The sequence below is a fragment of the Mytilus trossulus genome, chromosome 5, assembly GCF_036588685.1.
Source record: "Mytilus trossulus isolate FHL-02 chromosome 5, PNRI_Mtr1.1.1.hap1, whole genome shotgun sequence".
NCBI lineage: Eukaryota > Metazoa > Mollusca > Bivalvia > Mytilida > Mytilidae > Mytilus > Mytilus trossulus.
The window spans coordinates 77,363,214-77,435,302 of record NC_086377.1 but is presented as its reverse complement, the minus strand read 5'-3'; the positions used below and the strand labels follow the sequence as shown (position 1 = coordinate 77,435,302).

At 32.2% G+C, this 72,089-nt stretch overlaps 3 protein-coding genes and 1 long non-coding RNA gene across 4 annotated transcripts in view; 2 read left to right on the top strand and 2 right to left on the bottom strand.

The window, feature by feature from the left end:
• Positions 1-1,562, top strand: part of LOC134719175 (uncharacterized) — a 10,114-nt gene extending 8,552 nt beyond the window's left edge. The window contains exon 4 of the mRNA XM_063582149.1: positions 283-1,562. Coding sequence (XP_063438219.1) covers positions 283-1,530 — 1,248 coding nt within the window. The 3' untranslated portion in view covers positions 1,531-1,562. The remainder of the gene's footprint in view (positions 1-282) is intronic.
• A 1,842-nt stretch (positions 1,563-3,404) lies between these two features.
• LOC134719174 (uncharacterized) lies at positions 3,405-8,163 on the top strand. Its single transcript, XM_063582148.1, has 2 exons — positions 3,405-3,947; positions 7,128-8,163. Exons 1-2 carry the CDS (start codon positions 3,506-3,508, stop codon positions 7,193-7,195), a joined length of 510 nt encoding a protein of 169 aa, XP_063438218.1. The 5' UTR covers positions 3,405-3,505; the 3' UTR covers positions 7,196-8,163.
• Positions 8,164-20,538: 12,375 nt separating this feature from the next.
• LOC134718325 (uncharacterized) lies at positions 20,539-24,996 on the bottom strand. Its single transcript, XM_063580820.1, has 3 exons — positions 24,946-24,996; positions 24,490-24,613; positions 20,539-21,761 (listed from the first exon to the last, which is right to left on the bottom strand). Exons 1-3 carry the CDS (start codon positions 24,994-24,996, stop codon positions 20,539-20,541), a joined length of 1,398 nt encoding a protein of 465 aa, XP_063436890.1.
• A 1,854-nt stretch (positions 24,997-26,850) lies between these two features.
• Positions 26,851-32,860, bottom strand: LOC134717476 (uncharacterized). The gene is made up of 5 exons (XR_010107331.1): positions 32,828-32,860; positions 31,145-31,201; positions 29,048-29,128; positions 27,500-27,571; positions 26,851-26,941 (listed from the first exon to the last, which is right to left on the bottom strand). It is a non-coding gene; the product is annotated as an uncharacterized LOC134717476 (long non-coding RNA).
• Between the last annotated feature and the right edge of the window lie 39,229 nt (positions 32,861-72,089).

Below are 72,089 nucleotides of genomic sequence, written 5' to 3'. Positions count from 1 at the left end.
CGTTGTGGTTTCAACATATAAGTAAAATGAGCATAGATTAAAAATACTCTCACACACTCTGATATCTAATACAGAGTTGATACATTTTTTTTTCATATTAAATGTCAAATTATTTGCATTATTATTGACTTGTTAATCACTAGTGTTCTTTACTGTCAAGATATGAGAATAGTAATAGTTTCTGACAGCCAAAAACATCTTATAAGAAATCATGTATCTAAGACTGTTTAAGTTAAATGATAATAAAATAATACAATATCACTGTTTTTGTTTTTGCGAAAGGACGAAGAACAATGCAGAAAACGTCTCGAATCCTACACTGATAAAATATTTAAAGATTCCAAGCTTCACCTGAGATCAATTCACCTGATCTCCAACACAGAGGATGTAGAAGATGCTTTTGAAAAATTGAGGAATGATATATTTGCCACAGCAAAGAGTACTGCAAATTGGAATCGAGAATATCCTGTTAAATTTATTCAGATGGAAAAAGCCATCAACTCTGAACTTACGATCGGAAAACAAATAATTTCTTTTGAAAGATTAAAAGAACTAGGTGAGAAAATACCACTTCCGATAACTGATAACATGGAGCTTCATCTCTTTCTCAGGTATCAACATGAAATTGGTAACGTGATATTTTTTGAAGACATTCCGTCATACATCATACTTGATCCCCAATGGTTAGCAAATGCCTTTAAATGCATTGTTACAGCCCAGCAGTTTCAATTTAAATTACCACACTTACAATGGGACAACTTCAAGAAAACAGGAAAGATGGATCCTAAGCTATTGGAAGAAATATTCAAGAAACAATCAGCAGACATGAGAATTCATAAAGAGCATATACTGGAAGTAATTGAAAAGTTTGACATTATCATCTATCCATTGCTACTGACGGAAAGTGGAAATGTACAAAGGGAGCATAGTTTTTTTTATGTTCCATGCATGCTTCAAACATTAAAAATTAATGATATTGATGTATTGTTTAACGTTCCAAATGCTAGCAAATCTACATGTTTGTGTTTTGTCTTTAGTTTTTTACCGCCGTATCTAATCAGCAATCTGATTGTCTCTTGTCTACGAGAATATCCTCTAGCTGTGGTAAATGGCGAGATAGGTCTCTTCAAGGATTGTTGTGTATTCAATATTGACAGAACTGGCTGTGCAAAATTTGTATTAGCAAAGAGTAGCCATATGATTCAGCTGCAAGTATGGCAATGGAATGAAGTAGATACAGAGGTTAACCAAGCTGTTTTAAAAGTTGTGGAAAGAGAAATCAATAGAATTGTCAACACGCGATACAAGTTGAAAACGGTATCTTTCAAGAAAAAATGGAAGTGTGAGACCACCAGTTTCTCCTCTGACACAGGATTCCTTGAATTTGATCAAGTAAATGATGGGGAAAATTATTATTGCGAAGAACATAGGATTGTTCATAAATATAAAGACTATTGGTCTGGTGAGAAATCTAAGGTAATGTTTCTATTTGCTTTAGATTATTTTCATTTAGTGGGCATATATTTGTGACATGATGAAATCCAATTATTGGTAATTTGTATATTTATTCCTTTAATGTGTACTCGTTGCTAATGTCAGTATCATTGTGGACTGGTTGTGATAAAGATAAAAGTATTGAATCCATTCGCAATTTATATGCTCGACTGTACAATGTTGAAGAGCATTTAGGATCCAAAATTCCAAAAAGTTGTGTCAAATATGACTAAGGTTTTTTTAAATGTGTCAAATAAAGGCAACAGTAGTATATAAACTCATCATAGATACCAGGACTAAATTTTATATATACGGCAGACGCATGTTTTGTCTACAAAAGACTCATCAGTGAAGCTCGAATCCAAAAAAGTTTTAAAAAAAAGCCAAATAAAGTACGAAGTTGAAAAGCATTGAGATCCCAAATTCCTAAAAGTGTTGCCAAATACAGCTAAGGTAATATATTCCTGAGGTAGAAAAGCCTTAGTATTTCAAAAAATTCAAAATTTTGTAAACAGTTAATTTATAAATGTAACAATATCAATGATAATTCATGTCAGCACAGAAAGTGGTGACTACTGGGCTTGTGATACCCTCGGGGAAGTAAATCTCTACCGGCAGTGGTTGTAAATAAAATCATCATAGATACCAGGACTAAATGTTATATATACCACTGTTCAAAAGTCATAGATCTATTGAGAGAAAACAGATCCGTGTTACAAACTAAAACTGAGGTAAACACATTAACTATAAGAGGAAAACAACAAAACTTTTGTTTTACAGGAAATGTACGAAAAACCCGACCAACTTCAAACATTTGCGTAATCCACACTATAACTTATAATTTAAAGCTCACCTAACCGTATTCCGATCAGAGACAGAGTTTTCATTAATAAACTTGAATATTAAAAAGTCTTGTTAGGTTCTTATGTGTCTTCTTTTTCTGTTTGTTCAGAAGGATTTGTTCAACCTCTTCATTCACTATTGAGGGTTATAATTCATATGCAGACACAACACATAAAAAGTGACCAAAAAAGTATCGCATGAGAGAAGCTAAAAAACATACACACTTTTTACATTTTTGTGGGACCTTCATATAAAATAAAGATTGCATTGTAAATGTATGAATATAGCTTTTCATAGATCAAAATACAATTTGCGAAAAAAATACAGATTACCCTAGGGTCTTCATCGATTCATATTTCTGTTCCGGGTTGAAAAACAACATGACACGAAAAATATCACGAAAAGCGAAAGTAACAGTTGAGTTATATCTATTTAAATGTTTGAAATTATAAATAAACTTTCCTAAAATTAATGTGATCGTCTACAGAATTAACGCTGTATAGCGAAAATATTAATGCGATTTTTAAGCAAATTATCCATCCTATTTCACTTGTTTATGATCGTATCATACTATGCTATATGACAAATAAAGAATTGTTCCTGACCGGTATGTTGCTATTATATTCTAAGTTGTTTTATGTATGTTCAAGGTAATGAAATATATGTAATAATGCATCTTCAATCAATTGAAAAGAACGCCATGTTTACTTGGTTGCGTTGAATATCATAGCATTTTGAATAGCCCCTAAATATCTATCTTTGTCGAACAACATACTACGTAGCTAGCTCATTTAATAAAAATGCTCCACTGTAAAATTATTGTTGAATGGAAATACTTCTAGTATATCTTTAAGAACATTGTGCTTTGTACAAATCTCGCATGCTTGCAATGATATATATATGTATATCTTTTTTTTTTTTTTTAATTATTCAAATAAATTTGACGTAATTTTGAATATTCTGACGTCACATTGAATTTTCTGTCTATCATTAATTCTGTGTTCTATCCTTTTTCACTGTCCCGGTGTATTTACTGCCTTGACTATTTGTAAGGCTACCTACCTGTTAATAGATGGCAATTATATAGCATTAGTTTGTATCATTACATATTTCATTGATATTATAGGCTCCCGGTAGATTAAGTAGTGAGGAACAGAATTACGTCAGAATGTCAAAGATAGTTCTAGAGGTATTATCAGGCGTTTTATACGATCGCTTATTCTTAGATACAAAGACTGGAGAAATACTTGATCGTAAAAAGTTGGACATAACAGAAATGTGTAAGAAATATTGTGCTTTAAAAATAAACTCTCCAAGTAAAGGCTTTAGGAAAATAGAAGAGGTTGACCAGATTTCTACCAATGAAGATGCTATTGGTGACGACATTCAACGGATACGTGTGATCAGAAATGAAATGCAGCATTCTTCTGTCTTTGCATTAGATGACACACGATACCAAACACTAATCACTATAGTTCATGATATGCTAACTAGATTTGATCAGCGTAACAATCCAGCAGGTGAATCCTACGTAAAACGATTAGACGAAATCAGGAAAATGGAATTAGAGACAAGGAGTTTTGAAGACATAAAAGAACGAATGAAAGCAGGTAACTTAAGTGATATCTTTTTATACGAGCGCAAAATTTGAAAATTTTTTCGTCTTATATTGCTATCACGTTGGCGTCGTCGTCGTCGTCGTCGTCGTCCGAAATACTTTTAGTTTTCGCACTCTAACTTTAGTAAAAGTGAATAGAAATCTATGAAATTTTAACACAAGGTTTATGACCACAAAAGGAAGGTTGGGATTGATTTTGGAAGTTTTGGTCCCAACATTTTAGGAATTAGGGGCCAAAAAGGGCCCAAATAAGCATTTTCTTGGTTTTCGCACTATAACTTTAGTTTAAGTGAATAGAAATCTATAAAATTTTGACACAAGGTTTATGACCACAAAAGGAAGGTTGGGATTGATTTTGGGAGTTTTGGTTCCAACAGTTTAGGAGTTAAGGGCCAAAAAAGGGCCCAAATAAGCATTATTCTTGGTTTTCGCACAATATGTTTAGTATAAGTAAATAGAAATCAATGAAATTTTAACACAAGGTTTATGACCACAAAAGGAAGGTTGGGATGGATTTTTGGAGTTGAGGTCACAACAGTTTATGAATTAGGGGCCAAAAAGGGGCCCAAATAAGCATTTTTCTTGGTTTTCGCACAATAACTTTAGTATAAGTAAATAGAAATCTATGAAATTTAAACACAAGGTTTATGACCATAAAAGGAAGGTTTGGTTTGATTTTGGGAGTTTTGGTCCTAACAGTTTAGGAATAAGGGGCCCAAAGCGTCCAAAATTGAACTTTGTGTGATTTCATCAAAAATTGAATAATTGGGGTTCTTTGATATGCCGAATCTAACTATGTATGTAGATTCTTAATTTTTTGTCCTGTTTTCAAATTGGTCTACATTAAGGTCCAAAGGGTCCAAAATTAAACTTAGTTTGATTTTAACAAAAATTGAATCCTTGGGGTTCTTTGATATGCTGAATTTAAAGATGTACTTAGATTTTTAATTATTGGCCTAGTTTTCAAGTTGGTCCAAATGGGGGTCCAAAATTAAACTTTGTTTGATTTCATCAAAAATTGAATAAATGGGTTCTTTGATATGCCAAATCTAACTGTGTATGTAGATTCTTAATTTTTGGTCCAGTTTTCAAATTGGTCTACATTAAGGTCCAAAGGGTCCAAAATTAAACTAAGTTTGATTTCAACAAAAATTAAATTCTTGGGCTTATTTGATATGCTTTATCTAAATATGTACTTTGATTTTTGATTATGGGCCCAGTTTTCAAGTTGGTCCAAATCAGGATTCCATATCAAGTATTGTGCAATAGCAAGAAATTTTCAATTGCACAGTATTGCACAATAGCAAGAAATATCTAATTGCACAATATTGTGCAATAGCAATTAATTTTCAATTGGAGTTATCTTTCTTTGTATAGAATAGTTGATGATAATACATGTTGGAAATTTGCCAGACATGACTATGATGTCATTTTCTATTTTTATTTGCCAATAACTTTATGTAAATAACTTCATTGGAAATTAGCCAATATAAAATGTTGCTGATGAAGCTTTTTTTCCTTATCTTATATAAAATGTTTTTAGATAGTGTATGTTGGACATTTGCCAGACATGACTATGATGTCATTTTCTATTTTTATTTGCCAATAACTTTATGTAAACAACTTCACTGGAAATTTGCCAATATAAAATGTTTCTGATGAAGTTTTTTTATTGTGTTATACAATAAACAATGTATATTCACTTTTACTACCAATTCAGTGATAACAAGCACTTTATTTTACATTTTAACATTTTATGATGTATTTAAAAGAGTAGTTATTGTTGCAAACTCCATTAGAAATTTGAATTGATATCAGTTTTGGAAAAAGGGAAACGGGGATGTGAAAAAAAAGGGGGGGGGGTTTAAATTTTTCTCATTTCAGATTTCATAAATAAAAAGAAAATTTCTTCAAACATTTTTTTGAGAGGATTAATATTCAACAGCATAGTGAATTGCTCAAAGGCAAAAGAAACCTTTTAAGTTCATTAGACCACATTCATTCTGTGTCAGAAACCTATGATGTGTCAACTATTTAATTTTAGATTTAAAAAGTTTGAAGAAGAAATCTTTAATTGATTTGTAAAATCTTGACATTTGTTTTGTGTAAAAAAAAAACATGTATTGTCAAAAATTTGATCACAATCCAAATTCAGAGCTGTATCACGCTTGAATGTTTTGTCCATACTTGCCCAAACTGTTCAGGGTTCGACCTCTGCGGTCGTATAAAGCTGCGCCCTGCGGAGCACCTGGTTCATGTCTGAAGTACAGGAACAAATCCTAAATCTTGAAAGACAAATAGCACCACGCTCAAATAGAAATCGATGGAAAAGAGTACAACAGTAAAATATTACTACACGAAACAGTAAAACCAATGCTTTGAAGCCATAAAAAAAACGTTCCCCTTTGTTCTCGGCTATTGACGATTACAATCGGAAAACATGAATACAAAAGTTTATCCTGTTTACATTTCCATGTTAATAAAAGTAGATAAACTACAACTTTTAATTAACAAATCTCGTCAGATGATATAATACTTTTCCAAAACTATTAGAAAAATGCTTGCTTTTATACAGAAAAGAAAAATAGGAATGCAAGTATACAAAACCAAATATATCAACCCCGAATTTAGAACACCTAACCATTTGTATGCATGATGTGCTTGTCCTTTTTGTGACGTTTTGCGTAGAAAGTGTCCATTACATTACCTCCTAATGGAAACAAATGTTCTTAAACAGCTATTAAATATATTTAAACTTAAAAATGTCAAAGTGAAAACAAATCGATATTTACGACTTGTGTTTTATACCTTGTTGATCCATTTCACATATTTTGAATTATTGTATTGTATCTTTCGACGTAAATATGCTTCAGACATGTATATTATGTATACGATTTAACTGTAGTTCAACATCATTTAGATGCATACAAAATATGACAACATCCGGAAAAATCAAACAAATACTTAAACCAAGTCTGCATCATCAATTCAAAATTAAAATGAATAATAATACATACAACACATCATCTGGATAAAGCGAACACAACTAAGTTATTCTTCATATTAAGGTAAACGATTGTTGCTCTAATTAGGTACATTATGTTATCTCAGTATCGGATGCAAACACGTTTTACAAATGATTTTTTGACGGAATTTCTTTTAAATTTTTCAGGATTGATAGAAAAGATTCATGCAGTTGTCGATAGTGTGGTATCTGATGCTTTGAACGATATGTGTTAACTCATTTTTGTATTCACCATTTGCGGTCAATGGGATAAATATTGAATATGTGAAAAATTCGCATATTAGAAAAGTGTAATGAACTACTCAAACTATAATTTACTAATTAAATTGACAAAAAAGTCAATGGTAAACAATAAATATAAACAAGAAGATGCGGTTTGAAAACTCTCCATTCGAGTCCCAATGTAATAAAAGTTAACAATAGGTCAAAGTACGAAGCCGCGGCGCACACCAATCAGCAAACTATAAATTCTAGCGTAAAACCATTCATACAGGACGACCGATGTCTTATTACAGAGACACACATATGAACCAAACCAACAAACCACATCTGTGGAATAATAGGTTACTGACCTAGGACAAGCGCATACAAATGCAGAATGTGTTTGATATATTAACTAGTATTTCAAGATAAGTTAAAACATAGCTGTTAATCATAAAGCTAAATCATCAATATGTTTTATCATTAAAAAAAAGCTTCGTGTCGAAAGTTGTGAAATCAAGGTAACATTTTTAGAACAGTTCATAAAAGAATGAGTGTCTAGCTGGCTAGTTTTTTTCATTTTCATAAGGTGAGCGTACTGATATAATACCAGTTAGACACCATTTGAAGCAATAATTTCAATGTCCAACATTCTTAACATATTGACCAAATTACTTATTAACTTCAGTTTTACATATTTAATCAATCAATCAATCAAAATTGTGTCATTTCAACGCAAAGTAATCAATATTCTTTGCGTTGAAATGACACAATGTTGATTGATTGAATGATTGATTGTTAATTACTAAACGTACTGTGGCAAATGTTTCATGAATGTTCAGGACAAAAACAAAATAACAATGAATACCACCACAGCTCCTGTAATATAAGCCGTCTGGGATTAAGGGCAGTGAAATTTACCTGTATAGGTGTGTATGATCCTGGTAAAGATGGTTTATGAACAATAACATAACAATTTATTATACTAAATAATTAATCTGTCCAAATTAAGGGGAATTAACCTAGGCACATCAAGGCACATCTATTACACAATTATATAACATGTAAAATGCAAATAACACGTAAAATGTAAAATATATGTAACATGAAAAATGTAAAATATTTACTGTTACAATTATCTGTCTCGCAGCACTTTGTTATTGAGGCAGGTGAACTCACTTAGATACGACGTCCAACACCGTGGGCCATATTGAAGTACTGACAAGTCTAAAATATAACAAATAGTCAGTACCTGTCAAGATAGAAAAATAACAAAAATTCAGTTACTGACAAGTCTGAATTATAACACATATAGTCAGTTATTGACAAGTCTGAATTATAACAAATAGTCAGTTACTGACAAGTCTCAATTATAACAAACATTCAGTTACTGACAACTCTGAATTATAACAAATAGTCAGTTATTGACAAGTCTGAATTATAACAAACATTCAGTTACTGACAAGTCTGAATTATAACATATAGTCAGTTATTGACAAGTCTGAATTATAACAAATAGTCAGTTACTGACAAGTCTGAATTATAACAAATAGTCAGTTACTGACAAGTCTGAATTATAACAAACATTCAGTTACTGACAAGTCTGAATTATAACATATAGTCAGTTATTCCCAAGTCTGAATTATAACAAATAGTCAGTTACTGACAAGTCTGAATTATAACAAATAGTCAGTTACTGACAAGTCTGAATTATAACAAACATTCAATTACTGACAAGTCTGAATTATAACATATAGTCAGTTACTGGCAAGTCTGAATTATAACAAATAGTCAGTTACTGACAAGTCTGAATTATAACAAATAGTCAATTACTGACAAGTCTGAAAAATAACAAATATTCAGTTATTGACAAGTCTGAAAATTACAGAAGTATCCAGGTACTGTTAAGTCTGAAAATATAACAACAATATCCAGCGGTTGACCATACTGAATTTAACAGAAATAGCTTGTAGATACTGACCAGTTTGAAAAATAAGAATTTCAAAAAAATAAACAGTTTTTTTTAAGATTATCAATATTTGAAAAACAAAACTTAAATTATTAGAAACAAATATTTATTATTTTATATCCATGATGTCTACATTCCAAAGAAATTTACGATGGCATTTTGTATTGCAATTTTTGTTTAAGCGCTGTTTTTGTCTACAATAGAGTTCATGTGACCCTTACCATTAAGTCACAGGACTTCTAAAATTTCAATCCCTTATGAATTGATATATAAAAACTAATATAAGTAAGCAATAATTGCGGTTATTGTCCATTCGTTTTTTATGTGTTTTGTCATTTGATTTTGCCATGTGATTGGAAACTTTCCGATTGAATTTTCCTCAGAGTTCAGTATTTTCTTGATTTTTGTTTGATTTGTTGAATTTGGTAGACGCTTTTGTTTATTTTTGTTAAATATTTGTGTGTTTTTTTTCTAATTGAGATTGTGCCGCATTGATGACTGTTGTTCGCCTATTTTTACTATCATAATGTCTGTTTTGTTAATTTAATGAAACTTTATGAGACTGTCAGGTGATAGGTTTATCGCTATCAAGTTGATTTTGAAAATGTCTGTACCAAGTCATGACTTTGCCAGTTCGTTGGATGTGTTTTATCATTTAATATTGTCATTTGCTTAAGGCCTTGAATTTTCCATTGAGTCAAGTATTTTTGTGTTTAATTAATAACATATTTTGAGTACACATATTACTTGCAGTCATTCGACTTTTGATAACGATATCTTAACTCTTATTAAAAGTCGGACGAAAGATACAATAGGGATAGTGAAAATAAACTGATAACGTCATGGCTAAAAATGAAAAGGCAAACAGGCAAATAATACTACAAAAGATACAATAGGGATAGTCGAACCAATATTTTGAAAAAAAAACTGACAACGTCATGGCTAAAAATGAAAAGTCCAACAGACAAATAACAGTACAAAAGATACAAGAAACAATAGGGATAGTCGAACCAATAGATTAAAAATAAACTGACAATGTCATGGCTAAAAATGAAAAGGCAAACAGGCAAATAACACTACAAAAGATACAAGAAACAATAGGGATAGTCGAACCAATAAATCAAAAATAAACTGACAACGTCATGGCTAAAAATGAAAAGGCAAACAGGCAAATAACACTACAAAAGATACAATAGGGATAGTCGAACCAATAGATTAAAAATAAACTGACAACGTCATGGCTAAAAATGAAAAGGCAAAAAGGCAAATAACACTACAAAAGATACGATAGGGATAGTCGAACCAATAGATTGAAAATAAATTGACAACGTCATGGCTAAAAATGAAAAGGCAAAAAGGCAAATAACACTACAAAAGATACGATAGGGATAGTCGAACCAATAGATTGAAAATAAATTGACAACGTCATGGCTAAAAATGAAAAGGCAAAAAGACAAATAACACAACAAAAGATATAATAGGGATAGTCGAACCAATAGAATGAAAATAAACTCACAACGTTATGGCTAAAAATGAAAAGGCAAACAGACAAACAACACTACAAAAGATACAATAGGGATAGTCGAACTAATAGATTGAGAATAAACTGACAACGTCATGGCTTAAAATGAAAAGACAAACAGGCAAATAACACTACAAAAGATACAACAGGGATAGTCGAACCAATAGATTGAAAATAAACTGACAACGTCATGACTAAAAATGAAAAGGCAAACAGACAAATAACAGTACAAGAGATACAAGAAACAATAGGGATAGTCGAACCAATAGATTGAAAATAAACTGACAACGTCATGGCTAAAAATGAAAAGGCAAACAGGCAAATAACACTACAAAAGATACAATAGGGATAGTCGAACCAATAGATTGAAAATAAACTGACAACGTCATGGCTAAAAATCAAAAGGCAAACAGGCAAATAACACTACAAAAGATACAATAGGGATAGTCGAACCAATAGATTGAAAATAAACTGACAACGTCAGGACTAAAAATGGAAAGGCAAACAGACAAAAAACACTACAAAAGATACAATAGGGATAGTCGAACCAATAGATGGAAAATAAACTGACAACGTCATGGCTAAAAATGATAGGGCAAACAGGCAAATAACACTACAAAAGATACAATAGGGATAGTCGAACCAATAGATTGAAAATAAACTGACAACGTCATGGCTAAAAATCAAAAGGCAAACAGGCAAATAACACTACAAAAGATACAATAGGGATAGTCGAACCAATAGATTGAAAATAAGCTGACAACGTCATGGCTAAAAACCAAAAGGCAAACAGGCAAATAACACTACAAAAGATACAATAGGGATAGTCGAACCAATAGATTGAAAATAAACTGACAACGTCATGACTAAAAATGAAAAGACAAACAGGCAAATAACAGTACAAGAGATACAAGAAACAATAGGGATAGTCGAACCAATAGATTGAAAATAAACTGACAACGTCATGGCTAAAAATGGAAAGGCAAACAGACAAAAAACACTACAAAAGATACAATAGGGATAGTCGAACCAATAGATCGAAAATAAACTGACAACGTCATGGCTAAAAATGATAGGGCAAACAGGCAAATAACACTACAAAAGATATAAAAATGATAGTCGAACCAATAGAATGAAAATAAACTCACAACGTCATGGCTAAAAATGAAAAGGCAAACAGACAAAAAAACACTACAAAAGATACAATAGGGATAGTCGAACCAATAGATTGAAAATAAACTGACAACGTCATGACTAAAAATGAAAAGGCAAACAGACAAATAACAGTACAAGAGATACAAGAAACAATAGGGATAGTCGAACCAATAGATTGAAAATAAACTGACAACGTCATGGCTAAAAATGAAAAGGCAAACAGGCAAATAACACTACAAAAGATACAATAGGGATAGTCGAACCAATAGATTGAAAATAAACTGACAACGTCATGGCTAAAAATCAAAAGGCAAACAGGCAAATAACACTACAAAAGATACAATAGGGATAGTCGAACCAATAGATGGAAAATAAACTGACAACGTCATGGCTAAAAATGATAGGGCAAACAGGCAAATAACACTACAAAAGATACAATAGGGATAGTCGAACCAATAGATTGAAAATAAACTGACAACGTCATGGCTAAAAATTAAAAGGCAAACAGGCACATAACACTACAAAAGATACAATAGGGATAGTCGAACCAATAGATTGAAAATAAGCTGACAACGTCATGGCTAAAAATCAAAAGGCAAACAGGCAAATAACACTACAAAAGATACAATAGGGATAGTCGAACCAATAGATTGAAAATAAACTGACAACGTCATGACTAAAAATGAAAAGACAAACAGGCAAATAACAGTACAAGAGATACAAGAAACAATAGGGATAGTCGAACCAATAGATTGAAAATAAACTGACAACGTCATGGCTAAAAATGGAAAGGCAAACAGACAAAAAACACTACAAAAGATACAATAGGGATAGTCGAACCAATAGATCGAAAATAAACTGACAACGTCATGGCTAAAAATGATAGGGCAAACAGGCAAATAACACTACAAAAGATATAAAAGGGATAGTCGAACCAATAGAATGAAAATAAACTCACAACGTCATGGCTAAAAATGAAAAGGCAAACAGACAAAAAAACACTACAAAAGATACAATAGGGATAGTCGAACTGATAGATTGAAAATAAACTGACAACGTCATGGCTAAAAATGATAGGGCAAACAGACAAATAGCACTACAAAAGATACAATAGGGATAGTCGAACCAATAGATAGAAAATAAACTGACAACGTCATGGCTAAAAGTGAAAAGGCAAACAGACAAATAGCACTACAAAAGATACAATAGGGATAGTCGAACTGATAGATTGAAAATAAACTGACAACGTCATGACTAAAAAAAAAAGGCAAACAGGCAAATAACACTACAAAAGATACCATAGGGATAGTCGAACCAATAGATTGAAAATAAACTGGCAACGTCATGGCTAAAAATGAAAAGGCAAACAGGCAAATAACTCTACAAAAGATACAATAGGGATAGTCGAACCAATAGATAGAAAATAAACTGACAACGTCATGGCTAAAAATGATAGGGCAAACTGGCAAATAACACTACAAAAGATACAATAGGGATAGTCGAACCAATAGATAGAAAATAAACTGACAACGTCATTGATTGGTATTGATTGCGGCACCGATAATGACTTCGCCTTCGGTTCATTCTTTATCGCTGTCTTATTCAATAGCATTGTTCTTTGGGAGGTCCATTTATCAGACTAATGGTCAGTTTTTCTATAACTATTATATGAGAATGTCAACACAGAAGTGCTTACTACTGAGTTTGTTATACTTAAAGAAACAAAATGTCCATCAACAGCGAATTGACACACTGATAATAAAAATCAAAGGCTTATAATTTGTTACGTCAGATGGACATCTGTATACAGGCTCATCATATACACTGAAATAAAAACAATTGATTGATAAGTTTAACGTCACCTTCAAAACTTTTATCTACTTTGTGGTCAGTTTTTATTGGTGGAAGAACCTGGAGTGACCAGAGAGAACCTTGTCAATAGTGCGTTCGAACGTAAATAACTTAGTATTGCCAGACAGTAGATGAACTACTTAGTCTCATTAGTCATTGATGCCCCCAAAACAGTTGAAAGGTAAAATACGATCCTGGTAGACCTTAAGTATCAGTAACAATTTTCTGCTTATACTTATGAAATACAACTTATTCAACCTGTACTAGACGACACAAGACAACACAAAACATAGTGAAAAGATACAAAAAAAAAAACAACCCAGAAGCATTAATAAAATGACCAATAAAATAGATATCTTAATGCAGTTTGAAATCAAACCTTCATTTAATTTCAAGTATTTATACGTCATTGACTTTTGAATATTTATGTTTGGTCGTTTCTAATGAAGTTTCATCTCGAAAGCGATTCAGTCATAACAGATGATAGTTTCGTTTTATAACGAATATTAATCGTTTGGCATTACTATTGTCATACTGAGGTGATATGATATTGTGTGTAAAACGCAAAAAAAACACACCAAAAATACTCAACTCAGAGGCAAATTCAAAATGAAAAGTCTCTTATAAAATTGCAAAATAATAAGTTCAAACACATTAAACGAATGGATACCAACTGTCATATTCCTTATACACTTAGTACAGGCATTTTTAATGTAGAAAGGAGTAGGTCCGGTAAGAGCCTTTTTTGGCAGTTTTACAAAATTGTTAAAATGTAAATCTTTAGTTATTTATTGGATAGAAGAATGATTCTGCTACATAAATATTGGCTGTTTTTGGCAATACAATGCACATATATTGAGTACTAGCACCATTAAGTCATGCTAAATTACTGAAATTATCAAAATTCAAGCATTTTAGTTAAATTTTAGACGGTTTCCGTGTAAAACGAAAGTGGCCGCATTCGTGTTCATTCAAAATATTAAAATGAAAGTTGTATTTGATGATAATACATAACATATATAAAGATTGAGGATGAACACGGATGTGGCCACTTTTATTTTTGACAAAAACCATCTGAAAAGTGACATTTTTTCGCATATTTGGTAGATTTTTCATATTTTAGCTTGAATCGGATCGTTTTTTTTATGACTAAATGAGTTAAAATCTTCCACAACAAATAATTGATTCAAATGAAATAGACACTTAAGTGTTTAAAAGGTGGTCAAAATCTTTCGTCAGATGAAACTGAAATTTGAGGCCAAAATCGGTCCTTACCGAACCTACTCCTTTATGGAACAAACCTGTTTTAGCTAAATAGTAAAATCACAAAAATACTGAACTTCAAGGAAAATCAATTCGGAAAGTCCATAATCACATGGCAAAGTCAAATAACAAAACGCATCAAAAACGAATGGACAAGAACTGTCATATTTCTGACTTGATACAGGCATTTTCAAATGTAGAAAATGGTGGATTAAACCTGGTTCTTTAGCCTCCAACCCTCTCACTTAAATGACAGTCTCATCAAATTCCGTTACATTTACATTTATGCGTTAAGGTGTAATACCACCATTGATTTTCCCCTATTGTTAAATTTGCACTTTTTAAAACAATTGTGCAGAATTTATCTTTGTTTCAAATAAAGAAATACTTGGCATGAGTAAAGTTTTATCCTGTCCAGTTCAATAGAAAAATTTTCACATAAACAGTTCATTGCATATAAGAAAATAACCATCATTGGAAGTTAACCAATCAAATGTCTTCCCTTATTCTATCTGTGCACAAGGTTTAGTCACCATAAAACCACAAGATTACAAAGTTTTCTATAGAAATCACAAATAAAAAATAATGGAGTATTGAAATACCCAAGACATATGTTTATGACACAGAAATAGTTTTACTGCAATAAAATATAGGATAAATAACCTACAACGGTCAAGTTTAAGTGAATAATTTTTTAGACCTACTTTCGTATACAACCGGATGTGACGTACCATGATTTGGTGGTATTACACCTTAAATAAACAGAAACAATAAATAAAATATTTAAAAAGGACACCATTCATTAAAATCATCGGTAGTTCGTTTAAAAGATATCCTGTGCCCAGCTGATAGTAAAATAAACAAACAAAATCTTTCATCAAAATAAGCCAGTAAAAAAATATCATATAAAGAGCTACACTTGCTATGAATAAAATAAGGAAATGGGATGTGATTATCAAGGCAACTATCCAACAAGATCCACATAATGTGTGTTCAAGCTAGTGTAGGTCACATTATGGCCTTTGACGATGACAAAACCCATACCGTATTGTCAGCTATAATAGTCCTTATATGCAAAAATTTGGAAGCCCTTTGCAATAGATTTTTCATAATTCGTTCTTATGTTTTTTTTTCCATTATAGATGAATATGTGTTATGGGCTTTGTTTAAGGCCGTACGGTGATCTATATTTATTTTGGTTGTAGTATTAGTTTGTTTTTTTTGGGGCCTCCAATCAAAGTGCCAAAATTAAACACACGAATATAAATCAAACACTAAAAATTGAAACGCCATAAACATACCGTACTGGTACAACGTTATCGTTATGTTAATGGTTAATGAATATATTTACTACAAGCCAAATATGCAAATAAATACCTGATATAATATGACAAATATTACTATACAATTTTTAATTAATTGTCAATTTCGGAAATTGTAAAGAAAACGCAACATGAATTTATATTCACACATGTCATAAATATGCCAGGCTTTTGCTGATTAGACGCCGTTGTTGGTATCAAAACTGCTTTTAATCATTCATCTTCAATTACTAAACATGGATTACAATTTAAAAATCATTGATCGTCAAAAGATTCACATGTACTGCAATAGAGATCTTTATAGGATATTTTAAGAAAAATACTAATCTATTTAAAAAGCAAGTCTAATGTTAAAGATTGTATTTGGCACAACTTTTTGGAATTTTGGATCCTCAATGCTCTTCAACTTTGTACTTGTTTTGCTTTATAAATATTTTGATATGATCGTCACTAATGAGTCTTATGTAGACGAAATGCGCGTCTGGCGTACTAAATCATAATCCTGGTACCTTTGATAACTATGTATATATTTTTTTCAGCTTTGAACCACAATATACGGAATCATTTGCAATTGCATCCGTATCATATTCTTTAATTATGTGAATTTTGTCAAGTTTCTAGACTGAGCAGTTCAATGAAGTTATGTCAATAAACGGTTAAATAAGATCAAACATGAATAAGCCTGCCACATCTATTGTTCCACACACCAAATAAAACTCATGCTGTTTAACAGAAAAACCGCCAAAATATATCGACGCAAACATTTCCCAATTTTCGATAGTTGTTGATATCTGTGTCATTTGGGCTCTTGTGTTGAGTTGTCTCATTGGCAATCATACCACATCTTCATTTGTTGTGTTTCTTATATATGCGTAATCTGGCACACCATCGGATGTCTTCAGGGGAGAAGAAATTCAGACGTAATTTTCATTTGAGCCCATTTTTTTACTTTTCTGTTCATTGTGCAACTTTTTCAACTTTCGTATATCTGCAATACTAATTTGTTTGCCGTACCGTTATTGTTTTTTGTTTTTTCCTTGCTGATGCTTATGTTAAAATGTCATATTAACGTGTGTTATGCCAGACATATGTCTTGTGTCGTGCTGTTATTTCTTCGCATGCTACTGTTGTTTGCCCTACTGATGGCATTTACCATATGAAAAACAATATATGATCCCTCTTCAACTTTGTACGTGTTAGGCTTTACAACTATAATGATCTGAGCGTCACTGATGAGTCTTATGTAGACGAAACGAGCATCTGGCTTACGAAATTATAATTCTGGTAACTTTGATAACTACTTCACGTATCCCTGAAATCCGGGAAGCCATTTAAGGTTTTTACATCTTCATGTATGGGTTTCTAAAAGTATGTTGACCACTAACAGAATCATTTACACATGAATGTGAGACATCTCCAATTTTCATTTTTTTTTTCTATATAGATGACAAAAATTTGAAAGGCAGAAAATAGAATGATGTTTGCCACGTGGATGTTTATTGTCTGTGCCAACAAGTTTTGCAATGCTGATGTTGTTTTTGCCCTATGCGGTGCTGTTGAATTTAATTGCCAAGCTGTTGATTTGTATGTCATGCGGATGATTTGTTATGCCATACTGATGATTTTTTATGGAATGCTGAGGATTTATTTTGCTATGCTGAGGATTTATTTTGCTATGCTGTTGTAATAGTGCCTTGCTGATTTCTATTTTTCATCAATTTATAAATGTTGGTTGCCCCTTAGTGTTTAAAGCTTGGGAAGAAAATTCTTAGAATCAAAATGCTAGTTCAGGTGAAGCATTACAATGTACCTTACGTAAATTTTGGTTTGTGCTATTACAGTACACAATCAGTCAAGCTATTTGCCAAAATCTGCTAATTTGAAGACAGATGTGCAACTTTCTTGTTTTAACTGTTTATCTATATGAAGAAAACATGCTGACTTATTGCATTATACAAAATATTGAATCAAATACAAAACATTAGCGTTTAAGATTGTGTCCCCACTATACCATCTAAGAGGAGATAATAGTTATCAAAAGTACCAGGATTATAATTTTATACGCCAGACGCGCGTTTCGTCTACCTAAGACTCATCAGTGACGCTCAGATCAAAATAGTTAAAAAGCCAAATAAATACAAAGTTGAAGAGCATTGAGGATCCAAAATTCCAAAAAGTTGTGCCAAATATGGCTAAGGTAATCTACTCCTGGGGTAAGAAAATCCTTAGTTTTTTCGAAAAATTCAAAGTTTTGTAAACAGAAAATTTATAAAAATGACCATATAATTGATATTCATGTCAACACCGAAGTGCTGACTACTGGGCTGGTGATACCCTCGGGGACGAAACTTCCACCAGCAGTGGCATCGACCCAGTGGTGTAAATAGTTATCAAAAGTACCAGGATTATAATTTTATACGCCAGACGCGCGTTTCGTCTACCTAAGACTCATCAGTGACGCTCAGATCAAAATAGTTAAAAAGCCAAATAAATACAAAGTTGAAGAGCATTGAGGATCCAAAATTCCAAAAATTTGTGCCAAATATGGCTAAGGTCATCTATTCCTGGGGTAAGAAAATCCTTAGTTTTTTCGAAAAATTCAAAGTTTTGTAAACAGAAAATTTATAAAAATGACCAATTAATTGATATTCATGTCAACACCGAAGTGCTGACTACTGGGCTGGTGATACCCTCGGGGACGAAACGTCCACCAGCAGTGGCATCGACCCAGTGGTGTAAATAGTTATCAAAAGTACCAGGATTATAATTTTATACGCCAGACGCGCGTTTCGTGTACCTAAGACTCATCAGTGACGCTCAGATCAAAATAGTTAAAAAGCCAAATAAATACAAAGTTGAAGAGCATTGAGGATCCAAAATTCCAAAAATTTGTGCCAAATATGGCTAAGGTCATCTATTCCTGGGGTAAGAAAATCCTTAGTTTTTTCGAAAAATTCAAAGTTTTGTAAACAGAAAATTTATAAAAATGACCAATTAATTGATATTCATGTCAACACCGAAGTGCTGACTACTGGGCTGGTGATACCCTCGGGGACGAAACGTCCACCAGCAGTGGCATCGACCCAGTGGTGTAAATAGTTATCAAAAGTACCAGGATTATAATTTTATACGCCAGACGCGCGTTTCGTGTACCTAAGACTCATCAGTGACGCTCAGATCAAAATAGTTAAAAAGCCAAATAAATACAAAGTTGAAGAGCATTGAGGATCCAAAATTCCAAAAAGTTGTGCCAAATATGGCTAAGGTAATCTAGATAATTTCGGAAGATATAATGCCTCTGCTACATAAATATGGGCTGTTTTTTGCATTACCATACACATATATCGGGTTCTTGCATCAGGAATCCATGCTAAATTACCAAAATTTCAGCATTTTAGTTCAATTTTAGACGGTTTCCGTCATGAATGAAAGTCGCCGCATTCGTGTTTATTCTTTATATTGAAATGTAAGTTGTGTTTAATGATAATACATAACATATATAAAGGTCGAGGATGAATACGGATGCGGCCACTTTCATTTTTGATGGAAACCGTCTAAAGGTTAACTAAAATGCTGAAATTTTGAAACTTTTCATCTGAAAAGTGACAGTTATTGGCATATTTGATAGATATTTCATATTTAAGCTAGAATCGGAGCGTTTTTAATAAGTGAATCAGTTTAAATATTTTACAAAAATAATTGAATCAATAGAAATAGACATTTAAGTGTTTAAAAAGTGTTCAAAAGCTTTCGTGAGATGAACTTAAAATTTGAGGTCAAAACCGGCCCTTACCGGACCTACTCCTTTAAACTGGACTGATAGGTATTTATTTTAAATTTGTATTTGTAGCAAAGAAGAAAAGTTCGGTTACACCATTTTCCTTCTTTTTTTTACAAAATATTATAAAATCTATCGATCTTATCACAATTTATTTTCAGATTCTATTTTATTTCATAGCATTTTTTGTATTCACAAAAATGTGTTTTTTCATGATTATTCTAAGCAGGCAATTTTCAGAGACTCATAGCTTGAAAAATATCACGGATTACTACTATAGCCTACATATTAGGCCGTTAGTTTTCACGTTTGAATACTTTTACATTGTCGTTTCGGGGCCTTTTATATTTGACTATGCAGTATGTGCTTTGCTGATTCTTCAAGGCTGTACGTTAACCTTTTAATGTGTCGTTTAGTGTCTCATATCACAACTTCTTTTATTTTGATAGTATAAACTTAACTTCGGGATACGGTAAATTAAAATGTATTAGACATTTTTACACAGGGTAGCCATAAGCAATGTCATTGTCGGAATCGGCGTAAATGATTATTCCCAGTTTGACAGTCAAAACAGACGGGTATAACGAACCAATGGTATGATGTCCAGGACCGATATCTGTCCTTACAACAACATAAGAAGAATTTAAACTTCGCGTATCGTAAACATTTTTGTCTCTATAAATAATGCTTTTCCCGTCCATCTGAAGTAAAGGGTATTCAGTACTCTTCGTGGTAATAAGGATATGGTGTCTGAACCCATCATTTGAAATGGTAAACTCTTGAACTCCTTCCAGCTTCCCTTCTGGTTTAATTATAACCATAAAAGGTACGACCGGTTTAAATTCACCCTGCTGATAATACACTGCCACTATTGGTTTGTCAGATTCTACTTTTATAGAGGCGTTGCTGTTGATATCTATGTAACCCCCAATTTTGTCCACTATTTTGGTGGCTTGTTTCAACTGTTTGCCGAGGAGAGTGATGGATGTATTTGGATGTGTAGCGATTAAACGTAATATAAATCGTTTGCTGTCAAATAATGGCGGAATGAAAAATGTCGTTCCTAGCTCTTTAACTGGAGGTAACATTTCCAATAACAGATTCATCAAACCACTATTCACAGGTACTTTAGCGCCATCAACCCCGGACTGCACTCCTATATCTTTGTTTGATTGGACTATCGTACCAGTGAGGTCAGTATTACTGGAAAGTTCTAGGGTTCCCCTTTCTGCTAAGTGAATGGAAATTGTCTCACCATCTCCATACTTTGTATTGTTATAACTAACCGTTTCAGTCTTATCGAGTAGTTTTAATGTTATATTTACGTCTGTATCGACGGATGTTGCAACAATTCCGATAAACGATTCAGCACCTCCTGAAGGAATGAATGACGGAATAACATACGATGTTGATAGCTTTTCTTTTGGTAAAACAAAAAATCCTTCATTGGTGATCGAATCCTTATATAATGCATACAAATCAGTTTTGCTGGACGTAAGTATGTGTACTCCTTTCTTCTCAATTTCGTTTCTGGTGACTTTGAAATCTGATGGATTATCGATTACTTGTGAAGTATTAAAGATCGATATGTTGTGACATAGTCCGATATCAGGGTTGTATATAACTAACCATTTAACTTTGCACGATGATAAATGTAGTTTAAAAGTTGACATGAAACTCAGGAAACCATTGTTACGCATCAAGTAAAACTCTCCAGTATCTGTTAAAAATCAAATATAGTGTCATTAGGAAAGTAAGTTACACCAAAAAGTAAACTTTATTGTAGCAGCATTGCGAACTTAAAAAAATATATTCAAACAGATTTTTAAAGAGACTGGAAGTTGAAATTAAACCTCATTATTGTGTTTCTTTGTTACATGTTTGTTTGTTTTTGAAGTGTTCAGATTATGACGCAACGTTGCCTACTGTACCTCTATTTTTGACATTTTTTACGTATGATGTCGGTTTGTTTTATTTACACATAGTTGTCAATATAATGGATTTTTTTTTATCCGACTGCCATACATGAGAAAGGTTAAGCTACCTACTATGAAACAAGGTTCAAGCCACAATTTTCTTTGCAAGAAAATGTCTGTATCAAGTCATGAATATGACGGTTTTATTCATTCGTTTGATGTATTTGAGCTCTTTGTTTTGTTATTTGACTTTTTGTTTCAAAATTTCTTCGAAGCAATTTTTGTGATTTTACTTTGTTCTATTGGTTTGGATAGAAAAGGGAACGGAAATGTGTCAAACAGACAACAACCCAACAACAGAGCACATTTTTTTTTCTATCAATTTGGTGGATGTAAAAAGAACCAACGTTGGATATAAAAATATATAAATTCTCCTCACTTTTTGTAATAGGACCTTTGCATGCTGAAAATCTAGGATCTACTGTTGTCGTCTGCCCAACTGTTGTCGCTTCTAATGTGGTTCCCTCTGTTGAAGAGATTGAATAATTATTATTTTAGGGACGACATCTAAAGATCTATGTAGGATAAAAAACTGAAACTCTATTAGTTTTTCACCTTATGTTGTACATATATGCGTTTGTTTATTACAACAGACCTGTTCGCAAAGTAGAAATGATTGTTTCAATATGCCTTAATAACGTGTGAAGGTAATTTTAACCAAACTTGTTATGACAGTGTTTATAATTACAAATGTTGTTGCATTAGTATCGAAAGTTAATTTCTCAAGTATTTTGCAGAATTTTAAGATGTTTAAAGCTTGTGAGTGTTTCTGTAAAAAGGCAAGCAGGTCGTCTTCATCAGTGACATTCAGATTAAAATTGTTATCAAGCAAAACAAGTACAAATTTCCAAAAAGTTGTGCCAAATACGCTAAGGTAATCTTTTCCTGGGATAAGAAAATACTTAGTCTTTCCGAAAATTAAATGTTTAGTTACAGGAAACTTTTTAAATGACCATCTAATTGATATTCATGTCAAAACCGAAATGCTGACAACTGGATAAAATAAACCAGAGCAATCTGTTACTGTTAAACTCATGGGACCTACGATATGCAAAGGGCGCATCTATTTGACTATACTAGAAAATAAATATCTCATAATGTGCCACCGAAACATGAACGTTTTATCACATGTTATATTTGTTTTGAAAAGTCTTTTCATATATTTATAAGGATCCCTGAAATGATATTTTAAGGTACTAGCTAACTGTTTGTGAGGTGTTTTTTTTTTTATAGAAAATATCCCCCAAGGGTGACTTTGGAAACGGAATATGGTCACTTGGACTTCTCCCTACCGACAGTAAGACGCTTGACAAAGTGGGGCTTCCGTTTGGTTGTGCGGGATGTATCAAGTTCGCAGTCACGTCCGGTCAAAATGGAAACGTTAAATCCAATGCCTCGTGTACAGAGAGTGCCATGCTCTTTGCATGTTAAGAACCCTTGCAACAACCCTTAGAGGGGTCCGTAGATTGCATGTTGCAAGGCAAATTTACTGTCCCTATCCAATATACCATAATTTTTCAGTGGCAGTCCAAATTTCCCTGACCATCATCTCGAATGGCCGTTTTTATGACAGGACCTACTTATTGTATTAATTGTTAACTTGTTGTCGTCCTGAACATGCATGCAATGTTTGCCATTGGACGTTAGGCAACCAACAATCAATCAATCAATTATAAAAATATCGTTTTTTGTAAACACGGAGCGTCATTCCAAATATGACCACGATGTTCGTTTTATACCTCTTAACTGGACTTCTTTCGAGCGTCAGTTACACTTATGCTAAAGATGGGCTTACATTAAGCTGTGAGCATTTATAATAAATATGATGTTACTTCTGGTGGAATACAAGGTTGTTCAATGTTTGATCTTCTGCGGTTTGCTTCAACTCTCATGCTTTACGTTTTAAATCATCGAGTTTTCTGTATTGAAGTATCGTTAGTATTAGAAGGGAATTAAGTGTGTAAGTGAACATTCAAAATGTCTGATGGTGTCCAAATGAAACAAGCGGTTTGTATGTTATACCTTGTTTTTGAACATGGCGACTGTATTATGCAAATATCGTACTTCCATTCAATCAATGCAAAGAAGATATAAGAAATATGTATTATATCAGTATGACAGTTTATATACATGGACATATAACTTAGAAGAGATCATTTAGCCATACATGTCTTTCGAACAAAATCCTAATGTTATTCCAAATATGACCACCATGTTTGTTTTATACCTCTTAACTGGACGTCTTGCTTGCGTCAGTTACTCTTATGCCAAATATGATTTGAATTAAAATTATTTCTTCTTCAAAATGAATTACATTAAAAATCACAAGTCGAATTAAAAGCAAAACTCATTTCAATACTTTATGTATCACATTGTCCTATTTGACGGTAACTTTTAGCCAATGAAAAAAATGTTACATAAATATTACATCACATTGTACTAATGGTAAGGGTTTGTGGATTGGATACTTACGCTCTTGGTGTCCACATTGCAGGTCAACATTACAATGGTTTGTTCCTCCACAACATTTGTCGCTTGTTAAATGTCTGCCAGCAGATGATCGGCGCCCAAATATATTCAATCCATGAAAACACAACTGCAAAGAGGTTGACAGTTAAGTGAAGGGCTATATGAGGGAGTTCAAATTTCCGAAATAAATAAAATATTTATTTCCATATCTCAACGGATAAATAATTCATTCCCGATTTCCGGTTTGTGTAGATCTTGAATTTCCCGGAAAAATAAAGTCTCCATCGCGGAGAGTTGTCTCATTGGCAATCATATCACATCTCCTTTTTTATATTCACACTGACTTCCTTGTATAAGTCAGTCCTAACCTCTTTCGTTTCTTATCATAAGTTTTGGCAAGCTGACTGAATGCAACAAAAAAGAGCACACATATATTTTTTACATTGAACTATAACATACCGTTGAGTGTTTACACCCTAGATCATACTTCACTTGCTGTGTCACAGTCATACTGTGAATTTACTGACCCCATACTTATCCTACACTATGTAACTATGTTACTAACATTCTCACTATAATTTTCTTTCTCTGCGAAGTGGAGTGATATGGAAAGTATCGCTTAAAACTAAGGATACACGTGGCGTTGCATATGAAATTGACAAGCAATGGACTCAACATCGTCATAGGTAAAACAGCCATCAACATATAATCATTGGTCATCGCAACTCGATTGCTTTTCTCACGTTCGCGGTACCGGCGCAGGCGAAAAATCAATCTCGTTGAGATGATCAACGATAAAATTGAGAATGAAAATGGAAAATATACCAAAGAAACAACAACCCGACCATAGAGCAGACAACAGCAGAAGGTCACCAACATGTTTTCAATGCAACGAGAAATTCCCGTAACGGGAGGCGTCCTTCAGCTGGCCCCTAAACAAATATATACTAGTTCAGTGATAGTGAACGCCATACTAAACTTCAAATTGTACACAAGAAACTAAAAGTTAAAATGATACAAGACTATCAAAGGCCAGAGGCTCTTGGCTTGGGACAGGTGCAAAAATGCGACCGGGTTAAACATGTTTGTGAGATCTCAACCTACCCCTATACCTCTAGCTAATGCAGAAAAGTAAACGCATTACAATACGCACATTAAAATTCAGTTCAATAGAAGTCCGAGTCTAATGTCAGAAGATGTAACCAAAGAAAATAAAGAAAATGACAATAATACATAAATAACATCAGACTACTAGCAGTTAACTGACATTCCAGCTCCAGACTTCAATTCAACTGATTGAAAAAATATGTCTTCATCATATGAATATTAGGCGTAATCCTCCCCGTGAGGGGTTAAGTATCATACCAGCATAACATATATGAGAAGAAAATTAACAAATGGCATGACACGGGTTATCTATAAATAATTTATAAATCAGACATGTTTTATGTTTCATCTACAAACATAGACAGTTGTATACTTGAATTTTGTAAACAAATATAATTTTATTTCTGTCATGTGCATATTCTTGGTCAGCGTTCTATGTAAAATTTGTATACTAGCTTGACTGGTATGGCGTTTAATTATTGTAAATAGATATAGGAAGATGTGGTATGAGTTTCAATGAGACCACTCTCCATCCAAATAACAATTTATAAATGTAAACCATTATAGGTCAAGTTACGGTTTTCAACACGGAGCCTTGACTTACACCGAACAGCAAGCTATAAGGGGCTAAAAAAATTACTAGTGTAAAACCATTCAAAACGGTCTAATGTATATAAAAAACATACTTATTCAATTTGATTTAATGTCAATATCGATACTATGAGTATAGATATTTAATGTGATATACCTCGTCTTTTGCGCATGTCATTGAACTATTACAGGATTTCGGATTGTCCACATTATCACAAGATAGACATTTCTGTGCAACGACTGAAAATATAAAAAAAAAATCTATAATATTAAAGAGGGATGCAAGATACCAGAGGGCCATTCAAACTCATAAAATAAAAATAAACTGACAACGGCATGGCTAAAAATGAAAAAAGACAAACAGACAAACAATAGTACACATGACACAACATATAAAACTAAAGAATAAGCAACACGAACACATCAAAAACATAAGACTGATATCAGGTGCACCGGAAGGGTAAGCAGATCTTGTTCCCCGTATTAAGTATGTACTGTACGACAGAAACATTAGCTCATTCAGTTAAATCTGTTCTTTTTTTTTAACATACACACGTTCTAGACTGGGATAAGCATATAAGCATGATTAATCAAGACTAACAATTAATGACAAATCTAAATTCATACCTAATTTTGTATTTTGACATGAAAGATCATGGTTGCATACATTAGAATCATTGCAACATTTCAGGCATAGAATATGGGCGTGGTCATTACTCTTTCCTATTATATGTCCTGTTACATCCATTTGGCACATCTAAAAAATGAATTTGTTTAAAAGTTATAAACAATTACAATACATGATCTTCAAAAATAAATCAATGTTAAACACATGTGAAATGCAAAAAAAGTAGTATAGAATTATCTGATCCAAGAAGATTTAAGGTGTAAAACTTACCCTTCCGGTGAACCTGATATCACCCCTATTTTTGTTGGGTCTGTGTTTCTCAGTCTTTAGTTTTCTATGTTCTGTTTGTATACACTTATTTGTCTCCTGTTCTTTTCCGTTTTTAGCCATGGCGGTTTCAGTTTATTTTGGACTTGAATATGAATGTATTCGTTGTCTATGTTTTTGACATTTTTACCAGTCCAGCAATTATTACGCAAAATCTTAAACATATGATGAGGTTCAATATTATTCTGATATGGTTGCCATTTGTTTGATTGCCAGGACTAAAATGATATTTTGTTGAAAGTGTAGCCTTATTTCGGTCACAATGTCTGTACTATGCCACCAATTGCAGCTATAGGTCAAATCAGTGTTGATAAGAACAACATATATTGTACAACGATAACAAGGTTTACTAATCCATACCTCCTGAAATGTACAACCAACATCGTATTTAGTTTCGTTTCCATGTGTGTAATATTTCTGAACAAAACAAATCTAAAAATAAATGTAAGGACAACTCAAATAACTACATATGAACATCATGTTGAAAAAAAGCAGACAGTAAAATAATGTAACCCACTTGGATTGGGGTTGATGAACATCATGTTGAAAAACAGCATGCAGTAACACAATGTAACCCATTTGGATTGGGGTTGATGAACATCATGTTGAATAACAGCATACAGTAAAACAATGTAACCCATTTGGATTGGGATTGATGAACAACATGTTGAATAACAGCATACAGTAAAACAATGTAAACGATTTGGATTGGGGTTGATGAACATCATGTTGAATAACAGCATACAGTAAAACAATGTAACCTTTTTTGATTGGGGTTGATGAACATCATGTTGAATGACAGCATACAGTAAAAGATGTAACCGATTTGGATTGGAGTTGATGAACATCATGTTTAATAACAGCATACAGTAAAACAATGTAACCCATTTGGATTGGGGTTTGTGTTGCTCATACGTGTTTCCATGTAGTGACGTGTTGACGAATACTTGTACTTCCGACGATTTTTATTTTCACGAGTATCGGTCTCGTTCTGAATGTGCTGATTATAGTTTAAATAAACTCATCAGAGATACCAGGGCTAAATTTTCTATATACGTCAGACGCGCGTGTCGTCTACAAAAGACTCATCAGTGACGCTCGAATCCAAAAAAGTTAAAAAGGTCAAATAAAGTACAAAGTTGAAGAACATTGAAGACCAAAATTCTTAAAAGTTTTGCCAAATACAGCTACGGTAATCTATGCGTAAGTTTCAGCATCCATTTCAATAATAGACAATCAATTAACATGCATAGAAATGAAATTCGAATAAAAACTTCAGATAAGCTGGAAGTAAAATGAGTATTTTTTTATTATCAAAGTTATGATTCAGACTAGTCGTTTTCGAGAACAGTTGATCTTCATTTGTAGAGTTCCTTACTGCAATTATAATAATAACCAATAGTTCTATTCTTTCAGAAAAAGCCCTTCGATTTTGCTAAATCTAAATTGTTTTTACCATGTATTGAATCATCATCGCATTTTCGGTTCAGTTTTTCACTCTATGTTAACTTAAATTTGATTTATTAGAAGCATACCTTTCGTTTCATATTATAACATGTCTATTGAGCAATACGACAGGTGCCACATGTGGATGAGGATCTGCTTACCCTTCAGGAGCACATGATATCACCCCCAATTTTTGGTAGGGTTCATGTTGATTATTCTTTAGTTTTATATGTTGTGTCGTGTGTACTATTGTTTGTCTGTGTGTCTTTTTCAATTTTGGCCATGGCGTTGTCAGTTTATTTTCGATTTTTGATTTTGACTGTCCCTCTGGTATTCTTCGTCCCTCTTGTATGTAATTATCCCCCTTTGCTACAGAGTTAAAGTCATACGAATTTGATACATAGTAAGATACATTACTGTATGATATCAATCAATGTTCTTGCTACTTCCATGAATACTTACCTCATCCTTATCACAACTGATAGCATGTTGACATTTTTCATCCTGTGTTATACCGAAATGAAAAACATATTCTTTCGCTGTCTTATGAATAAGTAAATGTTTCAATGTATTTATAACTGGACATTGAATATAACACTGACGAATGGTTGCTGGTTCGTACACAGTAAAAATGCATAATGACAAAAGTTTAACAGTTGTTAACTTTAATTTGAAATATTAGAAAAACTAATTCGTTTAACATGTTAAACTACGGTTTTATATTTGCATATCAAATTTGTAAATTTCATACACCTATTTTACACCTATTGACTGGGTGTGAGGGTAATAGCAAGTTTGTTGTCCCTGGTGTACCAACTATTGTTTGAAGGGTCAATCAAACTTGCTATTACCCGCACAACCAGTCATTAGGTGTTTTATTATACTGAACAACACAGCCATTAGGTATATATATATATACCAAAAACTAATTTTCTAAGAGTGTATATATATCATCTGAAAGAAAAGAAAAAATGTCACATAACTTTATATGCACATGATGAACTAGACTTTTTTTAAAATTCGTTTTGTATTTATAAATATTTCATTAATTTCAATCAAGACTAGAAATACTTGTGTTAAACTTTCCGTGCTTATAATAAATTCTAGCCAAAGTAAACCGAACGCAAATTCACTTTTAATATACGGAGAGCGACCCGTATTATATTTTAGATCTTTAAAATATTTCCTTGATGATTTTTTTTTATAATTGCTTCTTGTAAGTGAAATTACAATCAACACAAACAGATTCCACCGTTTACAATATTATGTTGAGTTTGATGTTGCAAAGCATACGTAACCAAGCAGAGTAGTCAATGACATCATTATCATCCAATGAAAACAATAAGCATGAAAAACTACGGGAAAGATGATTATGAAATTATTCACCGGGGGGTGGGGGGTAATAGTCTTTGAAACTATTGACTGACAAATGGTTCTGAGGAATGAAATAACAAAATAACTATTTCATTACTTTTTATATAGAAAAAACATACTGAGGTATAATACAAAAGTTTAATGTACACCTAAAGGTGCATAGAAAAATATTGAAACACGACTCTCAAACACCAATAATTAAAAAAAATTAAAATTAAACACACCAAAAAAAAATGAAAAAATTCAGAAACACACAAAAAAATAGAATCTGAATTCAAGTTCCCCTCAATAGAAATGTTTAATTTACATAACACATACCAATACTGAGGCATGTTGCATAAGCGATGAGATGTCATTAGTAAGATTACTTAGCTGGACTGTAATTCCGCAATTTGAACATATATATAAAAACATTTTTTTCAACCGTTTACATAGAGTATTTACAATTCATGTATGTGTTCTCTTATAACCGTATTGAATTTTTAGACGGGTTTGAAATATATTTATTTTTAAGTGTATGATTTTTTTTTCTCGGGAAACAAGTATGGCGTGAAAATCATATTGACAATGAGTGTCGGTTGAGAACAAAACTTTACCATGTAAACATGGATCATTTCAGTTTCCCGATTTGGAATTATAATTTCTAACATGTAACATTTCAACAGTATCTGCATATTAAGTAGATACCTTACTTTTCAAACGATACCTCTGAGATTGCATTTCCTATCATTGTTTCCTTGATAGACGGTTGTGGCTTCAAGACAGCTATCGCACAAAGATATCCAAATGCTATAGTCGAAATAATCTCTTCGAAATTGCAACGGACGCCATAAGGGGCTGGTTGACTGCTATTAAGTGGTTTTCCGCAGCATTTTTATTTGTTTTCAACTTAATAGTATAAGTTTACCTTTTACAAGACGGTTGCTACATGTGGAGCATGATTTGATTACCCTACCGGTGCATCTAAGTTTGTAGTTGGGTTCGTGTTGCTTAGTCTTTAGTTTTCAATGTTGTGTTTTCTGTACTATAATTTGTCTATTTGTCTTTTTCAGTATTAGCCATGGCGTTGTCAGTTTATTTCAATCTATGAGTTTGACTTTTCCTGTGTATCTTTGGTCCTTTTTTTTTTAATTTTGGTTTTTAATCATATTCAGTTTTTAATAAAAAGTTTCAATTTATATTTACTTGTTATGTTAACTAGAATCGACAAAAGCATCGCACCTCCCAACACCAAACATAATGCTGTAATATAAAAAATAGCGCTATAAAAACCAGCTTCCATCCACGATTTCGTCTCATTTCAAAATGCCTTAACCAAGTCAGAAATATGACAGTTGTTGTCCATTTGATTAATGTTTTTTATTATTTCAATTTGCCATTTGATTAGGGCCTTTCTGTTTGGAATTTTCCCTCGGAATTCACTATTTTTGTGATTTTACTTTTTAGAACACAAACTGTGCATATTGCATTTTTGTATTTTTTTTAAACGTTTTACCGCTACCTTGCTATATGAGGGAGGGTAGGTGTGGTCCTGATCCCGAAATCCCGGGCTTAAAAAACACGAAATCTCAAATTTCCAAGGCTTAAAAACTGGAAATCCCGAGGTCCCGAAATTCGAAAAAAGAATTCCCGATCCCAAAAGGCTCAATCTCGAAATCTCGAGCTTAAAAACACACGATCCCGGAGTGCCAATAAAGGTCATATCCCCCTCCTATATGACTAAGTGTTGCCAATTGGGAATAATTTTCGTAAACATAATCATTTTGTTTTGTGGATTCATTTATTTTCGTAAGTATTGATTTAGGGGAAATTTAGATGATCGTAGATATTCAATTCGGAGATTTGATGACGTCTGCATACAAGCCTATAGAAAATTCATCATTCGTTGAACATTTAATTTCGTGATTCACCGGTAACCACGAAATCCATGAAAATTGGCACTAACGAAAATTAATAAATCTACAATACATTACGTGAATGTCTCGGTCTTGATAGTATTATTTGTATGCTTCAATTTTAGATCTTTAAAGAAGATCAAATACCGGTAATCTACTGTTGCCTCTATTGTATTAATTCGCATAGATGACTTTATCAGAATGTGTGATGTAAATACAAACATTAGTAAAATCCTAATTTTAATCATGATTATGAAAATCAAAGCAAAAAAACGACAAATAATTTTCGTATTAAATTGAAAGAGTTTTGAACTTTCTGAAACAAGTAATAGCTGTAAAAAGTTTGAATTTTGTTGTACATTTTGCTACCAATAGAGCATTTGCATTATTCACGATTCGCGATACGTTTTCGGATCGACGTATTCGTATTGGGCAGATTGGTGTAATGTTACGATTTACCCCGACCTCAAGTAAAACATTATTTAATTAAATGCATTATAAAATGTACCATCGGGACCATCTTGCTTTAATTGATCTTTTCCCAGTATACGTGTTACACGACACGTAGATACGGATACGCCAGCAAATAATGTGAATAATGCAAATGCTCTATTAAAGAGTGCATGTGTGTTACATATCAAAGCTGTTAAATATTACGTGATGGTGTTATGTTAGTTTTTTTTTCTGTTTTGTGCTTTTAGCTTTTGTATTGTTATACAAAAGAGTACATAAATGTCATTGATAATGATTATCACATTGTTTTATATTACAGTGAAACCTGGCTAAACCTTATCCTGTATAAACAGAAAACCTGTATAAACCAAACCTGTTCTTAAGCCTTGTAATATCAAATTGCATGCATTATGAACATGATAAAATCAAGCATCTCTCAAAACTGAACCAAGTTTAAAGTCTCGACGAGGTTCGGTTTTAACAGGTATCATTGTAATATGTAAACACGAATACCACTTACACGCCCTCATTCTGTGATGATACCTACAAAGACAAGACGTAAACTGATTGTGTAGTTATCATAAGATCATGCACTTAATGAAACCTATTTGTTATACATCAATAAAGATAAGACATGTCAAAACCGTTAGTAGGTTGTTTACACTATCATATTATGGAAGGTTTTATGAATAGTTTATTGTTCTTCATTACACGTCGTATCGAAGTACAGTGTTTTTGTCATAGTTTGGTTAAGTTAGACATGGTTGTGTTAAGAGTTTTTATTGACAATCATTGACACAATATAAACACAAAACTTCCTGAGAGATATATTATCCCCTTCAAAACATATTGTGTTGGTGAAAGGTCGATCAGACAATTATAACTAAAGAAAAAAGTCATGGAAGCACAAACAAAAATGGTTTATAATTTCATTTGATAAGGGACTTTCCGTTTTGAATTTTCCTCCGGGTTAAGTTTTTGTGATTTTACTTTTTACATAATATGAGTACACATATTTCTTGTAGTTATTTGATTTTGATAACGATATTTTAACACTAAGTCTTACATGCCAATAGTTATCAAGATAAGACTCATCCATGACGCTCATAACAATATATTTGTAAAGCTATACAAGTATAAAGTTGAAGAGCATTGAGGATCCAAAATTCCAAAAAAGTTGTGCCGAAAACGGCTTAGGCAATATATGCCTGGGATGAGAAAATCCTTAGTTTGTTGAAAAATCCAATGTCGTATATGAATATTATTATACGCTATTTTCGAAAAGCCATCAATAGTGCAACAACCTTGTGTGTATTCTTAACAAACTGCAAAGAAATTAACTGCGAAAATGTATAAAACAAAGAAATATCAAAATGGATAAAAGAAAGTAAAAGGCAATGAGGTCTATAAGATAAAAGAAATTAAAGGCAAAGAGGATTATCAGATAAAAGAGGGAACTAAATGGTTTTATCATGAGGATTATCAGATAAAAGAGGGAACTAAATGGTTTTATCATGAGGATTATCAGATGAAAGAGGGAACAAAATGGTTTTATCATGAGGATTATCAGATAAAAGAGGGACCTAAATGGTTTTATTATGAGGATTATCAGATAAAAGAGGGAACTAAATGGTTTTATCATGGGGATTATCAGAAGAAAAAGGGAACTAAAAGGTTTTATCATGGGGATTATCAGATACAAGAGGGAACTAAATGGTTTTATCATGAGGATTATCAGATAAAACCGGGAACTAAATGGTTTTATCATGGGGAGTATAAGATAAAAGAGGGAACTAAATGGTTTTATCATGGAGATTATCAGATAAGAGAGGAAACTAAATGGTTTTATCACGAGGTTTATCAGATACAAGAGGGAACTAAATGGTTTTATCATGAGGTAAAATATAAAAGAGGGAACTAAATGGTTTTATCATGGGGATAATCAGATAAAAGACGGAACTAAATGGTTTTATCATGGGGATTATCAGATAAAATAGGGAACTAAATGGTTTTATCATGGGGATTATCAGATAAAAGAGGGAACTAAATGGTTTTATCACGAGGATTATCAGATAAAAGAGGGAATTAAATGGTTTTATCATGGGGATTATCAGATGAAAAAGGGAACTAAATGGTTTTATCATGGGGATTATCAGATAAAATAGGGAACTAAATGGTTTTATCATGGGGATTATCAGATAAAAGAGGGAACTAAATAGTTTTATCAAGGGGATTATCAGATAAAAGAGGGAACTAAATGGTAATATCATGGGGATTATCAGATAAAAGAGGGAACTAAATGGTTTTATCATGGGGATTATCAGATAAAAAAGGGAACTAAATGCTTTTATCATGGGGATTATTAGATAATAGAGGGAACTAAATGGTTTTATCATTGGGATTATCAGATAAAAGAGGGAACTAAATGGTTTTATCATGGGGATTATCAGATAAAAGAGGGAACTAAATGGTGTTATCATGGGGATTATCAGATAAAAGAGGGAACAAAATGGTTTTATCATGGGGATTATCAGATAAAAGAGGGAACTAAATGGTAATATCATGGGGATTATCAGATAAAACAGGGAACTAAATGGTTTTATCATGGGGATTATCAGATAAAAGAGGGAACTAAATGGTTTTATCATGGAGATTCTCAGATAAAAGAGGGAACTAAATGGTTTTATCATGGAGATTCTCAGATAAAAGAGGAAACTAAATGGTTTTATAATGGGGATTATCAGATAAAAGAGGGAACTAAATGGTTTTATCATGGAGATTATCAGATAAAATAGGGAACTAAATGGTTTTATCATGGGGATTATCAGATACAAGAGGGAACTAAATGGTTTTATCATGGAGATTATCAGATAAACAGGGAACTAAATGGTTTTATCATGGGGATTATCAGATAAAAGAGGGGACTAAATGGTTTTATCACGAGGTTTATCAGATACAAGAGGGAACTAAATGGTTTTATCATGAGGAGTATAAGATAAAAGAGGGAACTAAATGGTTTTATCATGGGGATAATCAGATAAAAGAGGGAACTAAATGGTTTTATCATGGGGATTATCAGATACAATAGGGAACTAAATTGTTTTATCATTGGGATTATCAGATAAAAGAGGCAACTAAATGGTCTTATCATGGGGATTATCAGATAAAAGAGGCAACTAAATGGTTTTATCATGGGGATTATCAGATGAAAAAGGGAACTAAATGGTTTTATCATGGGGATTATCAGATAAAATAGGGAACTAAATGGTAATATCATGGGGATTATCAGATAAAAGAGGGAACTAAATGGTTTTATCATGGGGATTATCAGATTAAAAAGGGAACTAAATGCCTTTATCATAGGGATTATCAGATAAAATAGGGAACTAAATGGTTTTATCATGGGGATTATCAGATAAAAGAGGGAACTAAATGGTGTTATCATGGGGATTATCAGATAAAAGAGGGAACTAAATGGTTTTATCATGGGGATTATCAGATAAAAGAGGGAACTAAATGGTAATATCATGGGATTTAATCAGATAAAATAGGGAACTGAATGGTTTTATCATGGGGATTATCAGATAATAGAGGGAACTAAATGGTTTTATCATTGGGATTATCAGATAAAAGAGGGAACTAAATGGTTTTATCATGGGGATTATCAGATAAAAGAGGGATCTAAATGGTTTTATCATGGAGATTATCAAATAAAATAGGGAACTAAATGGTTTTATCATGGGGATTATCAGATACAAGAGAAAACTAAATGGTTTTATAATGGGGAACATCATATAAAATAGGGAACTAAATGGTTTTATCATGGGGATTATCAGATAAAAAAGGGAACTAAATGGTTTTATTATGGGGATTATCAGATAAAAGAGGGAACTAAATGGTTTTATCATGGGAATTATCAGATGAAAGAGGAAACTAAATGGTTTTATCATGGAGATTATCAGATAAAATAGGGAACTAAATGGTTTTATCATGTGGATTATCAGATACAAGAGGGAACTAAATGGTTTTATCATGGAGATTATCAGATAAAATAGGGAACTAAATGGTTTTATCATGGGGATTATCAGATAAGAGAGGGAACTAAATGGTTTTATCACGAGGAGTATAAGATAAAAGAGGGAACTGAATGGTTTTATCATTGGGATAATTAGATAAAAGAGGGAACTAAATGGTTTTATCATGGGGATTATCAGATAAAATAGGGAACTAAATGGTTTTATCATGGGGATTATCAGATAAAAGAGGCAACTAAATGGTTTTATCATGGGGATTATCAGATAAAAGAGGGAACTAAATGGTTTTATCATGGGGATTATCAGATGAAAAAGGGAACTAAATGGTTTTATCATGGGGATTATCAGATAAAATAGGGAACTAAATGGTTTTATCATGGGGATTATCAGATAAAAGAGGGAACTAAATGTTTTTTTCATAGGGATTATCATATGAAAGAGGGAACTAAATGGTTTTATCATGGGGATTATCAGATAAAAGAGGGAACTAAATGGTAATATCATGGGGATTATCAGATAAAATAGGGAACTAAATGGTTTTATCATGGGGATTATCAGATAAGAGAGGGAACTAAATGGTTTTATCATGAGGATTATTAGATAAAAGAGGGAACGAAATGGTTTTATCATGAGGATTATCAGATAAAAGAGGGAACTAAATGGTATTATCATGGGGATTATCAGATAAAAGACGGAACTAAATGGTTTTATCATGAGGATTATCAGATAAAAGAGGGAACTAAATGGTTTTATCATGAGGTCTATCAGATAAAAGAGGGAACGACATGGTTTTATCATGGGGATTATCAGATAAAAGAGGGAACTAAATGGTTTTATCATGGGGATTATCAGATAAAAGAGGGAACTAAATGGTAATATCATGGGGATTCTCAGATAAAATAGGGAACTAAATGGTTTTATCATGGGGATTATCAGATAAAAGAGGGAACTAAATGGTTTTATCATGGGGATTATCAGATAAAAGAGGGAACTAAATGGTTTTATCATGGGGATTATCAGATAAAAGAGGGAACTAAATGGTTTTATCATGGGGATTATCAGATAAAAGAGGAAACTAAATGGTTTTATAATGGGGATTATCAGATAAAAGAGTGAAACAAATGGTTTTATCATGGGGATTATCAGATACAAGAGGGAACTAAATGGTTTTATCATGGAGATTATCAGATAAACAGGGAACTAAATGGTTTTATCATGGGGATTATCAGATAAGAGAGGGAACTAAATGGTTTTATCACGAGGTTTATCAGATACAAGAGGGAACTAAATTGTTTTATCATGAGGAGTATAAGATAAAAGAGGGAACTAAATGGTTTTATCATGGGGATAATCAGATAAAAGAGGGAACTAAATGGTTTTATCATGGGGATTATCAGATACAATAGGGAACTAAATGGTTTTATCATGGGGATTATCAGATAAAAGAGGCAACTAAATGGTTTTATCATGGGGATTATCAGATAAAAGAGGCAACTAAATGGTTTTATCATGGGGATTATCAGATGAAAAAGGGAACTAAATGGTTTTATCATGGGGATTATCAGATAAAATAGGGAACTAAATGGTAATATCATGGGGATTATCAGATAAAAGAGGGAACTAAATGGTTTTATCATGGGGATTATCAGATAAAAAAGGGAACTAAATGCTTTTATCATGGGGATTATCAGATAAAACAGGGAACTAAATGGTTTTATCATGGGGATTATCAGATAAAAGAGGGAACTAAATGGTTTTATCATGGAGATTCTCAGATAAAAGAGGGAACTAAATGGTTTTATCATGGAGATTCTCAGATAAAAGAGGAAACTAAATGGTTTTATAATGGGGATTATCAGAAAAAAGAGGGAACTAAATGGTTTTATCATGGAGATTATCAGATAAAATAGGGAACTAAATGGTTTTATCATGGGGATTATCAGATGAGGGAACTTAATGGTTTTATCATGGGGATTATCAGATAAAAGAGGGAACTAAATGGTTTTATCATGGGGATTATCAGATAAAAGAGGGATCTAAATGGTTTTATCATGGAGATTATCAAATAAAATAGGGAACTAAATGGTTTTATCATGGGAATTATCAGATACAAGAGGAAACTAAATGGTTTTATAATGGGGAACATCATATAAAATAGGGAACTACATGGTTATATCATGGGGATTAACAGATAAAAAAGGGAACTAAATGGTTTTATCATGGGGATTATCAGATAAAAGAGGGAACTAAATGGTTTTATCATGGGAATTATCAGATAAAAGAGGAAACTAAATGGTTTTATCAAGGAGATTATCAGATAAAAGAGGGAACTAAATGGTTTTATCAAGGAGATTATCAGATAAAATAGGGAACTAAATGGTTTTATCATGGGGATTATCAGATACAAGAGGGAACTAAATGGTTTTATTATGGAGATTATCAGATAAAATAGGGAACTAAATGGTTTTATCATGGGGATTATCAGATAAGAGAGGGAACTAAATGGTTTTATCATGAGGTTTATCAGATACAGGAGGGAACTAAATGGTTTTATCATGAGGAGTATAAGATAAAAGAGGGAACTAAATGGTTTTATGATGAGGAGTATAAGATAAAAGAGGGAACTGAATGGTTTTATCATGGGGATAATCAGATAAAAGAGGGAACTAAATGGTTTTATCATGGGGATTATCAGATAAAATAGGGAACTAAATGGTTTTATCATGGGGATTATCAGATAAAAGAGGCAACTAAATGGTTTTATCATGGGGATTATCAGATAAAAGAGGGAACTAAATGGTTTTATCATGGGGATTATCAGATGAAAAAGGGAACTAAATGGTTTTATCATGGGGATTATCAGATAAAATAGGGAACTAAATGGTTTGATCATGGGGATTATCAGATAAAAGAGGGAACTAAATGGTTTTTTCATGGGGATTATCAGATGAAAGAGGGAACTAAATGGTTTTATCATGGGGATTATCAGATAAAAGAGGGAACTAAATGGTAATATCATGGGGATTATCAGATAAAATAGGGAACTAAATGGTTTTAGCATGGGGATTATCAGATAAAAGAGGGAACTAAATGGTAATATCATGGGGATTATCAGATAAAATAGGGAACTAAATGGTTTTATCATGGGGATTATCAGATAAGAGAGGGAACTAAATAGTTTTATTATGAGGATTATCAGATAAAAGAGGGAACGAAATGGTTTTATCATGAGGATTATCAGATAAAAGAGGGAACTAAATGGTATTATCATGGGGATTATCAGATAAAAGACGGAACTAAATGGTTTTATCATGAGGATTATCAGATAAAAGAGGGAACTAAGTGGTTTTATCATGAGGTCTATCAGATAAAAGAGGGAACGAAATGGTTTTATCATGGGGATTTTCAGATAAAAGAGGGAACTAAATGGTTTTATCATTGGGAGTATAAGATAAAAGAGGGAACTAAATGGTTTTATCATCGGGATTATCAGATAAAAGAGGGAACTAAATAGTTTTATCATGAGGATTATTAGATAAAAGAGGGAACTAAATGGTATTATCATGGGGATTATCAGATAAAAGACGGAACTAAATGGTTTTATCATGAGGATTATCAGATAAAAGAGGGAACTAAGTGGTTTTATCATGAGGTCTATCAGATAAAAGAGGGAACGAAATGGTTTTATCATGGGGATTTTCAGATAAAAGAGGGAACTAAATGGTTTTATCATTGGGAGTATAAGATAAAAGAGGGAACTAAATGGTTTTATCATCGGGATTATCAGATAAAAGAGGGAACTAAATGGTTTTATCATGGGGATTATCAGATAAAAGAGGGAACTGAATGGTTATTTGTATATTTGATTAGCAATAAAAGAACGTTCACAACAATCAACCGTAATCAAAACATTTGTAAATTGCATTGGAAAACGTTTCATTTTACCAGGCCTATGAGTTTCTCTGCTTGTGAAGGTAACTACCTCTCAGCTATCGCGATATCCTCAATTACGTGTGCACCTTAACATATTAGTATATATCCCTCTTGTTCTGTGATAATTGCTACATTCTCTCATTTTACCAATATGCTTCGTCTTTTTGCCTTTTTGTGTTTTTTTGATACATTTGACGTCTCTCTGTACTCTGTAGTGTCATGGTAAATGTGTGTTTCCATATTTTTTTTTTTATTGTGATTAAGATTAACACAATGTGGAAAGCTGTTCCATTTTGGACGTTTTTATCTATTATTTCTGTCTTTCTGTTCAATCACCGTTGTCAATATAATTGAATTTAATGCGACAGTACGAGTTTAAGGTAGCTATAAAGCCAGGTGTAAATAACGAATTTCTACTTTATAAAATCAAGTCAGGAATATGACCATTCGTTAGAAGTATTTAAGTTTTTGTTTTGCCATTTGATTAGGGATTTTTCCGTTTTTAAATGTCCTCGGAGTTCAGTATTTTTGTGATTTTATTTTCTCGTAGAGACTGTTGCGTGAACATACTATATGTGTTCATCACAACTCCCCACTACCACTGAACATTATGACATGTTATTAGTTATGCAGCGTGACAGTGAGAAGATATATGTTACACTCCCAAACGTGTCCTTCCCCCCAAACGTTTCCGATTCTCCCAAACGTGTCTTTTCTCCCTAAACGTGTCCGAAATATACAATATTCCCCAATCGTGTCCGATTTCATAGCCCCAAACGTGTCCAATAATATTGTTATTTGCCAAAACGTGTCCAATATTTAGCGCCAAAACGTCACACATCTTTTTGCGCTAATACTGTGCATGTATCTCCTAAAAAATCGCTGTTCACGTTTACGGCAATTCTATGATGGAATGCATAGTTGATGAAGTTGTCATTTATCAGATTTAATTAGGTTAATGTAGATTTTTAATGATTATAATAATTGCAAAATTAATCTGTTATTATTAATGAAATTGGACTGAAATTGATTATTGTCCAGTTGCAAGTATTTCATATCCATGGTTAAAAAGCGAACATACACATAATTTTGGAGTTGAATTAATCGTAAACTCTGTTAATTATTTTTACTTATGAACTCCAATGATGCTTTTTATATTTATCCGAATATTGCATGTCGGGCTTTTAACAGCATTTTTTTCTCGCTTTTGTCAATAGTTTGTGTATTTCAAAACCTCATCAAATCATAAACTGGTTATCCGTTTTTATTTAATAAATTTAAGGTTTCCGGCAATACTAAAGACGCCGGTTTTAATTGCAAATTTATTTTGTAGTGTATGAATACACTTTAGACTGTTGATTACGTGTTGTCCAGCTGCAAGAAATTATACATATTTAGAGCGAACAATAGTTTTGCAAGTTTTAATGCTTTTACAGTTGTACTGTACAAATTAAGTTTAAACTGATGATTGTGTATTGTTCAGTTGCAAGTATTTCATGCATATTCAGAGAGAACATACAAGTTTTAATGTTTTTGCAGTTCTATTAAGAGAGAACATAGGCTTGTTGATTTTTGGGTTTTTTTTACATTTGAACATACATGTTTTAAAGATTTTCAATGATCTATATTGTTAAGATAAACTGTTGGTTGCGTATTGTCCAGATGCAAGTATTTCATATTTAGGGAAAATATTCTAGTTTTTATATTTTTTATCAGTTCTACTGAATAAATTAACTCTAGACTGTTAATTGCGAATTGTCTAGTTGCCAATTCACATTCAGCAAAACGGTCACAATCTGGAATAAGTCACGTTTGGTAATTAAAAGATTAGACGACATAATGACAAACCACAATCTACCATGTAACCAAGTTTAATTCTTCCGTTTTGAAAAGGTACTAACGTGCTTATGTATATTTTTAATGAAATAGTAAAATTAGTATACGTTAATAAAATAGCAATAACCAAATAACGCTTGGTATTGACACGTTTTGGGGGTTGGACACGTTTGGGGGTTAGTTGAGAAATGGACACGTTTGGGCGTTTATACAAATGACACGCTTTGGCGCAGTTTTCAACTAGACATGTTTGGGGGAATCGGACACGTTTGGGGGGAAGGACACGTTTGGGGGTTAGTTGAGAAATGGACACGTTTGGGCGTTTATACAAATGACACGCTTTGGCGCAGTTTTCAACTAGACATGTTTGGGGGAATCGGACACGTTTGGGGGGAAGGACACGTTTCTGAGTGTTACATATATATGGGAGCCTCCGGGGATCTTTCTATTTGATAATTCTTTAGTTTTCTATGTTGTGTCATGTGTGCTGTTGTTTGTTTGTCTTTTTCATTTTTAGCAATGGCGTTGTCAGTTTGTTTTATATTAATGAGTTTGACTGTCCCTTTGGTATCTTTCATCCCTCTTTTGTATGAATTCAGATTTTCAACATTTTTAATGTATGTCAAGTTATTGTCATCCTGCTCTACTCTATTTAAAAAAGGCGGCAAAGACTCGGCATAAATAATATCGCTCTTTCCCCCTTCTCTCTCTCTTTCGAACACTTTTCACAACCCTCTCTCTCTTAAAACATTTGTCGAAGATAACAATCAATCCATTAAAAAAAACTCATTCACATAGGAAATGACTATTTATTAAAAACATCTGAAAACTACGTTGACTGCCATACAAATCTTTTACCAACCGCAGGTATACGAATCCATGTTGTTGTCAAAGCTCTTAATATTTATAAACGAAGAAGCTGAATGATTTAAATAAACATAATAAGTGATGTATGTATTCAAATTCAATTTTAATTGTAAATAACTGTTTACTTGTTTCGTTTCACATAAACCTAACGATAAATTTGTACAAGAAATCTGCCGATAAAGCTCAAGCGAGAAATTCAACCATGTTGTCATGACCATGTTGCGTTATCTCAATTTTATTCTAATCTGTGCAACTTGAATTACGCATATATTGCTGCAATCTAATCATGTTGTTACTATGTTACTTAAATATATGTCATTTTTATGTGTATGTGTCTGTTCTAATTATGTAACCGTTATGGAATAACCGTTTCATAAATTATATCGGATATGTTCCCTATGTTGTAACTACAATCCTTCCTTGTTCATGAAATTAACCTACCGAATAAGACTATTTACTGGATTTGTAATAATATAAGCCACACGACACGGGTGCCATATATGGAGCAGTATCTGCCTACCCTTCGAGAGCACCTGAGATCACCCCTAATTTTTGGTGGTGTTCGTGTTGCTTAGTCTTTACTTTTATTATGTTGAACATGTATCTTCTGTACTATTAAGTGTGTTTATTTTTTATCTATGAGCTTGAATTTTCCTCTGGCATTTTTCGTCCCTCTTCTTTGTTCTTTATGCTAGCAAAAATTGAATACATGTATATGCATTTAAGGAGAGCGATTCAAATTCTAACCCTACCAATTGACGTTGTTTGCCCAGTTGGATCATTTCAGGTTCTGTAAAAGAGGGACGAAAGATACGAAATGGACAGTCAAACTCATAAATCTAAAACAAACTGACAATGCCATGGCTACAAATGAAAAAGACAAACAGAAAAACAATAGTTCACATGACACAACATAGAAAACTAAAGAATAAACAACACGAACCCCACTAAAAACTAGGGGTGATCTCACTGTAATGCTTAAATGAAATGAAGATAATGCCTCATACGGACCATAGTTTTCCTTACCTGAACATGATTTACATAAACTAGGCCCCGGCGCAATAAAACTATTTCAGTAAAGTTTTTCTACTCAGCCTGAGACTTTTCTCATTTTTTTTTATTCTCAGCAAATTACACCGCCATAACAAAATTCTCAGATTTTTTTTACTCAAAGTTAAGAATATTCTTAAATATTTGAGTATGGCCAAGAGCATACTAAAGTATAAAAAAAAAATTAAATGTTGCTATTTAGGGTATTTGATATAAAATTGCAATTGTTGATAAAAAAAAATATTTTTGAAGAACGTCACTATTCTACACAAACCAAGTTGTATCCAAAAAGAGCATTCACATATTTATTCAGTCCAAAATTTTTGTTTTGTTAACGTCGTCTTTTTCATATATTTTGTAGAATAATTACTCAATTTTGTCAAAAACTGTAAAAATTGAGGTTTCAGGCTTTTTTCCAAAGTTCATATTTTGTTGATTGATTTAAATTATTCAATCAAACTGTTACTAAAACAAAAGAAAAAAGTACATACAGTTTTATGATACTATGAATTTAAGAAAAGATTGAAAGACTTTTTTATTCTAGTGTGAAACAGCTTCACTGCTCCTTTGTTTTAAGAAATACCCACATTTTAAAGGGCATCGCGGATATTTGAGCGAACACTTTTTTTTTGGTAAGGGCTATTTGACTGATATTCTAGAACGGAAACCATTGTATTTGAATTTTTTGGAGGTACATATAACTTTTTTCTTTACTACCACACGCAATAAATGTTAAATATATTTTAATGTTCCCCAAAGTATTTGAGATATAGACAATAATTGATATTATGTTAGACAGTTGGGCCTATAAAGGATAAAATGTAGTCTAGGTGGTCGGTTTTTTCTTTCTTTTAGATTAATCTCTCTTTTATCTACTTTTTACAATTTACATTTACTACTGCATGGTACCTTAATAATATTGCAATATTGGTACTTTATATCTACAAACCAAATATATCTATCAAATATACCTAATGTTACCATTTCTACTGTTTATTATCTTAGATATCCAAATTATTACAAAGATGTAAAATAATTTCCCCCCTGTTTGGCCTGTTTGGTCATTGATTCCTGTGCAATATGATATTCACCTCATTATGCTGCTTGCTGAGCAATTTTTAGGACTTCTTGATTAGTTATTAAATCGCTTTAAATTCTGTATCAAATTTATATTAAAAGTTACATACATGTATCTTGAATATTGATTACAATTATTTATTTGCTTTCATATTATAAAAATATCCGGTTTGTTGATGTTTTGTTGTGTTTTGTTGTGTTTTGTTTGTTTATAGATCTGAGAAAAAAAAGTTATAAAAATTAACTAAAAAATGTCACATAGTGTCTTCAAACGTGTCGTCTGAATTCATAATGTATGGTATTGATCCGTCTTAATTTTTTTTTGGCATGCCATACTCGATAGAAGTGCGGACGTGAAAGAAAGCACCCTTCACATAAAAGTCAACGCATATTACATTCCAAGGAGATAAAATATCGAAGATTTCGCCATTATTAATTAATCATCAGCATTAAAAAGTGTATCTTAGACAGAAGTTGTATGAAAATAAATGTTGGCACCGATATAAATCTGTTGGATGTAGAAATTATCTTCAAACTAGGTGTTTATTTAGAATAGACCATTCCACACATATTACATGCTTAACAAATCTATGCAGTTTTCAACTTTGTCTAGTTTTCCAGACTGAAATAATTTGGAATAAATTATGGTATAATCAGAGACATATAATTAAGGAATATCATTATTATGTCTTAATGTGTAATGTTTTAACAGAGACATAATCTTTATAAAAAATTTAAAAAACTGAAACTCATTAAATACAGATGCTTACAAAGCGCGCAATGTCCATTTACCAATGCTTACAAAATGCTACTTGTCATTTCATCCATCATTGATTTTTTTTATGTTTTAAATTTTTGATAAAGAGATAAAACCTGCATTTTTGCGAAGTTTGGTACACTTTTTAGTTTTCAAACATCTATTTTACCGCTTACATCACTGAGAAAAAAATTCTCAACTGAGAAAAAAAATACTCAGCTGAGAATATTCTCTACGTTAAGAATATTTTTTTATGGCGGATAAAAAAGTTCTCATTCTTAGCTTAGTAAAATAATTAATTCTGAGAATATTTTTTTACTCAGAAAAAAAAAGTTTTATGGCGCCGGGGCTAGGCCGTTAGTTTTCTCTTTTGAATTGTTTTACATCGCATAATGGGGCCTTTTATATCTGACTATTCAGTATAGGCTTTGCTGATTATGGATGTCCGTACGGTGATCTGTGATTTTTAATTATTTCTTTGTTATTTTGGTCTATCGTGAATTTTGTTTCATTTGCAATCATACCACATCTTTTGGCATATATATATATATATATATTATATCTAAATTTAAAAAAATGATTGCACATTAATAATCTGGATTTGGAAGATGTATCTGTCAGACTTACAATGTTAGAATTGATATGCAACTGTGAAAATAGTAAGCCAATACTTCCACATCAGTGTCAGATGGTTTTTCAACAATGGATGCGTAACCTTTTTCGTCTGCATGTTTTTGCTTTTAGAAACATTTTTTTAACGGCTTCTTCCTGTTTGATTATAAGCTAAAACCATTCTACGCTATTTCATTTTCAACATATTTTTTGTGACACATACTTCCATGTGATACAAATAAATCAATACATTCAAGTGTAAATCTGTAGAATTGTTTACTCTTTTCAAAACCAAAGAATTCAACAAAAGCAACTTTGTTACCCCCAACTTACAAACATTTCTTCCATTCCCAAGAACACGATTGTGATGGTTTATAACTTATCGTAGTGATTTGCCCTCCAAAAGACCTGCCGTTCTAATTTCTTTATGAATTCCAATCAGTGACAAAATCAATGGGGGACCACTTTTCGAAAAAAAATAATAATTGCCAAAGCGAAAAAAGTGCTTGGTATCCTAGTAACGATTTGAATAACTGCCATGCCATCAAATATCCATATGCCTTCCTAAGGAACGAGCCTTCTCTAAAAGACCACTCAGGACAGATTTTAATTTTTCATTACATGTGTACCATCAAAGTTTGCAAGATACTTTGGAAGAGGACCTAATTCAAACTTGAGAACCTATCGCATAATAAACTATCTTGTCTGGGCTATGACAAGCAGGCGACATTTTTTTTCATCTGCTCTCAATGTTTTGTTGTTCTTATCAGCCATTAACTGCTTGTCTTTTATTTCCTATTTTAAAAATGTAAGCAATGCTTTTCTTTTGAGTGTTTTGAAGATATCGGTTAATTTTTGAATAAGTCGTTCCGAAATGAAAATTTCTGAAGCAAATTTTCCCTTTCATACGCGTTTAGAAGGTCGCACATTAATTCCGAAGAAGCAATAACAACCGAGAACAAGCCATATTACTGCTCAGATATTATAATGGAATTAGCCAGCTTTGCAGTGTCTGAAACAATTGTAAAACATCAGTTTCGTCAGAGTTTATATTTAAAACTTGCCGAAAATCATATTCACATTTTACGAAGTATAGAAAATATCTTCGATTTCTGCACGTCGGAGCAATTAAAAATATGCTTTTTTCATTAAGCGAAAAAAATAGACGATCTTTTTCAACTGCATTTTAAGTCAATTTGAGCCGCATGACCCTGTATATTTTTGTTGTTGTAATGCAACAAAAGGTAACCATAATTGTATAGACCTTGGTGGCGATCGATTCATTGTAACCTGAAAACTCTCTTGCAAGAATATAGTAATAGGAAATACAAGCCCTAGAATATAATATTCTACGAGAGATGTGTAGTACAATGACAGGCAATGTTGTTGATTTGAAAATTGGTATATAAAGTTTTATCATGACAAGTTACAGATCATGTTCGATTTTGTTCCGGTCAGAGGATTTTGTGCAGAGTTATGTTTTTTTTGGACTTAGAAAATTCACTTAAATACATTTTGTTTTTCATGTTTGAAGATATTTTCCGTGGGAGAAGAATGGCAATTATCGTAAATTTCCCCTAGGGAAGAATTGGTTCATACTAGTTTCACCCGGGGGAAAAATTGGCATGGTCTCAGAATGTCTATATAACATTGACCTTTTTTGGATGTAAAAATCAACGTGTTAGAATAAAACTTTTGATAAAAACAGTTCTGTTCAACTTTCTCTCATGTCTTTACGGCAATTTAAAACATGTATTGTCTTGTTACTATAAACTTGATAATTGGGGCCAAATATGGCCCTTACCGAACTTACTCCTTTGTGTATGTATCTAATAACAATCAATTAAATCATCATCAAACCAGCATTTTTCGTTTATTTTTTTACATAAATAAGGCCGTTAGTTTTCTCGTTTGAATTGTTCTACATTTTCTTATCGGAGCCTTTTATAGCTGACTATGCGGAATGGGCTCTTCCATTGTTGAAGGCCGTACGGTGACCTACAGTTGTCTCATTGGCAATCATACCACATCTTCTTTTTTATATTGTCACCTTCAATTACTGATTAGAGCATATCAGTGTTATTATAACAAAGAAGGTAATCCTGGCAATCATGCTGATTGATAACGGTTTACTTGTCGAACCTGTTTCAATAAACAAACTTATCATTTTGTGACGGATCAAAATTAACACACATGCTACACATAAGTAGTCAAAACTCTTGAAACATATTGAAAACGTTTAAAGGGGAGCAACTTTATAAATAAGAAATACCATTACTGTATGATATGTTTATCCTGCCAAAAAAATTAAATAAGATGGAATAAACAATGTACCTGTATTTTAAGATACATATAATATAAAAAACTAAAAATCACAGAGGAAACTTATTTCGATTAAGGTCATATATATTTTCAAATGTCCCCAAACAAATACATAATAAGGGAAGTAACTTTAAGTGATTTAAGTTGTGACTAACCAGCCACCCCTGTTTAGCGGCCTTTTTCTGTGGTCCGACGAGCAGCCAGTTTTTGAGACGTTTCACTGTTACAAAGTATCGACTGCAATAACTATTTTTTTGACATTTTTCCTATTTTGTCTGTTTGTTTTGCTCACAAATTGAATTATATGCAACTGTCATACAAATGAACGGTTTAGCAAGGTAATAAACCAGGTTTAATAAACCATTTTCTAAACAAGGAAACGTCTTTAATAAATAAGGAATATAACAGTTGATTTACAGTCGTTTCATGTGTTTAGGTTTTGATTTTGTTATTTGATAAAAAAAAAAGTTTCCGTGTTGAATTTTCCTATGAGTTCAGTAGTTTAACTATTCTATATTTTGACAGTGCGCACTATTCGGATGAATACGTACAAAGACTGTTTACACCTGTAACCATTTTATATTTTCTTTTTTTAAATATCTAAGGTAAAATATAACCAAGGACATTGTATGTTTGTTCAAGCGGATATCTGTTAAATAAAAAGACACATAGCGTGTGTTTTATCTTTACTCAGTAACTACACGCGACGTTATGTAGTATGAAGTTTAAATTTTAAAATGGGATATAAGTGAACGGTTTGATAGTGAATAACTCGCATATTGATATTTCACGGATATTAAAGACAGTTTGAGGTAAGAACATGTTTTTTTCTGTCTTCAGACAATAGTTTGTCTTTAACAATTAACTTCTTAATATTTAACAATTGAAAGTCATCTATACTTAAATTAGATATGTAATTTACTTTTTTTCTAAAAGTAAAAGGTCAGGTTTATGAAAACTTCCCTATTAAACACTCCTTTAAGTTTCATAACACCATTCGGTCAGTCAGAATTTTTTGCTGATCGTCGATTGTTCTCTTTTTATAGAAAACATTTTATAATGTCTTAGTTTTTAAGGTTCTATGTAGAAAAAAAAATGTATTTGTGCATCCTCAATATATGTCGAAAAATCAATTCCACACCGCCACACTCTTTTCCCCTCAAGTTTAGAATACGTATACGTAAGAACGTAACGCATTCACAGATCCCCAATGGTTTTAACAAATTAATGTAAAAGCAGAGAAATGTCTAGAAGGTTTTTAGGCTGTATGGTATAGTCTAAAATGTTGATGTTAGTAATAAACAAAGCAATGTCAATCAACTAACACATAAACCAGGATTTTAATTCTATATTTGCACCAGACGCGCGTTTCGTCTTCAAAAGACTCATCCGTGAAAATGTTAAAAAGGTCACATTAAGTACGAAGTTGAAACGGAATGATGAGATAAATAAAACAACAGAAACAAATTACAAATAAATCTAACACAAAATAATATATATATGAAAATAAGGATATGTGGAATGATTCCAAAGTTCAAAAGAAGTGGATGTTTTCCATTATATCCCTATTGTATGCCTACTTTGCAAGTACCATGGATAGTTGAAGTGGCATTACAATATAGATAGCAATACCTTATTTCGAGAGGAAAAGGTCTGTCAATCTATTTATCATTTAGTGTGTACCGCGCGAGATTTCAAACAAGCCGCAGAGCAGGGTAAATCTAAGGGTAAAATAAGACCATCGACAGCCGTTATGAATTCGTTACAACTCGCAGAAATAAAAAATAATATTTTAAGTGTACAGAAAATATCTCGATTGCAATCATTTAAAGTTTCTGAAATGTTCACGTAACCCAATACTTCTTTTAAATACTTAAGGTACAATATAACTGAGGCATTTATGTTTATTCATGCGGGGACCTTTAACAAAAATCACAAAAGGCACACACTGTGTACGTGGTCGATAGTTTAGTAAAGACACTATTGTTAGGCTAGGATATAATATTTCAAAATCGGGTTTTGATGAAAAGGTTTCATATTTTGTTTTCGTATTCATTATTGAAATATGTTATAAAAGTTTTTACATTCATAAAAACACAATAGTAGAAAATAATGTGTTTATAATAATCACAAAATCTTCGATATTTTGATATTTATTCTAATTAAATATGGAATGCAGTTTAGTTACTAACATATAAAATCAGTGTGATTTCTTTTGATTTGTTTACCCCCTTTTTGGGCCCTGTTTTTGACCTTTTTATCTTTCAGATACAATGATCACTTACGAGACTTTTTGTCGACCTTCTGATGTTTTTACAAATCTGCATTATCTACTGCACAATAGCAAATTAAGTAGTTGTTATAATTCAAGAAATATAAATGACTATTGAGTAGACACGTTTTAATTTTCTCGTACAAAACAGTAAAATAGTCTACTTACTAGTTAATAGTTATTGTCATTTTTGGCCCTTTTATAGCGGTATGGGTTTTGCATTGTTGAAGACCCTACGGTGACACACAGTTGTTATTTTCTGCGTCATATGGTCTCTTGTGGAGAGTTGTCTCTTTGGCAATCATACTACATCTTCTTTTTTATATGACATGGAATATATTGCTGATAGTCAGTTGTATCCTGTTACATGCCATTCAATCCTTATTTATACGATACATATTCTGTGTACTAAATTTTGTAGATATTAAAATGAGGAAAACGTTGTCGTAAGCACTCAAGCTTTAATTATTTAACCTAGACAATTCAATCCTTATATGGTCCGAGACCACAATTGTCGTCCCTTGATTTTCGTTGTTCACGAATATAGTCCCTAGTGTTAACAGTGGGTTACTTGCCATTAATTTTTATACCCCTTCCAAATTTATTTCTCCATGTTTAATGCCTCAAATTGTAAGTAGGGGGGTGAAATTACACTGTAAAAAAATTTGGGTCCAGAATTTTAAAGGAAAGTAGTGATTTGGTCCAGGTGAAAAAAGGTTGCAAAATAGCACTTCGGAAGCTGTCAACAGATTTCAAGACGCCCTAAAGATAAAATTGTCCATATTTTGAGTTAGAGACGATGAAGTTTTCTATAATTTTGATATAATTTGTCCCAAAAGTAGTACAACACACTGTGAAAATTTCATTGAGAAAGCGCAGGTGGGATTTTTTTAATTTTCATTTATGTTCTAAAAGAAATGCACTACGAATTAATTGTGTTCTCGGACCTATATACGATAAATATTATGTGTTATACGTTTTGTAGATATCAAAATGAATAAAACTTTGTCGTAAACACTCAACCTTTAATTATTTAACCTAGAGTAGAAAGGACAATTTCACGTTAGACTACAGTTTACAAAACATTATATAGTAGCTCTTATTATTATTTGATGTTTGCATTTCTTACCTCTAACCTTTTATTTCACCTTATCTTGTGTTTCATATGAATCAAAGATCACAATTATTTAAAAAACATGTTACATTTGCTTCATGCTTTTCATTATAATTCCCCCCTTTTTTTGTTTTACCAAACCTGACCAGAAGCATAAGATAAAATTTCCTCCAACACACTGGACCAGTTAATGGGTTATTTTTATATATTATTTTCACATTTACAATTGTGTCGAATAATACAATTCATGGTTCAGATCTATCGTTATAACGACTCTGTATAGTGTTAATACACGTGAATACAGAGAGAGCATACTACATACCTAGCCAAAGCTAAGTTTTTGAATTTGGTAAATATGACATATTTGCTTTTCTTTTTGAATGGTTCCTTACTTTTTACAATTCGGATATTTATTAGTTTGAAATATTACGTTGCCATCTATCTATTGTTGAAGAAAGAATGTTAATTAGTCTAGACATGTTGTTGCTTCTGTCGGCTGTTTTTTTCATAAATAATGTACACTCAACTTTTAGTTATAACATGTCGATCTTAACAGTTAAACTGAATAAAGGGTTGATATATGCCTTGCAAGGCTTATTCATATGATCGATAACGAAAGCATAATTACTGATATATCCAATTACTGGACAAATAGTATTTACAAAATGATTGCCGGCAAAGGTTACGAAGTAAGCTCCTCAAAATGCTAAAACTTGTTATCGCTAGCATATAATTAGGAAATGCAACCAGAATGAAATGTTCATAAATAGTATGACAAGTCTGTTTACACATGCAACTACACATACTATTCTTCTTTTAAATACTTACGGTACAATATAACAAAGATCCTGTTTGTTTATTTTAAGAGTAAAATTTTAACTAAATAGACAAATCGCGTGTTTTTCATTGATTGCTTAGTAACTAGACGTTACATTGGGTACAATAACCTTTTAAATGGAATGTAAATGATTGATATAGTAATGTATTACACACATAGTCATATATAAAAAATGTAATTGAGAGCTTGAAGTAAGAATATCTTCGTCACATAGTTTGTCTTTAAACATGTATTACTGAATATACTGAATATGTAACAGTTAATGTATTACTGAATATGAATGTTAAGGTAATATGGTATTCTCTCAAAATGAAAAGGAAAGAATAATTACATATGAATTCATGCTTTGCAATTGCGCAAAGGTTAATGTTTTCTTTAAATTCAATTGCCCTTTTTATTGAATCTTTTAGATTTTTTTTCGGACGGGAAATCTGAATTTTGTTTTGCTTTTCAAATTCCTTTCTATCGACTTAGATATCAGACTATACGGTGACCTCCAAGACCCCCGGCTTAAAGTTAAACGAATCGTAAAGCATGTGTACTAAATAAAAAAAAAATCACAAATACAAGGGTTAACGTCATATTTGCGCGAATCATGAAGAGTTAATAGTCACGTAAAATTAAATCTAAGAATAATGACGTCCTTGCCGAAACAAAGTATTATGAAAAGACAGGAGAATTTTGTGAACAAATGTATTTTGACTTACTTTAAGTCGTAAAAAAGAGGAGTATCCGCCAAAAAAAAGTTGGAGATTTGAAACATGCAAATATACAAAGTAAAAAAAATCTGCAATGAAACGATAGACTGCCGTAATAAGTAGCCTGTGAATGTGTTGCTTCTCGCAGAAGTAACGATATTGAAATTTTGTATAAGTTTATTGAATTATGCACAGTTATACCCCAATGGGGTAGACGTAGAAGGCATATATAAATCAACAAAAGAAGTTTACAAGTTATAAGTGTACAGGAAATATTTCGAGTGAACAAATATTAAAGTCTTTGTCATTGTTTTCGACACCAAATAATTCTGTTAAATACACCAGGTGCAATATAACAAAGAGCCATACAAGTTTATCCATGTGTGGAAATTTTAAATGTTTATACAACAGACACATTGTTTGAGCGAAATAGATAGTTCAATGACTAATAACACTAGAATCTCACATTATATATATTCAGATGTCATTTAAAGTTATTAATTTAAGATATGGCAAAGAGAGCTCGTTTTTTGTCTCTCTTTATCACATAGTTTGTATTTAGCCATGTGTTATCGACGATGTTTAAGTTATGTATTTAAAGTTTGTGTTTAAAGTTTGTATAGTTTTTCGCACTTAATGATAATAAAATATCAGAGATTGTTTAGTTTGTCAAGCAATTCATAATATTGTATTTCTTTCAACATTTACATATTTAATATTCCGACTTTTCTATTGATAAAGTACATTATAAATATTTATCATATGTTTAGTAGTAAATACAGTAGTTTTGATTATGTGATAAATAGCCTGCTGTTTAATCCATATCTCGCAACTTTGATGCGCACCCTTTATCGCATACCCTTTATCACACCCCTACCCTTTATCGCATGCCCTTTATCACACCCCTACTTTTTTTTCTTTTTTTTTTTACAATTTGTTTATTATTTTACATAATAAAAAATTCCTCAAAATAGGTCCAATAAAACGGTCGTTCGGGCGTGACGCAATTTATTGAATGACGTCATTGTTTTGTATGTGACGTCACGAACATCAAGTTTTCATATTCTTGGAACACTAAATGAAACTATAAAAAAAATCAAAACACAAAAAAAATAAATAATAATAAACAAAATATTTCTAAAACAACAGCACGCAAATAGTAAGATAACCCATGTGTTCCGTAATTGAGCAGTTCTTTTAAGGCCTTTTAAACAAGACAAAAGTAGAATTGAAGGTAACCCAGTGCTATGGATCAGAAAACAGTTCATATAATATAATACTCTTCTGTTGAAATATATGATAAAGCATATAATACATGGGAAAACCCGTGTCACATGCCGTATCACCCTCGACCAATATCATCCCGCGGGCCTAAAGGCCCTTGAGCTGATATTGGGGTCTCGGGATGATACGACATATGATACGGATTTTGCTATGTATTATTCCCTATATATCTAAACACACTATCATATTGAAAAAAATGTTTCGTCATCTGTTTCCTTTTAAAACCTCGAATAAAACTTGATAAAAGAAAATTTCAAAAGACTAATTGTAGTGTGTCATACGTGTATTTCATTACTATGGGATCACTGTTGAAACTCTATAAACCTTCAAGGTAGTTGTCTGTCACCTTGTACTTTATGGACAATAGAAGGAAATAATTGTCAATGTACCTTCAATAATTAAAGTCCATATTGATTTAAAAGAATGGATAAGTAATATAGTTTTTTAACATGGTATAGTGATGTTTTGTTTTTTTATTTATATTCTGCAAACCAGTTGTATCATGTAAATATAACGGAATGTGATGAGACTGTTATTAAAAATAGAGGGTTAGCGCTATAGAACCAGGTTTAATCCATCATTTTCTACATTTAAAAATGCCTGTACCAAGACAGGAATATGACAGTTCTTGTCCATTCGTTTTTGATGCGTTTTGTTATTTGATTATGCCATGTGATTATGGACTTTCCGTATTGATTTTCTTCTGAGTTCAGTATTTTTGTGATTTTACTTTTTTTTTGTAATGATTGATGAAATATAACTGACAGGTCAATAGACTTGTAAGATTCAATATGCTTCGTAAAATATAAGATTCGTTAACAGGGACCTGTTAGTCGCTTCATCTCGTCGAATATACCTTTCTAAATGTGTCGAACTGTAAGCGTCAGGGTTAAGATCTGTCTTTGTATGGTCTCTACAAAATGTAAATGGACGCGAATTCAGAGAGGATACTGTACATCTTCCAAAAGTAATCTTTTGGAAAATTGGGATGTTATAGTATATATTTAATTCTTTCTTTTCTATTTGGTCATAACTTGCTAAGAATCGGGACGATTGCATATATCGCACATTGATTAGTCATCTGTCTTTTAGTAAAGACTGTATAATGCTTTAATACTTGTTTGTGTTGCTTTGTATAGTCTGTATATAGATATAAGAAGATGTGGTATGAGTGCCAATGGGACAATTCTCTTAACAAAGTCACAATTTGTAAAAGTAAACCATTAAAAATCAAAGTACGGTCTTCAACCCGAAGCATTGGCTCGCACCGAAAAGCAAGGTATAAAGGGACCTAAAATAACATCTGTAAAATCAATCAAACGGAAATCCAACGGTCTAATCTATTTAAAAAACGAAAACAAGACACACTTCTGAAACACATCAACAAACGACACTACTGAACATCAGATTAGTTTTCTATGTTGCATTTTGTGAACTAATGTTTGTCTGTTTGTCAATATTCTTTTTATGCCATGTCACAGTCAGTATATTTTCGATTTACTAATTTTAATATCCCTCTAGTATCTTTCGCCTCTCTTCTATCACAGTCATTAGGTGTCTTCCACCACGACGTATTCTTCACATCTACATTTAGGCAAATTGTCCAATATTAAGACATTTCATCGAGCATATCGAGTCTCATGCATAAAACAGATCGCCAGAAAAGGGTAAGAATGAAGCTCCTGATTTTGTTAAGTAAGAATTAAAATCACAAAAATACTGAACTCAGAGGAAATTCCAATCGGAAAGTCCAATAATCACATGGCAAAATTAAATGACAAAACACATATAAAACGAATGGACAAGAACTGTCATATTCATGACTTGACACGCACATAATAAGGCAAAAATGTATCCTTGTCTGTATGACAAGGTTTACAGTTCTAACTAAATAATTATAAAATCGTTTTATATCTGTTAAGATACCCAATATCCTCCTTTTAAATACTTAATGTTGAATACTTATGATTCATTTATTTTTGTGGGGACCAATTTTCCTGAAATGAGGAACCTGTATTTCTGTGGATTTTTTATTTCGTGGTTTTGCCATAGTCTGCATACAATCCTACAAAAAATTATAATTCGTTGAACCTTTAAATTCGTGGTATTCCTGTAACAACGAAATTCAAGAACATTGGTATCCCACGAATAATAATGAATCCACAGTATAACAACGAGTCATTTATGTTTGTGTAACCGGAACTACGCTTACATAATTTGCAAATAGTGTGTTTGTGTGTGATCAATATATAACTTATATTCGTTTAGTCCGTTTACATCATATGCTTCGTCTTCATCCACTTGTTGTTTCCATTTAAAATAAAGGGTAACACTAAAGCTTGGATTGCTTAAATACAAGAATATCAACCTACGACACAATCCCTTACACCAGGACGACTGGATACGAATGTTATCTAACATATTTGAAGGAAGCATTACGTTATGTTCATTAAATGTGGAGTTGGCACACCTTTTTTCAGTGGAATGTTAACACTTTTCATAAATAAGGCGAGTTGTCAGACTGATTGTTCAATAGGATTTACCCTTTTACATAAGTGTGACGAGTTGATAAACAAGAGTGGGGCGATTTTTTAGAAAGTGGCGATTTAGTGTTGGCCGATTGGCAAGTGGGGCGAGTTGACATGGTTTTATATTTAAAAATCGGGTTAGGGGGTCATAAAGGGTATACATTAATATATAGTAATGTCTGAAGTATATTCAAACGGTTGTGTGACGTCACGTTCTAAACTATATTTTATGAATTGTAAATGGTTTTTCATCTAATCTTAAACAGTTGGGATATAAAATAGTTATCCCATTCTGACTTGGTGTGTCAGTGTTAGATCACCTTCTGGCCTGCGGCCATCGGGGTGATCTTACACTGACACACTGAGTCCTCATGGGAAAACTATTACTGATAGCTCAATGTGAGCTTTTGAAGTGACATGTGTGATGTTAGGTTCAAATTGAATTTAAAACAAATTAAGATTAGGTAGCTGAGGAGCCATAACACAAACACTAGGGTTAATTAACCATTTTAACTATGTGGTTATATTTCACGTGACAATAGCTGTATTTATATAATAATGTTTTGTTTAACATTGACTTTGCGAAAATAATAGCCAGAATGAGAGATAACAATGCATGACCCGAAGTGGAGTGAAATTTTCTCTCTCATTCTGGCTACTCTATTCCATAGTCAATGTTAAACAATGTAGATTTTGTCTACATGACTGTTAGAAAGAGTTACAAATAAATAGATTCAAAAGTATGTGTTTTGACATGAAATTGTTGATTTGAACTCTATCTGAATATAAATCATTCTTGACTAGTTAAACAAGTAGAATTCTGCTTAACTGGTTCTAGAGGTTGTCTTAAACTTGCTATGAGGTACCTATATTTTGCTCATTGTTGAAGGCCTGAACTCATGTTGAATTCAAGATGAAAAATTACCAGAAAGACATCATGTCATAGCTTGTATTGCCCGGTATTGTTTTGGATTTTGTCTAAACAAGGTTTACTCCACAACCCTTCCATTTCATTCTCGTTAACATTTTCCATAGTACTCAATAACTTACAACTTGGTGTGAGCATAACTATTTATCTGTAACAAATGACTTCTACATTATTCAAACAACTTTAACTTCAACGGCAGTAAGCAGAAGTAAACAAAGAACACAAACGGTCTAACAGAAACTATAGTATTTTAAAGTCTCTTAAAATGTCAGACAAATTTAAATGATAACTCTGTTTTCCCCTTATTGTTCAATTGAAATAGTTCATTAATTGTCAGGCTTATAAATCTAACCCACGTGTCTGTCAACGCAACTAAGCTCCAGCGTGCACGTGAAATTGAAAATGATTGACGTGAAAATAAATAGTCTGTTGGAACAGCAAGGCCTTCTTTTTTGCATAGTGCAGTTAAGGTGGCTCGGGCCTATTCGAAGTTTCTATCAGAAGTGCCGTATTTTTTGTTATTTTATTCTTTAAAAAAATTAATCAAATTGGTCGAAAAAAAAGGGGTCACGGACCATTTTACCTCAAAATTTTACTTTTAAACTGCTATGTAAAAGGAACCATTTTTCAATGAAATGATAGGGAAAATAGAGGTGTTGACATATTTTTATCGGAATATCAAAAAAATTGTATGACAATTGGTCCAAAACTGTAATATGAAAAGCTGGAATATAGCTTCAAAGAATGAGCCAAAAAAAAACATAGGTCACCGATAAGGAAAAAAAATATTTCGCCTTAAAACTAAAATGTTGGCGGGAAAACGGTGAACATGGGTGATATGTCATTTTGACCCTTTAACAAATACGGATTATAACAAAAATATTCTATAAGTCACATAACTACAATAATTTAACGTTTTTAATTCAAAAAATTATGTTGAATTTACGACAAATAATTTTGTAATTCATGCGTATAACTCTGCGCAGTCGAATAGTCCCGAGCCATTTTAACGCTATATATTTCTTTTAAAATTTTATCATAGAGGGACATTCGTACAGGAAGTATAATAATGCTTAGTAATGTCCTCCGACTTAATATTGCGTATGAATCATATTGATATCACGGGTAAACTTGTGTCGAAACGGTGGTGAACACATTTTGTAGTGCTCAGCAATACATTTGTTTTGTGATTATTTGCATATATATATGAAAATAAGGATATGTGGAATGATTCCAAAGTTCAAAAGAAGTGAATGTTTTCAATTATATCCCTATTGTATGCTTACTTTGCAAGTACCATGGATAGTTGAAGTGGCATTACAATATAGATAGCAATACCTTATTTCGAGAGGAAAAGGTCTGTCAATCTATTTATCATTTAGTGTGTACCGCGCAGAATTTCAAACAAGCCGCAGAGCACGGTAAATTTAAGGGTAAAATAAGACCATCGACAGCCCTTATGAATTCTTTACAACTCGCAGAAATAAAAAATAATATTTTAAGTGTACAGAAAATATCTCTATTGAAATCATTTAAAGTTTCTGAAATGTTCACGTAACCCAATACTTCTTTTAAATACTTAAGGTGCAATATAACTGAGGCATTTATGTTTATTCATGCGGGGACCTTTAACAAAAATCACAAAAGGCACACAATGTGTACTTGGTCGATAGTTTAGTAACGACACTGGTGTTAGGCTAGGTGATAATATCTAAAAATCGGGTTTTGATGAAAAGGTTTCATATTTTGTTTTCGTATTCATTATTGAAATATGTTATAAAAGTTTTTACAATCATAAAAACACAATAGTAGAAAACAATGTGTTTATAATAATCATAAAATCTTCAATATTTGGATATTTATTCTAATTAAATATGGAATGCAGTTTAGTTACTAACATATAAAATCAGTGTGATTTCTTTTCATTTGTTCACCCCCTTTTTGGGCCCTGTTTTTGACCTTTTAATCTTGCAGATACGATATTCTCTTATGAGACGTTTTGTCGACCTTCTGAGGTTTTTATAAATCTGCATTATCTACTGCACAATAACAAATTAAGTAGTTGTTATAATTCAAGAAATATAAATGACTACTGAGTAGACACGTTTTAATGTTCTCGTTCAAAACAGTAAAATAGTCTTCTTACTAGTTACTAGTTATTTTTATTTCGGGACCTTTTATAGTGGAATGGGTTTTGCTCATTGTTGAAGACCCTACAGTGAAACAAAGTTGTTAATTTCTGCGTCATATGGTCTCTTGGCAATTTGACGCATATTTTCTTTGGCAATCGTACCACATCTTTTTTTTTTTATATGACATGGAATATATTGTTGATAGTCAGTTGTATCATGTTACATGCCATATAATCCTTATATACACGATAAATATTCTGTGTAATACGTTTTGTAGATATGTATACTAGTACAGTGATAATGGACGTCATATTAAACTCCGAATTATACACAAGAAACTCAAATTAAAAATCATACCAGACTAACAAATGCCAGAGGCTCCTGATTTGGGACAGGCACAAAGTTCGTTTCTCTTTGTGTTGCATTTTAACGTTGAGTCGTTTGTATTTTTCCTTATTTTTGAGATATTGAGATAAGACGTGGCACGGTACTTGTCTATCCCAAATTCAAGTATTTGGTTTTCATGTTACATTTGTTATTCTCTTGGTGTTTTGTCTGATGATTGGTCTGTTTCTGTGTGTGTTGCGTTTCGGTGTTGTGTCGTTGTTCTCCTCTTATATTTAATGCGTTTCGCTCGGTTTTGGTTTGTTACCCCGATTTTGTTTTTTGTCCATGGATTTATGAGTTTTGAACAGCGGTATACTACTGTTGCCTTTATTAAACATGGTTATGAGATCTCAACCCTCCCCATATACCTATATATTCCTTCATCATATGAATATCAGGCACAATCCCTCTCGTTAGGGATTTAGTATCATACTATCGTAAAATATATGAGAAGAACATAACCCGTGTCATGCCAATAACTGTTTAAAAAAATGTGTTTAGTTCCTATGCAAAAAACCTATAATGTAATCAATAGTAAAGCCAAAATATGCAATCTTTAATGACATGACAACAGAATCGTAACTATATCTCTTCTTAATAAGTCTGTTTAAAGGTTTTGTAAGCTTTTAAGGTGAATACTGACATGTTTGTGCTTGGTAAAGAATATTACCATAAACGATTGGATGTGAAATACCTGAACGTTTAAGATGTCTGCATGTTGAGTTATTTTTACGAATTATTTCCTTATACCTGTGATAAAATTTAGTAAATTTTTTTACCAGTTTGTGATATCGAATACCCTGGTGTAATAATTTTTCAGTAATACATAAATTTCTCTCGCTAAAATGTAATACGTTATTACATACACGAGCGAATTGTACAAGTTGAGATAAGATGGTACATATCACTAAATTTTCGTGAGAGAAGAATGGCAAATATCGTAAATTTCCCTAGGGAAGAATTAGTTCATACTAGTTTCCCCCGGGGGAAAAATTGGCATGGTCTCAGAATGTCTATATAACATCGGCCCAGTGAAGTTAGTATTTGTTGTTCCACTACTCAACATACACCTTTGAGGAGGAGTAAAGGTAACGACAGATAGGTTCGTAGTCGAAACAGTTTATCTGTGCAAAATGAAAAGTTTTTCTGTAGACTGTTCACATTGTAAATTAGCACTTTTCAAATTCGTGCATAGCGTGTCCGTCTGTAGGGTGTATATGCGTATTATGCCCTGGAAATGCACCGATATCGCCATTGGACGTTAATACCCAGCCATCGACAGCAAATCTGATGGAGAATAAATTCCTAATGCTATATTGGATGAATACTACTGATTTTATTTATACATGTATTATTATATTATCTTTCCACTTTGTGTTTTGTTGTACAGTCTTGACAAAGTTTGTTATAATTAAAAGAGCATATAAAAAATGCAATAATGTCATTATTTTCACATGTTAGATGTGTATGATCAGATAAATTCGAAGTCTAAAAATATCTTTAGATGCTTTTAATAAATTAAATGTTTGTGATAGTCTGTCCAATACCGTGGATGATTGGTTGACTCTTTACACTAAACTATCGCACAATAATGACGTTTCTTACACACATACATTTTCCTATTTAAGTCAAACTTTTTTTACAGATTTTGTTTTTGTCACAAATACAAAGAAATACGATGAATACAAACTTGAACTGCTATTAGATGATTAAAGCATTTGATTCCTGACATAATGCATATACAAAAAAAGCAGATGTGGTATATAAAGGCTACAAGACATTTTTTCACAAGAGGCTAAATGACACACGAATTAACAACTAAAGGTAACCATACGGCCTTGAACAATGAGAACAAATCCGTCCCGTATAGTGAGCTATACAAGGCCCAGGAAAAAAAATGTTAAAAAAATGCATACGATAAAAGTAAGGCTTAGTTTATGAACAAATAATGAACGAATACCAAATATGTATAACAGCAGCAAACGGCAATTCCTAATTACTGCCTTCTGACTTCGGACCCCACACACAGAATGAAGCGTGATTGTTATCCGTTCGTTTGATGTGTTTTAGTCTTTGATTTAGCCATTTGATTTTGGACTTTCTGTTTTTAATTTTTCTCGGAATTCAGTATTTTTGTGATAAATAGTACCTGATGATTTGTTTTTAAACACATTGTCCTGTATTCTTTTAAAACCGCCTAAACAGCTAGATAATAAATGATATTTGTGTATGTATCTAATAACAATCAATTAAATCATCATAAAACCAGCATTTTTCGTTTATTTTTTTACATAAATAAGGCCGTTAGTTTTCTCCTTTGAATTGTTCTACATTTTCTTATCGGAGCCTTTTATAGCTGACTATGCGGTATGGGCTTTTCCATTGTTGAAGGCCGTACGGTGACCTAAAGTTGTCTCATTGGCAATCATACCACATCTTCTTTTTTATATTGTCACCTTCAATTACTGATTAGAGCATATCAGTGTTATTATAACAAAGAAGGTAATCCTGGCAATCATGCTGATTGATAACGGTTTACTTGTCGAACATGTTTCAATAACCAAACTTATCATGTTGTGACGGATCAAAATTAACACACATGCTACACATAAGTAGTCAAAACTGTTGAAACATATTGAAAACGTTTAAAGGGGAACATCATTATAAATAAGAAATACCATTACTGTATGATATGTTTATCCTGCCAAAAAAATTAAATAAGATGAAATAAAAAAATGTACCTGTATTTTAAGATACATATAATATAAAAAAAAAACTAAAAATCACAGAGGAAACTTATTTCGATTAAGGTAATATATATTTTCAAATGTCCCCAAACAAATATATAATAAGGGAAGTAACTTTAAGTGATTTAAGTTGTGACTAACCAGCCACCCCTGTTTAGCGGCCGTTTTCTGTGGTCCGACGAGCAGCCAGTTTTTGAGACGTTTCACTGTTACAAAGTATCGACTGCAATAACTATTTTATTGACATTTTTCCTATTTTGTCTGTTTGTTTTGCTCACAGGTTGTTGTCAAATTAGTTGAATTATATGCAACTGTCATACAAATGAACGGTTTAGCAAGGTAATAAACTAATAAACCAGGTTTAATAAACCATTTTCTAAACAAGGAAACGTCTTTAATAAATAAGGAATATAACAGTTGATTTACAGTCGTTTCATGTGTTTAGGTTTTGATTTTGTAATTTGATAAAAAAAAAAAAAAAACTTTCCGTGTTGAATTTTCCTATGAGTTCAGTAGTTTAATTATTCTATATTTTGACAGTGCGCACAATTCGGATGAATACGTACAAAGACTGTCTACACCTGTAACCATTTTATATTTTCTTTTTTAAATATCTAAGGTAAAATATAACCAAGGACATTGTATGTGTGTTCAAGCGGATATCTGTTAAATAAAAAGACAAATAGCGTGTGTTTTATCTTTACTCAGTAACTACACGCGACGTTATGAAGTATGAAGTTTAAATTTTAAAATGGAATATAAGTGAACGGTTTGATAGTAGATAACTCGCATATTGATATTTCACGGATATTAAAGACAGTTTGAGGTAAGAACATGTTTTTTTTTCTGTCTTCAGACAATAGTTTGTCTTTAACAATTAACTTCTTAATATTTAACAATTGAAAGTCATCTATACTTAAATTAGATATGTAATTTACTTTTTTTTCTAAAAGTAAAAGGTCAGGTTTATGAAAACTTCCCTATTAAACACTCCTTTAAGTTTCATAACACCATTCGGTCAGTCAGAATTTTTTGCTGATCGTCGATTGTTCTCTTTTTATAGAAAAAATTTTATAATGTCTTAGTTTTTAAGGTTCTATGTAGAAAAAAAAATGATTTATTTGTGCATCCTCAATATATGTCGAAAAATCAGTTCCACACCGCCACACTCTTTTCCCCTCAAGACTAGAATACGTATACGTAAGAACTTAACGCATTCACAGACCCTCAATGGTTTTAACAAATTAATGTAAAAGCAGAGAAATGTCTAGAAGGTTTTTAGGCTGTATGGTATAGTCTAAAATGTTGATGTTAGTAATAAACAAAGCAATGTCAATCAACTAACACATAAACCAGGATTTTAATTCTATATTTGCACCAGACGCGCGTTTCGTCTACAAAAGACTCATCAGTGAAAATGTTAAAAAGGTCACATTAAGTACGAAGTTGAAACGGAATGATGAGATAAATAAAACAACAGAAACAATTACAAATAAATCTAACACAAAATAATATATATATGAAAATAAGGATATGTGGAATGATTCCAAAGTTCAAAAGAAGTGGATGTTTTCCATTATATCCCTATTGTATGCCTACTTTGCAAGTACCATGGATAGTTGAAGTGGCATTACATTATAGATAGCAATACCTTATTTCGAGAGGAAAAGGTCTGTCAATCTATTTATCATTTAGTGTGTATCGCGCGAGATTTCAAACAAGCCGCAGAGCAGGGTAAATCTAAGGGTAAAATAAGACCATCGGCAGCCGTTATGAATTCGTTACAACTCGCAGAAATAAAAATAATATTTTAAGTGTACAGAAAATATCTCGATTGAAATCATTATTTAAAGTTTCTGAAATGTTCACGTAACCCACTACTTCTTTTAAATACTTAAGGTACAATATAACTGAGGCATTTATGTTTATTCATGCGGGGACCTTTAACAAAAATCACAAAAGGCACACACTGTGTACGTGGTCGATAGTTTAGTAAAGACACTATTGTTAGGCTAGGATATAATATTTCAAAATTGGGTTTTGATGAAAAGGTTTCATATTTTGTTTTCGTATTCATTATTGGAATATGTTATAAAAGTTTTTACAATCATAAAAACACAATAGTAGATATTTGGATATTTATTCTAATTAAATATGGAATGCAGTTTAGTTACTAACATATAAAAACAGTGTGATTTCTTTTCATTTGTTCACCCCCTTTTTGGGCCCTGTTTTTGACCTTTTAATCTTGCAGATACAATGTTCACTTACGATACTTTTTGTCGACCTTCTGATTTTTTTTACAAATCTGCATTATCTACTGCACAATAACAAATTAAGTAGTTGTTATAATTCAAGAAATATAAATGACTATTGAGTAGACACGTTTTAATTTTCTCGTACAAAACAGTAAAATAGTTTACTTACTAGTTAATAGTTATTGCCATTTTTGGCCCTTTTATAGCGGTCTGGGTTTTGCATTGTTGAAGACCCTACGGTGACACACAGTTGTTATTTTCTGCGTCATATGGTCTCTTGAAGAGAGTTGTCTCTTTGGCAATCATACTACATCTTCTTTTTTATATGACATGGAATATATTGCTGATAGTCAGTTGTATCCTGTTACATGCCATTCAATCCTTATGTATACGATACATATTCTGTGTACTAAATTTTGTAGATATTAAAATGAGGAAAACGTTGTCGTAAGCACTCAAGCTTTAATTATTTAACCTAGATAATTCAATTCTTATATATACGATAAATATTCTGTGTTATACGTTTTGTAGATATCAAAATGAATAAAACTTTGTCGTAAACACTCAACCTTTAATTATTTAACCTAGACTAGAAAGGACAATTTCACGCTAGACTACAATTTACAAAACATTATATAGTAGCTCTTATTATTATTTGATGTTTGCATTTCTTACCTCTAACCTGTTATTTCACCTTATCTTGTGATTCATATGAATCAAAGATCACAATTATTTAAAAAACATGTTACATTTGCTTCATGCTTTTCATTATAATTTCCCCCTTTTTTTGTTTACCAAACCTGACCAGAAGCATAAGATAAAATTTCCTCCAACACACTGGACCAGTTAATGGGTTATTTTTATATATTATTTTCACATTTACAATTGTGTCGAATAATACAATTCATGGTTCAGATCTATCGTTATAAAGACTCTGTATAGTGTTAATACACGTGAATACAGAGCATACTACATTACTAGCCAAAGCTAAGTTTTTGAATTTGGTAAATATGACATATTTGCTTTTCTTTTTGAATGGTTCCTAACTTTTTACAATTCGGATATTTATTAGTTTGAAATATTACGTTGCCATCTATCTATTGTTGAAGAATGTTAATTAATCTAGATATGTTGTTGCTTCTGTCGGCTGTTTTTTTCATAAATAATGTACACTCAACTTTTAGTTAATAACATGTCGATCTTAACAGTTAAACTGAATAAAGGGTTGATATATGCCTTGCAAGGCTTATTCACATAATCGATAACGAAAGCATAATTACTGATATATCCAATTACTGGACAAATAGTATTTACAAAATGATTGCCGGCAAAGGTTACGAAGTAAGCTCCTCAAAATGCTAAAACTTGTTATCGCTAGCATATAATTAGGAAATGCAACCAGAATGAAATGTTCATAAATAGTTTGACAAGTCTGTTTACACATGTAACTACACATACTATTCTTCTTTTAAATACTTACGGTACAATTAATATAACAAAGATCCTGTTTGTTTATTTAAGAGTAAAATTTTAACTAAATAGACAAATTGCGTGTTTTTCATTGATTGCTTAGTAACTAGACGTTACATTGGGTACAATAACCTTTTAAATGGAATGTAAATGATTGATATAGTAATGTATTACACACATAGTCATATATAAAAAATGTAATTGAGAGCTTGAAGTAAGAATATCTTCGTCACATAGTTTGTCTTTAAACATGTGTTACTGAACATACTGAATATGTAACAGTTAATGTATTACTGAATATGAATGTTAAAGGAGCACTAGCTACGATATATATAAAAAAAATAAAGTATATTTTTTTTTAGATTAATCATTAATTAAATTGGAATAATGAAATAATAATTTGCTTTTAGCAATCAATTTGCTTTAATTTTGTTGAAATAAGCGATTATACATAATTTTTGACTGATTTACTTGCAAGTGAAAACGTCATCATCATTCTAACCGGTATTCATGTGAACTTAATTTAACCCCCTAGCTAGAGACTGACAACGCATGCATTGTACGTGAACTGGTTATTTAAAGAAAAAGAATGTCAACAATGAAAGTGAAACTACGGTAAATCATTTGATTACTAATTAGATCCACATAAATCATTCTTATACGGTTAAAAACAACGAGAAACTTATATTTTTAATCTATAAATTCAAATCAAACAGACCTATAAAAATCCAATTGCACGTGCTGGTTTAACCTATTCATATCTTTATTTGTGTTTACATCACTTATATGGTCATCTGAGGTCAAATCGATAGTTAATTAGATGCCGTCTGGATTTAGATACACACGAAACGAACCTACATATCATCTACCCCATGCTCTGTAAACTGTTTATTTTAAACGTTTGATAGATTGGATAAATGTTTTACATTGTTATTAATCAAATATGAGAATTTGAGTCAAATTGGTGACCATGAATTTGACAGCTAGTGCCCCTTTAAGGTAATATGGTATTCTCTCAAAATGAAAAGGAAAGAATAATTACAAATGAATTAATGCTTTGCAATTGCGCAAAGGTTAATGTTTTCTTTAAATTCAATTGCCCTTTTTATTGAATCATTTAGATTTTTTTTCGGACGGGAAATCTGAATTTTGTTTTGCTTTTCAAATTCCTTTCTATCGACTTAGATATCAGACTATACGGTGACCTCCAAGACCCCCGGCTGAAAGTTGAACGAATTGTAAAGCATGTGTACTAGATAACAAAAAATCACAAATACAAGGGGTAACGTCATATTTGCGCGAATCAGGAAGAGTTAATAGTCACGTAAAATAAAATCTAAGAATAATGACGTCCTTGCCGAAACAAATTATTATGAAAAGACATGATTTTGTAGAATTTTGTGAACAAATGTATTTTGACTTACTTAAAGTCGTAAAAAAGAGGAGTATCCGCAAAAAAAATTGGAGATTTGAAACATGCAAATATATTAAGTAAAAAAAATCTGCAATGAAACGATAGACTGCCGTAATAAGTAGCCTGTGAATGTGTTGCTTCTCGCAGAAGTAACGATATTGAAATTTTGTATAAGTTTATTGAATTATGCACAGTTATACCCCAATGGGGTAGACGGCATAGATAAATCAACAAAAGAAGTTTATAAGTTATAAGTGTACAGGAAATATTTCGTGTGAACAAATGTTAAAGTATTTGCCATTGTTTTAAATAATTAAACAAAATAGTTCTGTTAAATACACCAGGTGCAATTTGACAAAGAGCCATACAAGTTTATCCATGTGTGGAATTTTTGAATGTTTATACAACAGACACATTGTTTGAGCGTAATAGATAGTTCAATGACTAATAACACAAGAATCTCACATTTTATATTCGGATGTCATTTAAAGTTAGTAATCTAAATTATGGCAAAGAGAGGTAGTTTTTTGTCTCTCTTTATCACATAGTTTGTATTTAGCCATGTGTTATTGACGATTATTAATTTATAAGGTTTGAGAATTTATTTAAAGTTTGTATTTAAAGCTTGTATTTAGAGTTTGTATAGTTTTTCTCACTAAATGATAATGCAATCTCAGATTGTTTTAAGTTTGTCGAGCAATTCATAATATTGTATTCCTTTCAACATTTACATATTTAATATTCCGACTTTTTTTTATTGATAAAGTACATTATCAATATATATCTAAACACACTATCATATCGAAAGAAATGTTTCGTCAACTGTTCCCTTCTAAAACCTCGAATAAAACTTGATAAACGAAGATTAATAATAAGACATCTGTGTTTATCAAAACAAAATTTTCACTTTTTGTCACAAAAGATTTGATTTGATTTGATTGTTGGTGTTTTAACGCCACTTTTAAGAACCGCATTTAGGCTATTTCGTGGCGGCCAGTTTTTATTCGTTGAGGAGACCAGAGTGCCCGGAGAAAACCACCGACCTTCGATAGGAAAACTGACAATTCTAGTCAATTAAGATTGGAGTCGAGTGCACCCATTGTGCAATTGAGAAAAATTTCAAAAGACTAATTGTAGTGTGTCATAAGTGTATTTCATTACTATGGGATCACTGTTGAAACTCTATAAACCTTCAAGGTAGTTGTCTGTCACCATGTACTTTATGTACAATAGAAGGAAATAATTGTCAATGTACCTTCAATAGTTATAGTCCATATTGATTTAAAAAAATGGATAAGTAATATAGTTTTTTAACATGGTATAGTAATGTTGGGTTTTTTTCATTTATATTCTGCAAAACCCAAGTAAATCAATTATAATGATTGATGAAATATAACTGACTGGTCAGTAGACTTGTAAGATTCAATATGCTTCGTCAAATATAAGATTCATTAACAGGGACCTGTTAGTCGCTTCCTCTCTTCGAATATACCTTTCTAAATGTGTCAAACTGTAAGCTTCGGGGTTAAGATATGTCTTTGTATGGTCTCTACAAAATGTAAATGGACGCGAATTCAGAGAGAGCTACTGTACACCTTTCAAAAGTAATTTGGATGTAATAGTATATATTTAATTCTTTCTTTTCTATTAGGTCATAACTTGCTAAGAATCGGCACGATTGCATATATCGCACATTTAGAAGCCATCTGTCGGTTAGTAAAGACTGCATAATGCTTTAATACTCACTGGTTTGTGTTGATTTGTATAGTCTTTGTATAGATATAAGAAGATGTGGTATGAGTGGTAATGAAACAATTCTCTTAACCAAGTCACAATTTGTAAAAGTAATACATTAAAAATCAAAGTACGGTCTTCAACACGAAGCATTGGCTAACACCGAACAGCAAGGTATAAAGGGACCTAAAATAACATATGTACAATCATTCAAACGGGAATCCAACGGTCTAATCTATTTAAAAAACGAAAACATGATAAACTTATGAACCACATCAACAAACGACACAACGAACTTCAGATTAGTTTTCTATGTTGCATTTTGTGTACTATTGTTTGTCTGTTTGTCATTTTTCTTTTTTAGCCATGGCATAGTCAGTATATTTTCAATTTACTAGTTTGAATGTCCCTCTAGTGTCTTTCGCCTCTATTCTACCACAGTCGTTAGGGGTCTGCCTCCACGACGTATTCTTCACATCTACATTTAGGCAAATTGTCCAACATTAAGACATTTCATCGAGCATACCGAGTCTCATGCATAAAACAGATCGCCGGAAAAGGATGAGAATGAAGCTCCTGATTTTGTTAAAATAAGTAAGACGCACATACTAAGGCAAACATTTATCCTTGTCTGTATGACAAGGTTTACAGTTCTAAATAAATAATTATAAAGTCGTTTTACATCTGTTAAGATACCCGAAATACTTCTTTTAAATACTTAATGTTCAATACGTATGATTCATTTATTTTTGTGGGGACCAATTTTCCTGAAAATGAGGAACATGTATTTTTGTTGATTTTTGATGTCGTGGTTTTGCCATAGTCTACAGAAAATTTATAATTCGTTGAACCTTTAAATTCGTGGTATTCCTGTAGCAACAAAATTCAAGAACATTGGTATCCCACGAATAATAATGAATTCACAGTATAACAAAGAGTCATTTATGTTTGTGTAAACCGGAACTACGCTTACAGAATTGCAAAGAGTGTGTTTGTGTGTGATAAATATATAACTTATATTCGTTTAGTTCGTTTACATGATATGCTTCGTCTTCACCCACTTGTTGTTTCCATTTAAAACAAAGGGTAACACTAATGCTTGAATTGCTTGAATAAAAAAATATCAACCTACGACACATACCCCTACACCAGGACGACTGGATACGAACTCGAAGTTATATAACATATTTAAAGGAAGTATTTAGTTATTTTCATCAGTTGGTCGAGTTGACACACCTTTATTCAGTGGGATTTTAACACTTTTCATAAATAAGGCGAGTTGTCAGACTGATTATTCAATGGGATTTACCCTTTTTCATAAGTGTGGTGAGTTGATAAACAAGAGTGGGGGGATTTTTTAGAAAGTGGCGATTTAGTGTTGGCCGCTTGGCCAGTGGGGCGAGTTGACATGGTTTGATATTTAAAAATCGGGTTAGGGGGTCATTAAGGGTATATATTAATATATAGTAATGCATAAAGTATATGCAAAC

Excerpts from the sequence above, each read along its gene's own strand:
- LOC134719174 (XM_063582148.1), top strand. The coding sequence starts at position 3,506 with ATGTCAAAGATAGTTCTAGAGGTATTATCAGGCGTTTTATACGATCGC. Across the intron at positions 3,948-7,127 it reads AAAAGAACGAATGAAAGCAG|GATTGATAGAAAAGATTCAT; the intron begins GTAACTTAAGTG and ends TAAATTTTTCAG.
- LOC134718325 (XM_063580820.1), bottom strand. The coding sequence starts at position 24,996 with ATGACTGTGACACAGCAAGTGAAGTATGATCTAGGGTGTAAACACTCA. Across the intron at positions 24,614-24,945 it reads TAGGGTGTAAACACTCAACG|TTGTGTTTTCATGGATTGAA; the intron begins GTATGTTATAGT and ends ACCTCTTTGCAG. Across the intron at positions 21,762-24,489 it reads GCAATGTGGACACCAAGAGC|ATACTGGAGAGTTTTACTTG; the intron begins GTAAGTATCCAA and ends GATTTTTAACAG.